The sequence below is a fragment of the Ursus maritimus genome, unplaced genomic scaffold (genome assembly GCF_017311325.1).
Source record: "Ursus maritimus isolate PB19 unplaced genomic scaffold, ASM1731132v1 scaffold_34, whole genome shotgun sequence".
Classification (NCBI taxonomy): domain Eukaryota; kingdom Metazoa; phylum Chordata; class Mammalia; order Carnivora; family Ursidae; genus Ursus; species Ursus maritimus.
This window is the reverse complement of record NW_024426008.1, coordinates 28,519,888-28,588,104: the sequence shown is the minus strand read 5'-3', so window position 1 is coordinate 28,588,104 and position 68,217 is coordinate 28,519,888. Positions and strand designations below refer to the sequence as shown.

The following is a 68,217-nucleotide window of genomic DNA, read 5'->3' as shown; positions in this document are numbered from 1 at the left end:
TTGCTTCTAGACCACTGCGATAAAGCAAATACTGCTTATAAAGCAAGTCAAATGAGCTTTTTCGTTTCCCGGTACACATAAAAGTTATGTTTACAGTGTATGAACCTATGAAGTGTGCAGTAGGTATGTCTAAAGAAACGTTCAAAAAAGAAAAGAAATGATGTTCATACCTTAAATAAAAACACTCTATGGTTGAGGGGGCGCCTGGGTAGCGCAGGCATTAAGCGTCTGCCTTCGGCTCAGGGCGTGATCCCGGCGTTCCGGGATCGAGTCCCACATCAGGCTCCTCCGCTGGGGCCTGCTTCTTCCTCTCCCACTCCTCTGCTGTGTTCCCTCTCTCGCTGGCTGTCTCTCTCTGTCAAATAAATAAAATCTTTTAAAAAAAATAAAAAATAAAAAAAAATAAAAAACAAAAAACACTCCATGGTTGAAAAATGCTAGCCATCATCTGAGCTTTCAGGAGCCACGATCTTTTTGCTGGTGGAGGGTCTTGTCTGATGTTGATCTGCTGACCCGTCGGGGTGCTGGGGCTGAAGGCTGCGTGACTCTGGCCATTTCTGAAAATAAGACAACCCCGAAGATTGCCACATGGATTGACTCTCCCTTTCGTGAACGATTTCTCCGTAGAATGTGATGCTGTTTGGTAGCATTTTACCCACAGTAGACCTTCCTTCAAAACTGGAGTCCATCCTCTAAAACCCATTGTCATTTCAACAGTCTTCACGGCATCGTCACCAGGAGTAGATTCCATCTCAAGAATCCACTTTCTTTGCTCATCTATAAGAAGGAACTCCTCATCTGTTCACGTTTTATCATGAGATTCTAGCAGTTCGGTCCCATCTTCAGGCCACACTTCTAGTTCTCTTACTGTTTCTGCACTGACTTCCATGAGGGCTAGAATCAACTTCTTCTAAATTCCTCTTCATGTTGATAGTTTGACCTCTTCCCATGGAATATTAATAGTATCTAGGATGGTGAATCCCTTCCGGGATGGTTTCGCTTGACTCTGCCCAGATCCATCAGGAATCACTATCTACGGCAGCTGTAGTCTTACTAACGGTATTTCTTAAAGAATGAGATTTGAAAGTCAGAATCACCCCTTGATCCGCGGGCTGCGGGATGGATGTTGTGTTAGCGGCATGAAAGCAACATTCGTCTTGTCCGTCTCCATCAGAACTCTTGGGTGACCAGGTGTCATGTAGCAGGACTATTTTGCAAGGAATCTTTTTTCCTGAGCAGTAAGTCTCAAGAGTGGGCTTAAAATACTCCGTCAACCGTGTTGCAAATAGATGTGCTGTCCGCCAGGCTCTGTTGTTGCATTTAAGGAGCGTAGGCGGGGGAGAGTGAGCATGGTTGCTGAGGGCTTATTTTCAGAGTGGGCAAGAGCGCTGGCTTCCACTTCAAGTCACCAGTGGCATTAGCCTCTCTCGAGAAAGTCACCCTGTCCTTTGAACCTTTGAAGCCAGGCATTGACTTCTTTCTAGCCTGAAAGTCCTAGATGGCATCTTCCAATTGAAGACTGTTTCATCTCTATTGAAAATCTGTTGTTTGGCGCGAGCACCTTCATGAATTCTCCTCGCTAGGTCTTGGGGGTCCCTTGCTACAGCTTCTCCGTCGGCACTCGCTGCTTCACCTTGCACGCGTACGTTTTGGAGACACCTTCCTTCCTTAGCCCCGCCGACTTCTGCCAGCTCTCAACTTCTCTTCTGCAGCTTCCTCGCCCCCTCATCCTGCACAGAACTGAAGAGTCAGGGCCTTGGTCCGGGTGAGGCTTTGGCCGAAGGGAATGTGGCTGGTTTGAGTGTCCATCCAGACCAGACAGACTCTCTCCGTGTCAGCAGGGAGGCTGTTTTACTTTCTCATCATTCGAGTGTTCGCTGGAGTAGCGCTTGCCATGTCCTTCAAGATCGTTTCCTTTGCATTCGTAACTAGGCTAACCGGCACCAGAGGCCGAGCTTTCGGCCTGTCTTGGGTTTCGACAGGTGTTCCTCACGAAGCTTACTCATTTCTAGTTTCCATGGGAAGTGAGAGATGTGTGACTCTTCCTTTCATTGAACACTTAGAGGCCACGGTAGGGTTATCAACTGTGCTAATGTCAACACGGTCGTGTCTCAGGGAATAGGGAGGCCCGAGGAGGAGGAGAGAGATGGGGAAGGGCCCGTCAGTGGAGCAGCCAGAACACACACAACATTGATCAGTTAAGTTCTCTGTCTTATATGGGCACTGCTCGTGGTGCCCCCAAATTACAGTGGTGACGTTGAAGATCACCGATCACAGATCACCATCACAAATATAATAATAACACACAAATCTGGAATATTGTGAGAGTCCCCAAAATGTGACACAGAGACATGACGTGAACACAGACTTGTTCCAGGCAGGATTGCCGTAAACCTTCAGTTTGTAGACAGTGCGGTGTCTGTGGGGTCAGGAAACCAGGAAGGCTTGTATATAGGCAGCGACTTTTTCTTACAGGGTGAAAAAGGCTGCAGACACAGCACCCCTCAGTGGCTGGCGTCAGAACAGTTCCAGGTCAGGGGTCACTTCCACTTGGGGCCAATGTCCTGTCCCCAGGGGCCCCCGTAACTGTCCTGCTCTGTGTGCAAAGCCTGCAGACACCACCCCGTCTAACGGTCAGAGGCCGCCGGGGCTCCTCCACGGCTTCTCCAAAGGCAGCTTTTGGCTGCGGTGACTAAACGGTCAAGTATTTTTAGAGCAATTCTGCTTTTGTTTTGTTTAAGTGAGGAGGTAAACTGAGTGCTCCCCAGTCAGACCCTCGCTGCTCTCGTGCTGGCGCCTGATGCCAGGTGTGGCGTGGAGGGCTATCTGCGTTCACCCGGGTCACCCGGCCGTCCTCAGAGCTGCCTGACCCACGGCGACATTTTAGGCAGCACCCAACATAGGGAACATTTTCTGTCTTTGAACAGAATGCAGTATCGGTTTAAAGGAACCTAGAGAACTTTCTGTAAAAGTGTGTTTTCAGAAAGCAAAATTACACTCCGTGTTCCTTTCTTTTGGGTTTCTTAACCACATTTTTCCTCAGAGAAATTTAGGACAGCTAAGTAGAAATTAAATTTTCCATATATAAACAGACATGGAGACAGCTGGCTCTGAGGCAATCGCTGGAGGGTTGGAATCCCAAATGAGCAATGGAGGAGATGTTATCATTTTATCTTTAAATAGGTCGACTTTTCTCCCAATTGCAAATATAGTAAACGTTCTTTGTAAAAACGTATATGTTACTGAGAGGCATGGAGAGGAAAGTGAAAACCCCGAGAAGCTCAGCACCCAGAGCCGGAAGGTCGGCGGTCCGTGTGCGTGCGGACGGAGCCCCTGCTCCTTTCCGGGTCGTGTCTGGCGGGGGGTGCCCAGGGGCCCCATCCGAAGCCTGTTGGTCCCACCCCACCTCCCGCCTGGCTCGTTTGCTTCCCGTGGCTCTCGCCCGGCTTGTGGAGAAGATGTCAGTGCTGGACACTGTCCCGTCGTGGCCTGACGGGCGCCCCAGCGTCCCACAGCCCTGTGAGCCGTGGAAGGGCTGTGTGCAGGGAGGAGGAGCGGGCAGCCCTGGGGTCCTCACACGCCTCCTTCTTGAGCAGCTGCTCTCAGAGCCTGTGTGGCGGCTGTTCAGCATGGCTGCTGACTGACTGAGGCTCCAGGCGTCTCTGAACCCAGGTGTCCTCGTCAGTAATGGGACTCTCATGGCCAGGGCTCCCACTGGCCTCCAGCCCCTGCGCCCCCCAGCTGCCCTGCACCCCCCCAGCTGCCCTGCGCCCTCCCCCCCCCAGCTGCCCTGCGGCACCTCTACCCACCCCCCCCCCGCCCCCTGTGCCAGTGGCTGGCGGTTCTGGCTACGTTCTCCGTTGGCTCCTACTCCACCTCCTGAGACACAGCTTCCCCTTCCAGAAGCGGGGAAATGGGGTGGCCCTGAGTCTGCTCCTCATTCACTCTGTGTCTATGGGGACGCAAGGGCTGCAAGGCCAGGTCTAGATGACACAGCGAGGGGAGCAGTGGGCGCCGGAGGGCAGGAGTGGCCAGCCTGCGCCCCGAGCTGGGCGCGCACAGTGAGAGAACAGAGCGAGATGGGCAGGGTGTGCTGGGTCTTGTGGGGGAGCTGCGGGTCCTGGGGTCTCGGCCACCCCCACTTTTGGTTATGCTGAGGATTCCAGGAACTGCTGTGTTTCCCTGGGTAGCTCATGGCTTCTCTTAAGAGTCAAAGAACTTCATCAGCCCTTTTTAAAAAATTAAGCTTTTCATTTTGCAGTAAGTAACGGTAGGTTCACATGCAGCTGTGGGGAATACTGCGGAGATCCCGCGTACCCTTGGCCCAGCCTCCCCCACGGTGACATCGCGCACAACTGTAGAGCGCCTGCCACAGCGGAGAGGTCTGCACCGCACGGCCGCCCCAGGACCCCTTCCATGCCCCCAACGCCTGCCAGCCTGTCCCCCAGGAGTAGACTCCTGTCATTTCAAGAATGCTCAGCAACTGGAAATCGGAACTTTTTCAAATTGGCTTTTTCAGTCGGCATTAATCTCAGAAGATTCACCCAGACTGTTGTGTCCGATCCATTCATCTCGAGTGCTGAGCGTGTCCAGGGTGTGGCTGTGCCGCGTTCCATCCTACACCCCTTGGAGGCCAGCCCGATGGCCCACGTGCAGGTCTCTGTGTGAACGCAGGCTGCACTTCTGGGGGACGGTTGCCGGGTCCCCTGCTATGTCCTGGGGTGGTCGAACGTGTCCTAAAAGACCCTGCCCAGCTGTTCCCACAGTGGCTGTCCCATTTGCGTGCCGAGTCTGAGTGGCCCAGGTTCAGCGCATCCTGAACAACACTGGCGGCATCGCCCTTCTTTATGTCCACCGACCGGGCAGGTGTGAGGGGAATCTCCTCACCTTGGGATGAGTTCACATCTGTTGACTGTCCTCTGACGGATCATGCTGTTCGTGTGCAATCTAAAAATTCCACCTGGCCCCAGATCCCAAAAGTTGTTTCCTATTTGTTCTTGAAGTTTCCTAGTTTACATCTTATGTTTAAATCTACGATCCATTTTGAGCTGGTATCCATATCAGGCATGCGGTTCTGGTCGGGCCCCTTGTTTGCCTGTGGATGTCCCATCGCCCCAACGCCATTTGTGGAAAGGCTGTTTTTCCTCCCTTTGCACCTTTGGCAACCACCCCCGTCCTTGGTGGGGCTCCTGCTGGGCCCCCGGTGTGTCCCGTTGATCCTGTGTCTGTCCGCCCAGCACCACCCCGTCCCCTTGGCTATGGTGACAGAGGCATGGTCCCTCCTGGTCACAGCTGCCTAGCTGCCCTGGGGCCTATGCTCTCCATGCAGATTCCAGAAGGAGCCCCTCTGAGATTGACAAAACGCCTTGCTGGGACTTCGACAGAAACTGAATTAAACTCATAGATCATTTGTGAGAGAAATGACATCTTTCTATGTCATGTTGTCAGTCCATGAACATAATATGCCTCCTTTTTTAGACTTTTATTTCTTTCATCAGCATGTTGTAGAAAATTTTCAGCCTGTAAGCTTAGTCAATGTTTTGTTGAATTTACATTTGAGGCGTTTTTAGTATGAATGGCATTGTGTTTCTTAGATTTTGGTGTCTGCCTGTTTAAACATTCAAGAGATTTTTGTGAATTGATCTTGTGTCTGTGACCTGCCAAACTCACTTGTTAGCTCTAGCAGTGCTTTTGCAGATTCTCGGGATTTTCTTTGTAGACAATCACGTCATCTGCAAATATGGACACTTTTATTCCTTCCATTTGCTCTGCGTGTGTTTTCATTCCTCGCCTTGCCTAACCACATGGCTGGAACGTCTGCCAGTCTGACGAGCACGAACAGTGATGTCCTTGCCTGTTCCCATCCTTAAGTGATGTTATGGGATGAATTGTGTCCCCCAAAATTCATATGCTGAAATCCTGAACCTTGGTGCCTCAGAACATGACCTCGTTTTGAGACTGGATCCTTAAAGAGGTTATTAGTTAAAACGAGGTCATAGGTGTGGGCTCTAATCCAGTGTGACCGGTGTCCTTATAAGAAGAGGAGACGAGGACAGACGTGCACAGGGGGACACCCACGTGAGCACACAGGGAGAAGGTGGCCCGGAGGACAGGAGAGCGGCCTCAGGGGAAACCTGTCTGGCCCACTCCCAGATCTCAGACTTCCAGCCTCGAGGACTGGGACAGAATGCACTTCCGCTCTGTTCCTGTGGATTTTTGCTACAGCAGCTGGAGCAAAGTGACCCCCGCCCCCAGAGCACAGAGGTCACGCCGCCCCAGCTTCCCGTGCTAGCTCCGCCCGTTCTGTAAGTTCATGTAGAGCAGCCGCTGGCACCTGGCTTCTTGCGAGATTCCTCCGCGTCGCTGGTATATGGGTAGCTGAGTAGCATTCCGTATTATGAACATGGCTGCACACTTTGCTGATTCACTCTCCAGTTGGAGGACATCTGGCTCATTTCCAGTTTTGAGTTATGATGAATCGGGTTGCCACGGACATGGTGACCAGGTCTTTGTGTGGACAGATGTTTTCTCTTCTCTTGGGGAGACCCCCAGGTGTGGAATTGCTGGGTCGTAGGCAGGTGTATGCTTAACTTCTTGGGAAAATGCCAAGCGGTTTTCCAAAGCAGTTGTACAGTTTTATGCTTCTGTTGGCACTGTGTCACAGACGTCTGCTTGCCGCTCATCCTTGCCCCCACGTGATGGGCGTGGGGGTGTCTCACTGAGGCTGTAGGTTACATTTCCCTCATGCAGGTGCCGTGGAACGCTTCCCTGGGCGCTCACTGTCCATTCAGATAACTTTTTTAAGTCAACTGCCTGGTCTAGTCTATTCCGCAATTTATTTTTATTGGATTATTTGTCTTTTTCTTTATTGATTTGGAGGAACTTTTTATATATTCTGTGCACAAGTCCTTTGTCAGAGAGATGTATCACAAACATCTCCTTCCCGTCCGCGGCTCTCCCTTTCATCTTCTTTGTGGGGCCTCTGGGTGAGCACACGTTTCTCATGCTGATGAAGTCTGGTCTATCCGGTGTCTTTCTGTGGGTTTTATGCCTGAGACATCTGCCTGCCTCGAGGGCGTGGGTGTGCCTCCTATGCGTTTTGGGAAGCTCTACAGTCCTGCTCACAGTTAAGACTGTGCTTCGTTCCAGCTCTGTGTGTGTGTGTGTGTGGTGTGAGTGACGGTTAAGGCTCCCCCGTCCGTGTCGGGTCCACTTGCTACAGCACACTCGCGAGGGGCTTTCCTTTCCCAGCGCCTTTGCCAAAACCCGACCCGCCACATGCATGTGATTGCACATCTGGACTCCCCATTCTGTCTCACTGATGTATCTCTCTATCCCCGTGTGACACCACCTGCCTTGTCCTAGTTTAATGTAATTTTATTACTACAGTAATTATCTTAATAAATTAAATCATTTTACTTATCATAGAAACTCCCTACCCGTGCTAATCTTCTGTTTTCCATTGTCAGACACTCACACCTCCAGTTTTCCCCATTACAAATACAGCTGTCCTGTGGGACGAAGGACGGACACGTGCACGGGCTGCAGCAGGGGCAGGACTGTGAGCTGCTAGTGTCCACTCTGCTTCTGTCCAGGCTCCAAATTGCCTTCCACAAGGTGTGGGGAGAGGGGTGCCCCTCAACCACTGTTGGCTCCTTTTCAGGCCTCCCTTCTTCTCTGGGGTGGCAGTGCTCCCACCCTGTGCTCCTGTGCTCCTCATGCCCCCTGCTGTGCTGGCCCTCCCCCGTGCCCCCTCCGCTCCTCTGTGGAGCACCAGCCTGTGTCTTGACTCTGTGCGACCTTTGGCATGGGGACAAGCCATGAGAAGAAAGTGAAATTTTAAAATTTGTGTTTGTTATCATGGTCCTATAAAAATTACTAAATTGAAAAATAGACGACATGGTAACATGGGTAAAAAAACCCAGAAAGATCCAGGAGAACTCTCCCTCTCACCCTGGCTGCATCCATAAGATAGCCATTTTACAGTTTTTAAATTTTTCAAACTTATGGAAAAGATGCACGAATTCATTTATCAAGAGTCAATAATTTGCCCTGTTTGTGCTTCCCCCACGTTAGAGAGGTAACACGTTTTCCCAGAACCATTTTTAAGAGTTTGCAGAGTTCACAACTAGAACATCGGTGGCTGGGTACCTCATCCCATCTAGTGACCCGCTGTGTCTGCCCGTGAGGTGGTCTCGCCACCCCACCCATCAGGCGGGTGTTTCTCTGCACTGACCAGGCACCACGCGGTGGACCCGCCGGCACCCTCAAGGTGGGCCTTGGTTGTTCCCAGTCTTGCTCCTACCTGCCCTGGCGTAGGAACCGCCTGGCACCTTGCTGCTCTGCACCTGTGCAGGTAGGCCCAGCACCCATCCCTGGAGTGGCGAGTGCTGAGTCAAAGGGCAAATGTCCCCTTCTGCCCCCCCCCATCATGTGGAGGGGTCTTTGCTAACCTGATGGGAAGAGAGGATACTCGGGTGTGGGCTGTAGCTGTCTCATCACGTGTGTGCCTGCCAGTTAGATTTCCTGTTCCGTGAGCTAGCTGTCCCTGAACTTTGCCCCGAGCTATCAGTTTCTGGATCATTCCACAGCCCACTCATCCCTCACCCCTCACCCAGACTCAGTGACGGAGGTGACTCACCCAATGGGGGCCAGCCATCTGAATCTTAAAAACACAAAACCGAGCCATTTAGCAACAAAACCAAGTGTGGGTTGAGTCGAGGCAGCTCCACACATGTAAACATCAGACAGGCTGTTCTGTGTCTGGGGACTGTCGTGACCATCCTCTGTCCCTCGTGCCACCTCAGTGGTCACTGTGGAGCCAGGGAGCTTTTCAGGACGTGAAATGCTGAAAGATTCTGAGAGAAGCAGTGTGGCTCGTGGTCCCACAACAGGACTGCTCCATCCATGGAACATGAAATGTTGAACCTAAAAGCCTTTGATTTTGGAGTAATTCCAGATGTGCAGACAAGTTGTGAAGACAGTACAGAAGGTTCCCCTGCAGCCCTGATGCGGCTTCTCCCGCTGTCAGCGCCTCCATTTGTCCAGAAGTTAGCCTGGCAGAATAACCACAGACTACAGACCGTCAGCACCCAACCCGGGCGCCACGCCATGTTCAGGAAACATTGAATTTTAATGTTGTTTGTGCCCAGAATTCTCTTAAAAGGCAGGAGAGAGAATATGGCTATCTTGATATGTTTTCTTTACAAAAAAATAAACACATTAATTCTCTGTGTGTTTAATGAGGGGCCAGGGCTGGAGGGGTACGTGGCTCCTGTGGTCCAGGGCTGGGTCCTGTGGCCCTGCCTGCTGCCGGGGAGGCTGGGAGCCAGCTCACGTGGTCCCTCCACTCCCCAGGAGAAAGTGGGAGCCATACCACTGTCCCATGGTCTTGCGCTCAAAGAGGCGCCGATGAAACACAGCCGCGAGGGGCCATGCCCTGCTGCTTAATATTCTATACGATGAAAACACTCGTTGTTGCCAAGTGCGTTCCTTGGTGGACGGTGCCACCGCCCAGGCAGAGCTGCCCCCCTCTGGATGCTTTCCAGCCAGGGCTCATCCCGCTCCACTTTTTGTCCATCCCCTTTTGGGTGGTGACAGCTGAGCAGCTGCCCCTCCCAGCCCTGCCTCCGCAGACCGTTTCTGTGCAGGGGGGCTCTGTCCCGATGGGGTCTCACTGCCAGGCTCCTGGCTCAGGGATGTCGGTGGGCAAGGGCCGTGCTGGGGGAAGGTGGCAGGTGCTGCTCTTGGCACCTGGAGGGGCCACCCGCCACAGGCCAGGCCCTCGTTCCTCACAAAAGCTCTGCGCATCCCATACCCTTCCCGTTTTACGGCAGAGGACCGGGGCTCTGAGGGGTCTCAGCCCGAGAGCCGGGGTGTGAGCCCAGGTGCCTCTGAGACTGCGGCCACCGTCCTGTCACCTGCTGGGTGGGGCAGCTCTGAGGCCTCCGCGGCGGCTGGGGGCCGGACGGTCTGCGCTATGCGTGCTCACCTGGGTCTTCGCGTCCCTGGAGGGAGGCACAGCTGTGTCCGTGCAGGGGGCTACCACAGCGACTGGACAGACTTCCTCAAATCCTGGGTTACAAGGACGGCTATCTGGAGGTAAAGTGGGTGGTGTCGCAGCCTGACCAACTCCCCCTCCCGCATTGAGCACGGGAGCGACTTCGCTGCCGCTGTGCGCTCTGGGCATGCGCGAGGCAGGTCCGCCTGCGCTGGAGAAACGACCTCGTTGGCGCCCCTGTGCTGAGTTCCTCACACTGGCGTGTTCCCTGTGTGCGAGGCGCTGCCCCTGGGGGGCTCTGCGGTGACCCCTGCCAGCAACAGGGACACCAAGGCTCAAAGAACGCCCTTTGCTTCTCAAGAAGCATGCAGGGCGGGACGAAGAAGCCACCACGGGCGCGGACGCAGAGCTCACGCTCTCGGCTCCGTAGGACTCCACGTCTTCGTGCGTTTACTTTGCCCTGGGGTCGCGGAGCTGCCCCGTGACAAGGGTGCTCCTCTGAGTGCACGGGCCCCCTCTCAGCTGGGGGACCCCACTGCTCAGGCCTGCTGGAGCCCCTGAGGATCCCAGTGTCGTGTCCCCCCGGTCTGAGCAGACAAGCCCACGGGGCGCGATGGAAGCAGGAAGGCGGTGCCTCCACGCGTCCTCCCGGGGACGGCTCAGGCGCCGTGAGACCACCGCAGGCCGTGGCGCAGAGCCTCACGGGGGCCCCGCCAGCTCTCCAGCCGGCTTGGGCTGTGTTTTCACAGAGGAGGCAGCTGGGGAACCAGAGAACTTGGGCGTGTGACGATGCGGAAATGCGAAGGCACCGTCTTTGGTGACCCGTATTGCAAAACCAGCAGAAGGAAGTTGTGTTTCGCCGCTGCCTGAAGTCCGCCCCGGGCCGAGGCGCGCGCTGCCGTGGCCGGCAGGTGAGTGGTGCTAGCTCTGGGGTCTTCGCCGACCCCCAGGGCCTATGCTGATCCCGCAAGGGGCACTTTTGGGGATGAGGATGTGGAGAACAGGAGCGGCTTGGCGTTGGTGGCTTCAAGGACAGGAGCCCTGTGGTGGTGGGTGAGTGGCTTGTCTGTGCTCCTTTGGCTCCTGGGGTGCCCCCTGGCTTAGTCTGTGATCTCCGTGAAGAGCCAGCGTGTTGTGGGCACAGCCAGCAGTGTGTGTGCCGTCGGCCAGGACAGGACTGGGTGTCGTCCGGGGCACCTCGGATTCTAGCTAAGTAAGATGAACGGAGCCCGGGAGGGGCCGGGGTCTGAGTCTGACCCGGTTCAGGGTGACCCCCACGTGGGTCCAGCCTGTGCACCTGTCACCAAGGCCCTGGGCAATGTGGGTCTTCCTTTACCTGCGCTGAGGAAGGGAGGGTGAGTGGTCCACACAGTCCCTAGAGGGCTAGGCCTTCCCACAAAATGTGTGGCTCTGGAAGGTTCTTCTGCAATCTGATAGTTTAGACACTGATGGGGCTTGGCCATGGTGGTGCTACTGGTGAGGAGGACACACTGGGATGCCCACACCCCCAACTCCGGTGGGGCGGGGACGTCCTGGGTGGCAGCGGGGTGGAGCCAGACCCCGCCGTGTTTGTGCAGAGCAGGGGTGTGTTCAGGGGCACAGCTGTACCCAGAGCACCTGGCTCCTGGGACCCTTGGCGCTTGCAGGCAACTGGCCGAGTACTTGGAGAGGAAACAGGGAGCCCTGGGCCTTGGCCTGCAAGCTGCCCAGCTGGGCCCCACTCAAACCTTCGGAGCCTGACAGTTCGCTGGGGCCGGGTGGGGCCGGGTACGCAGGGAGGAAGTGGTTTGACTCCAGCTGCGTGTTTGCAGGGGGCCAGAGGCCCTGGTTCCGCTCCTTGGGTTTGACGTCTGTCTCCCCACAAAGGCCAGCACCTCCGAAAGTTCCGGGGCTCCCAAAACCGGATAGGACTGTGTGCTCTGACACGCAGAGTCCTGACCCTTGATTGGTCTGTGAAGGCTAGAGTTCAGATGGGGGGCTAACGGAGGCCACGAAGACATGTGAGGCTTTGTTGCCCTGAGCCCCTGGAGAGCCCAGGGATGGGGATGTCCTTGCACTCAGTATAGTGACAGTGGTGCAGCTGCTGGGAGGCTGGGAGGCTGGGAGCACGGCATCCTCACACCCTCCGTACCTGTCTGAGGTGGGCTCTCATGACACCGATGACAGAGGAGGAGAGTGAGGCACCTAGTAAAGCAGGTGAGTGTGGAAGCCAGACTGTAGGACAGATGTGAAACCAGCCCTGAATGGAGCATCACTCACCTGCACGGTGCCCTGGATACCCACAGCTGGGAGACCCATCCTGGCTCCAGCCCCGACACGCTACCTCCTGTCTCCGGGTACATTTCTCCAGAGGGCTGGGCTGATTCCCCTTTGCCCTGCTCCCTCTATCATCTAGGACTCTGTTCCCTCCCCTTGGGATGCTGTTCCGTCTGGGACTTAGTTCCCTCCACCTGGGACATGTTCCCTCTGTCTGGGGTCCCACGTATGATGATGATGATTGGTCACCACGTAGGCATCCAGTGAGGTGGGCGGTGATTGACCGTTCCAATCGGCTCTGGGGGCTCCGATGGGCTCCCATGAAGCCCGTGTGCGCCCAGGACGTGACGCTCTGGCCCCCGCAAGTGTGTGGCTTTCGGAGGGTGATTCTGCCTGTCTCCCTTTCCCACAACAGCCTGGCAGATCACTGTGCAGTCAGATGCGACCTGTCCTCGTGGGGAGGCCTCCCCCGGGGTGGCAGTGAGAGTGATGGAGGCTGTCTGTGAGGAGCTCCCCCCATCCGCAGCGGCATTGACCACTGGGGTGTGCGGGCCAGGCTGCAGGCACACAGGCTGCAGGATCTCCATGCATTTGGAAGCTTTAGGAAAGTTCTTGTTTATTCCTTTCACTACGTCGTCTGGTGAACATCTCAGACATAAGCAAAGTGCAGTTGCGTGGGGAGCCCGCGGCACCGGCGGTCGGCCTAGGACCCCTGCTCCCGTGCACACGGGCGCGACACTAGTTCACCCAGCAGGGCTCCAGAGCTTGGCAGGCGCGCCCAGATGCAGCCTGCTCTGCTGCGCAGCTGGTCACCACGCGGGGACCGGTCTGTGCTCTGCCACAGTGGACACTGATGCAGTGTCCCGGACGACAGCGAAATGAAAACAGAGTAGGAAATACAAACAAAGCACATGAGAATGAGGGTGTTAACAGAAGATAAAACTAGGGAGAAAAAGAGGAACATTAAGTAAACATGTAAGTGAAAAGATTAAGTGGAAGCAGCTCAGGGGATCGGTTTTGCAGCCCACCCGGTCCGTGCGCGTGCATCCTCTGTCCTGTGCACCCGCGTACCGTGCACCTGCGTGCCGTACTGCCCGTGTGTGTGCGTCCTGCGTGCTATGAACCCGCGTATCGTTCATCTGCGTACTGTGCGGTCCCGTGCGTGTGCGGCCTGCATGCCGTGCACCTCTCCCCCCATGCGCGTGCGTCCTGCGTGCCGTGAACCTGTGTGTCGTGCGGCCCCTGTGTGTGTGCGTCCTGCGTGCCATGCGTCCTGCGTGCCGTGTGTCCCGTGCGCCGTGCTGCCCCCGTGTGCGTGCGTCCTGCGTGCCGTGTGTCCCGTGCGCCGTGCGGCGCCCTGCGCCTGAGTCAGCTTTTTCGGCACGGCTCCTTGCGTTGGAGCCAGTGCATTTCCGGCCTTGCTGTCTGGGAACGTCTGTTAAGACGGCATCGGGCACACATCATCAGTACTGTGCCCTGGCGTGCCCTCAGCAAGTCCTGCAGGATGGAGCCTGGGACCTGGGAGCTTTAGAGCGCGTCAGTGGCCAAAGGCCAGCAGCCCGGCCAGCTGTCCCGGCCGTGTACGTCTGCCGCGCTGCCAAACACAGAGGTGTGGCCGATTGGGGTACAGTGCTGTGCGCCGCCTCAGGCTTTGGGAACCTTTGGGGGGCAGTTACGCCTGTTTTACAGAGGAGACAACTGAGGCCCCGCACGTGCAGCTTGTCCCCGGTGGCTCGGCCGGTAAGCGGTAGCAGCCCGTCACCGTGGCGCAAAGCCTCAGGCCGCTGCACGATGTGTGACCACCTCCCCGGATCCACACGGGGGACCCACGACGCCCCGTTCACGCGCTGGGGGCCACATGGAGCGCGGGCCGCAGCCTGTGGCCTTGGGGGGTCTGTCTGCCCCCTCCCTCATCTGTGTGGGGGTCCTCAGTCCCCGATCTGTGTCGCCCCCGCCAGGTCCCTGGAGGGGCAGGGCAGCAGGGCAGGGGGGCCGCGTGTAAGCAGCAGCAGGTCAAGAGGTTTTCCGGCAGCGCTGGCCCTGGGCCAGGCCCTCGCCACAGCCGTGCGTCTCCGGGGGCGCCGCGGGCTTTGCGGGGGTGTGTGGAGGAACCGCCGGGGTCCAGGCCGGCGGTATGTAGTAGGCGCGTTTGAATCACTGTTGTGCTGGTCCTCAGGCACACAACTTCTGACCAGAATTTTTTTTTTTTTTAAGATTTTATTTATTTATTTGACAGAGAGACCGCCAGCGAGAGAGAGAACACAGCAGGGGGAGTGGGAGAGGGAGAAGCAGGCTCCAAGCAGAGCAGGGAGCCGGATGCGGGGCTCCATCCCAGGACCCTGGGATCAAGCCCTGAGCCCAAGGCAGATGCTTAACGACTGAACCACCCAGGTGCCCCTGACGAGAATTTTCTAAAACACATACTTTTTTAAAGCTATCTTTTTGTGGTAAAGGACACTCAACATAAAGTCTGTCGTTCCACCACTTTTAAGTGTACAGTTCAGCAGCGTTAAGTGTGTTGACGTGGTCGTGCAGCCATCCTCCCTGTCCGTCTCCAGAATGTTCCATCCTCACAAACGGAGACCGCGTCCTCATTAAGCTCGACTCCCCCCGCCCCAGCCCCCCGCGCCCACCATCCACTCTGTCTCTGTGATGTGACGACTCCGAGGACCTCCCGCGGTGTTTGTCCTTCTGTGATGGGCACTCGGCATCTGTCCTCGAGGCCCGTCCGTGCTGTGGCAGGTGTCAGGGTGTCCTGCCTCTTGAGAGCTGAGGAATGTTCCATCACCAGTACGCCCGCGTGCTGCGTCTGTGTTCGCCCGCCTCGGCCACTGGGGTTGCCGCCCCGTCCGCTGCTGTGAAGAAAGCTGCTGTGGTCGTGGGAAGGCAGTTCTCTGCTTCCAGTTCTTCTGGGAGGAAAGCATTCTTGAGGACCGGGTGTTGGAATTTGGGATTGAAACCAGAGAAGCATCTCTCAGAAAAGCTGCAGCCCCCCTAGGAGCCCCTGCCAGGCCCATCCAGCTCACAGGCCGCTGCCCACACGGGCATCTCACTGCCACAGTGACAGGGAGCTTTTATTTATTTATTTTATTTATTTATTCCATGACTTCTAAGTTTTCTAAAAAGGATCAATCGCTCAATCAGCTTTTGAAAGCACAGGAAGTTTAAGCGATGGTATGAGCTGATGAGGGCATCCCAGCACGCAGGGAGGGCGCCATGTTGATCCTCCTCCTTTGCTCTGTGCTCAGCTTGCCCTGCAGCCCCCGTCCCCTGGTCCCGCTGACCCCAGCCACATCCCAGAGCACGTGGCAGCCCGTCGTCCATGCCCATCTCCGTATGCTCAGACAGGATGGAGACCCCAGGTTGAAGCCCTCGGGCAAGGGCTGTGCTTCCAGAGCCTGACGCTGGAGCAAAGCAGCTCCGATCATGGTCCTTTCTCGCTGCGGACACAGCCTTGTGGGTTCTGCAGCCTCGTCTCCGGCCTGGATCTGTGTGCAGTGGCACCGCCCTGGGTATTTTTGTGCTTGTTTAGATGACCTGCATGTGAACTACCACCTGAGCTTGGTGGGGCAGAGAGCAACCCCACGGAGCATTGTCATCTTGCACAATCCTGGGGCTTGTGCCGGTCAGGGTGGGACAGTTTCAGAGGCCAACCAGAAGCAGCTGCTGTCAGTAGGGATCAGACAGGGTGCCAGGTGCCAGGCAGCAAGAGACAGGGATGGCGGGGGTTCTAGCAGGGGTTCCCATGTTGCTCCTGAGGAGGGACATCTGGCAGCACGTGGGGCTGGGCAGTGTTCGGCCTTGTGGTCCATCTACAGGACGGTCCCTGCCTGTCTCGGGCAGCCTCCGGACAGTGTGAGGACTCCAGAGCCACTTAAATGGTCCACAGCGCCCTGAGCACTTCATTTCTCCGTCGTTCTCCAGCGCCCGAACCTCCCCCAGGGTCAGTGTTGGGGCTTTGATGCTGGGTGGTGGCAGCCTCGGGTGTCAGGGGCCCTGAGCTCTGGCTGAGTCTTGCCATGGCTGCAGCTCCCCTGCGGTTGGCAGGGGCTAGCCTCACTGAGCTGGAGGACTGAGGGCTTCTAAGGTGAGAGCCAGGACCAGGTCGAGATGGCTGATGACAGCTCCGAGGCTCCCATGTTCACCTCCACTCCCACCCTCGCCCTGGATGTGTCAGAATGAGCCCGGAGTCCAGGGCAGCATGTCTGGTGGGGCCCAGCTCCCAGGGGCTGGTTTTCTCCAGGCCAGCGTGGCCAGGATCGGCCAGCCTTGGCTTCCTTGTCTGAAATAGAACATCACCCACCTTGGTGTCTGAGTGAGCAAGTACACAGAGGTGCTGAGCAAGGCTCCTGGCACGTGGGGGGGTGTGCGTGTTGTGGAGGTGCAGACGTAAGTGTGGGCACGTGTGCATGTGTGTGCTCCCTCCCCAGAGCCCCCTGCTCCCCTGCATGGTGTGGAGCGCAGGTGGGAACTGGGCTGGCCTTCCCTGATGCTGACCTTGACCTTGGAAAGGCAGTGGGGAGACCAGTCCTGAGGTGAACAAGGCTATAGGCTACATCCCACGGCTTCCCGAATCAGACTGGGGGGCGGTAGTCTCTGCTGTTGTACCCCACACTCTGCTCCCTGTGGGACGTCTTTATGTTGAGCTTCGGGCTTTCCCGTGTGCTGCCCTTGGAAGAAGAGGTGGTCATGGCTCACGGGTCTCTAGGGGAAGGGTGCACCCCACTCCTCCGGATGGGAATGACCAGATGGGCACCAGGGCTGCTGGAGCCTCCCCAGGCTGCAGGCCTGCCACCTGTGCTCTGCCTGACCCCTGTCCCTTCTGTAAAAATGGCACTTGGGGGGCACCTGGGTGGCTCAGTTGGTGAAGCGTCTGCCTTTCAGGTCATGATCCCAGGGTCCTGGGATTGAGCCCCACATCGGGCTCCCTGCTCAGTGGGGAGCCTGCTTCTCCCTCTGCCCCTCCCCCTGCTTGTGCGCTCACTCTCTCACACTCTTTCTCTCAAACAAATAAATAAAATCTTTAAAAAAATGGCACTTGGGGAACGTTGACTTGCCAGGTTGGCTCAAGTCAGAGGCATCGCCGTCTGTGAGGTATACGGACACAGTGGACTGTACGCGTCCCCGTGAAACAGTCTCCCCGGTCATGACGGTGGGTCCGTCCATCGTCTCGGACCACAGGTTAGTGTGTGTCTCTGGAACTCGTGTAGACGGAAAGTAGGTGTGTACCTTGTCTTCCGTCCGTCGGCTTGCACTGTGCACAGTTCTCTCTAGAGCCCTCGCTCAGCACTCCGGAGAGGTTTGTGTAGAGCTGGTATCATTTCTTCCTCGGTGTTTGCTAGAATTCACCCCGAAGCCTTGTAAGCCTGGAGTTTTCTGTGTGGAAAAGTGTTTACAGACATTTCTTGTGCTTGGTGTTGGTTGAGATTCTTGGATCTGTGGATTTATAGCTTCCGTTAAATCAGGAAAACTGTGGTCATTACTTCTGCAAACACCTCCTGCCCGCCCCCCTTTTGGGACTCCAGGTACACATGTGTTGTGCTGCGGGCGTTTGCTTGCGTCGCTCTCTCTGTGTGCCTCAGTGTGGAGGGTTTCTGCTGCTGTCTCCCCGGACCCGCTCATCTTCTACGGCGTCTGCAAGTTCCTCTCCCGCAGGCCTTGAGCTCACACTCGGGGGTTTTCACCTCTGGAAGCTGGAGGTGTGCGTCCACGTCTCTGCTGACCGTGTGCACGGCTGCCCCAGCTCGAGCGCTCGTCACTGCTCTCAAGCGCTGGTCGGGGAAGCAGTGACGCGGCCAGTAAACAACAGGTGGGCGTCCTGGGACCGGAGCAGAGCTCCCCGTGGGGCGAATTGCCCCCCGCCGCCGGTGCGGACCAGCATTGGCCAGCCTGTGCCTACACCACTGCTGTTCCCTCCGGCCGTTCCTCCTCAGTCTCAGGGCACCCCCCCCCCCCGTGTGTGCTGACCATCCTTGGGGGTCCTGCAGGCCTCTGCCCCCTGATGGGGCTGTCTTTCCAGTGCTCTGCCCCGTGACCTCCACCTCCTCGGTCTCCTGCACTGTCCTTCAGGCCCATGCCTGGGAAGCGCCGTGACAGAGGCTTGGGTCCACCTGGCCCCCCCCCTCCGTAGGGAGCTCGGTGACAGAGGGCGCACTGTGCCGGTTTCCACCTGTTGGGGGTGCGTGCTTTCGCTCCCTGGTGGAGGGTGACCAGGAGCAGGACACCCTGAGGTGGGGATGCAGAGGCTCCGTCTGGCACCAGACGGCCACACTGGTCACACGGGGGCTGAGCGCGGCCCGCATTCCACCGGCGCGTTTGCAGGGCTGTGTCATGTCTGTGTGCTGGGAACTTGAGTTTATCTCCTGTGCTATGAGAGGAATGCAGTAAAGCATGTATTTTCTGTTTGGAAACCTTCGTATTTCTCCCCATGAAGCTCGTCCAGAACGTGGCAGGGCCAACGGTGCGTGTGCACGCTGCTCTGGCTTTGGTGTCGCTTAGAGAAAGGTCCACCCGGAGCAGTTTGGCCACGTGGGAAGCCAGCAGCGCCGCAGGTGTCGCAGGCAGAGCCGGGGCCTCATGGCTCAGCCGAACCAGCGTGGTGGCCGCACTTCCTACACACACTGCCCAGAAGTCTTCCTGCCTGCAAGGCGCCGGGGGCAGGCTCTGGACACCTTCACGGTTCTGTGTGAGAGTGAGAGGAAGCTCCATCTCTACTGATGGTGCTGCAGCCTAGCTTGCGAGGGAGGAGGGGAGCGTGTGCAGAAGCTGCGGGCCGCTAGGCTGATTGTGGGTGTGAGCCCTGGGTGCCTGTGTTTGCAGGTGTCAGGGGGGTGCTCGGGTGTGGCTGGGAGGTGCCCCCTGGCCCTCTGCACACCGGGTGGGACCCTACTTCCCCAGCATGGGCACCATGGGCGGGGACGGTCAGTTCTGGCCTGGAGTTTCTGGCTGGGCCCTCAGAGCTGCCCCTGTGCTCAGGCAGGAAGCCATGTGCTCCGTCTGCCTGCGGCCTGTGACCTGTCCAGTGCTGCCGGCGCTGGGCGGGGCCACGGAGCTGCCCTTCCACCCTTGGCCTTTGGAGCTGGACTGACACCTGGCCACTGCAGGTGCCGGTGGAGAAGGCAGCTTTCATGCTCCTGGCATGTTGTTTCAGGACCCCCGTTTCAAACCCGTTGGACAGGAAGGAGATTTTCAGCTAACCTCCCAGCCCCACTCACGCTCATAGCCTGAGGCAGCCAACGCAGACCCTGAACACAGCCAGCAGGGAGCCGGGTGCAGAGCCCTCCCTGGAGAACTGGGCGTCAGGTGAGTGGGGTCAAAGGAAGATTCCGGGGAATGTCGATCTCCCCTGGCTGTGTCCCCCCCTCGACCCTCCCACACTGATTCCTCACTCACCTCTCCTCTGTGAGGGCGTCCAGGAGAGATGGGCGGTGAAAGCAGCAAGTGGCTTCAGGGCGCTTTGTGTGTGGGGGTGGAATTTGGAGCAAAGCCTGGCCTCCCTGGCGCAGGGTCTCTGGACGGCGCGGGTCTCAGTGATGCCAAGGGCACCCCGATGACCTGACCCACCGCTCTCACGACAGTTATTTTTGTGCATGTAGTTTAAATGTGTTGTGCGGCAGGTGGGTTCACACTGCGGGATTTCTTCCCTCCTTTTTACCTCCCTCGTTCCTTCCCTGTGTCTGTCTCTTTTCCTTCTTTTTTTTTGTAACATAGAAGAAATTTTTTTTAAAAGATTTTATTTATTTATTCAACAGAGATAGAGGCAGCCAGCGAGAGAGGGAACACAAGCAGGGGGAGTGGGAGAGGAAGAAGCAGGCTCATAGCGGCGGAGCCTGATGTGGGGCTCGATCCCATAACGCCAGGACCACGCCCTGAGCGCCTGGGTGGCACAGCGGTTAAGCGTCTGCCTTCGGCTCAGGGCGTGATCCTGGTGTTCTGGGATCGAGCCCCACATTGGGCTCTTCTGCTGGGAGCCTGCTTCTTCCTCTCCCACTCCCCCTGCTTGTGTTCCCTCTCTCGCTGGCTGTCTCTATCTCTGTCGAATAAATAAATAAAATCTTTAAAAAAAAAATTCATTTTTAAAATAAAATGCTCTCCATTTGTCATTCCCCAAAAGCCTGTCTGGACAGGACCCTGCTGGAGCTGTGTGGGCTGTTCATTCCACACAGGGTCCCCTCCCACCTCCACCCTTCTCTGGGGGGACACGCCTGGGGGCTGCACTCCAGGCCGTGTGCAGGGCCTGGTCAATGCCTGGCTGGCATTGACCCTGCTCATTTCCCCCCACAGGAAGCCCCCCGGCCATCTCCCCACGGAGCTCAGGGAGCTCCACTTTGAGGATGGAGTCAGGAGGGGGACCCTCAACAGCCCAGGCCCCTGTTGCTGCTTTGGGGGAGCCGAACTCTGGGCCTGGCTGCTCCTCCCTGGAACTCCCGAGGGCAGACCCAGGGAAGCTCCAAGCACTGCCACTCGGGCCTAGACCCCACAGCAAGGACCCCGACCCCGGGAGCCCTGGCAGCCCAGCTGCTGCCGGGGACGGCCCCCCAGACACAGGCCCCTCGGGGGAGCTGAATGGTGGCGCTAAGCTTCCTAACCGGGACAGCGGGATCGACAGCCCATCTTGCAGCGTGGCTAGTGAGCAGTTCCCCTGCGAGGAGGGCGGCGAGGCTGGCCAGGGCCCCGCAGTCCCGGGGCTGCACCTGGACCCAGCCCCAGATGGCAAGGCCCTGCAGGAGGTGGCTGATAGCGACGTGGGCGAAGGTAGCGGTGAGGAGCCTGACCCCGAGAACAGCCCCCCAGGGGCCCCTGCGGACCCGGTCAAGGTAGGCCACCCTCGCATCCTGGTATGGCCGGGGCTCTTCTGAGGGGTCGTGAGGTCAGAGAGGCCCAGCGATGGGTCAGCAGGGAGGGCAGGGACCCTGGCATCTAAGGTGACAACCTCACTCCCAAGCCTAGGTTTTGCAAGGGGGCACAGGACCCCACCCCCTGGTGGCCACGCTCTCAGAGTCACTACCACACCCTTCGCCAGGGCTGGCTGCGCACGTTGCAGAGCCCCTGTGTTATGAATGGGGAACCTCAGGGTCACCATGGGGCATGGCGGGGGTGGGAAGGAAGCCTGGGCATGGGAGCCGAGCCCCAAGCAGACGCGCCAAGAAGCAGGTATGCCCGCTGCATGGCGGGCCTGCTGTGAGAGAGCCCGTGTGCGTCTTGTCAGCATCTTGGGCTCTGCACTGGGACGTGTGGGGACGAGGAAGTGAAGCAGAGGGCCCCTGCCTCAGAGATTGCCTATGCACAGGGAGAATGGCGTAAGTGACCGGGTCCTGAGAGCAGCTCAGGAGACACCAGGTCTACTGGCCTGGTGGAGACAGTACTGGCTAACGTGCCCGGTGACAGAAGACGGCCTGGTGGACAAAGGGCAGCCTCATGCTTGCAGTGTGTGAGCCAATCTGGGGGTGCGGGCGGGCGGGAGCCGTGTTTTGACCTGGGTTTTGTTATTGTTCAGGTATGGTAATACCAACAGATCGGGAGACCACAGCCATTGAAAAAATAGTTTGTAACTTAGAGTTCCCAAGAGGGGGGGCACCTGGGGCCACGCGGGAAGGACCAGAGTGGGTCAGGAGGCAGAAGGGGTGGGAACTGTGCTTGAGAGCCTGTCGTGGTTTCCGTGGGAAGGAGCAGGAGAAGCAGGGCGAGCACGTTTAGGATTAGCTGGCTTGAGTGACTTGCGCTGCACAGAGGCTGTCCCAGTGTGAGCTACCCGGGGCCTGAGTGACCAGGGAGGTGCTGGGGTGGCTCTAGGGGGGCTGGTTTACATGAAAAGCACAGCATGTGGGTCAACAAGGACCCAAGATGTGCAGACATCCTACAACATAGAAACTGAGCGACGTGGTTTCTATGGGCCACGCCACACGTGGCTCTCAAGGCGTGCTCCAGGGGGAGCTTAGCTGGCTGCCTGTCTCCCAGGTGGTGGGGGCAAGTGCACACCCCAGGCCTGCTCCCCTCCTGCCCACACAGGCTCTGGGGGAAGGCCCAAGCCTTCATGTCTGTAATACGGAGATGCCGACACTTGTGTGTCTGTCTGCTCCGTCAGGCCCTGGCCCGTCCTCGGGGTGAGGCGTGCACTGGGACCTGGCATCCTGTGCCTCCCGACCCCCACCCAGGTAGCGGGAGGGCTGCTCCTGCGGAAGTCAGCCTTCGTAATGAAGAGGAAGTTCCATGTACTGCTGTTTTTTTCACAGAGGGACAGTGAATCTTGTCAGATGCTCCTTCTGCATCCATTCAGGTCATCACGAGGGCTTCATCATGGGTTGAGCCCCAGAATAAACCTCCCTTGGTCGTGGTGTCCGGTCCTCATCTGCACTGTTGGGTCAGGTTTGCTAGTGTCCTGTTCAGGACTTCTGCATCACAGTGCACCAGGGCCGTGCATCTGCAGTGTCTTGTAAGGTCCCTGCCTGCTGTGGTGTCAGGGAGGCGCTGGGCTCATGGGGATCAGACGTGTTATCTCCTCTTCAATGTTTTGGAAGCATTTGAGAAAGATCGGTATTGAATTTCCAGTGAAGCCATATGGTCCTGGGCTTTTCTTTTTTGGGAAGATTTTTATTGCATATTCAATCCACTTTCTCACTGATGGTTGTTCAGATTTCCTATTTCTTCATGTCTTCAGTCTGGGTATGTTTCTAGGAATTTATCCATTCAATTGGGCTGTCTGGTTTGTTGGAGCGTAATTGTTCACATCAGTCTCTCATGATCCTTTTCATTTCTGTGATGTCAGTTGTAATGTGTCCTCTTTTATTTCTAGTATTATTTGAGTCTTCTCTATTTCTTAATTTAGTTAAGGGTTTGTGAATTTTGTTGATCTTTCCAAAGGACAACTCAGTTTTGTTGATTTTTTCCATTGTTTTTCTAGTCTCTGTTTCATTTATCTCTGTTCTGATCTCTGTTATTTCCTTCCTTCTGACTGGTTGGGGTTTAGTGTGTTCTTTTTCTAATCTCTTGAAGTGTGAAGTTACGTCATCGATTTGAGATCTTTCTTCCTTTTTCACACACACTTTTACGGATACAAATGTCCCTCTGAGCGGCCTTTGCTGCATACCATAAATTTTGGTGTTTGTGTTTTCATTTTCATTTGTTTCAAGCTGTTTTCTAATTTCCTTTGTGACTTTGACGCTTCTTGAAGACCGTGTTGTTTAATTTCTGCTTATCTGTGGGTTTCCCAGTTTTTCTTGTGTTGTTAACTTCTAGTCTCGTTCTATTGTGATTGGAAAAGATACTTTATATGATTTCAATCTTTTTTGGTCTTTTTTAATCTTTTTTTTTTTAAGATTTTATTTATTTGTCAGAGAGAGCGCGTGCATGCGCACAAGTGGGGGAGCTGCAGACAGAGGGAGAGGGAGAAGCAGGCTCCCCACTCAGCAAGGAGCCCGATGTGGGACTCGATCCCAGGACCCTGAGATCACGACTTGAGCTGAAGGCAGACACTTAACCAACTGAGCCACCCAGGCATCCCAGTCTTAAGTTTGTTAATGCTTGTTTTGGGGCCTGATATGTAGACCGTCCTGGAGAATGTTCCATGTGCACTTAAGAAGAACGTGCCTTCTTCCGTTGTTGGGTGGAGGAATCGGTGTCTGTGTGTCTGTTCACACCCTCTGTTTCCTTACTGATATTCTGTCCACGTGTCCTGTCCAATGTTGAAAACGCAGTGCTGAAGTCTCCTACTATTATTGTGTTGCTGTTTCCCCCTTCAATTCTATCAAAGTTTGCTTCATATGTTTAGGCCTTATGAGGTTTGGTGCATAAATATTTGTTTAAATTTTTTAAAGTTTTTTATTAAAGTCCTCTCTACACTCAACATGGGGCTCAAACTCACAACCCCGAGATCAAGAGTCCCACACTCTTCTGACGGAGCCTGCCAGGTGCCCCTGGTGCATAAATATTTTTAATTGTTCTATCTACTTGCAGCGTTGGTCCTTTTATCATCATACGATGTTCATCTTCGTGTCTGGGAACAGTCTCTTCTTTGAAGTCTGTTTTGTCTGGTATCAGAGCACTGGCTCCTGCTCTGTTTTGGTCTCCATTTGCACGGCAGATCTTTCCTAATCTTCCACTTCCAGCCTTTGCGTGTCCTTACATCTAAAGTGAGTGTCTTGTGGACAGAATGTAGTTGGATGCTGTTTTTAAAATCCATTCAGCCAATCCATGTCTTTCAATTAGGGAGTTTAATCCATTTACATTTAAAGTAATTACTGACAGGGAGGGATGGTTGCCATTTTGATAGTTGTTTTTCACATGTCTTGTGGCTTTTTTGTCCCTTTCTTAGAGCCTGACTTATTTTTCATTGAATTTTTGTAGTAGTATGTTTTGATTCCCTTCTCGTTTCCTTTTATGGATATTCTATAGATATTTTCTTTGTGGTTGCCATTGAAATCACATAAAACACCTTAAAGTCAGAGCCTTCTGTTCTAAATCACACCTGCAGAGCGTCAGCTCTCGCGCACGGCTGGCCTCGGTTTCCAGGGCTTTCAAACTCTGGTGCGGGTCCTGGTGGGGCTCCCAGTTGGGCAGACAGAAGCCAGCAGTCCCTTGGGCGGCCCCCAGACAAGCCAGAGCTCTGGATGCATGGCTCACCACCTCATTTCCATCCTGAGTGGGGACCTCCAGCATAGGGACTACATTCCACATGGGCCCCATTATGCTGCCTGGGGAGGGACACAAAAGGGCCGTGCCAGATGCTGCTGGGTTTCCCCATTTGCTGGAATCTCTTCTTGGTTTTACCGTGACGCGGGGGCGGTAGCTTCTCAGCTCTTCTCTGGAGTTCTCACAAAGGGATTCTGGTCCATATGTTGTTGGTGCCATGTCTCTGGGGAAAGGAGGGCCTGTAGCTTTCTAGTCTGCCGTCTTGCTGACAGGCCACAAAATATTTTGATGTGGCTGCTGTAGCTGCTCTGTGGTCAAGGAGGACAGAGTTGTCTCTGGGTTGCAAAAGCTTTTTGGGGGGGTTGGCAGAAGCTGCTGTGCCTTCCCCAGAAACCTCCCTGAAAAGTCCATCTCTGAGAACTGAGGCCCCTGCCCCAGTGCTAGTGGCCTCTTCTGGCCCCCAGGCCCCTTGGTGGCCCCTGGTGTCAGACCCCGCCTCCCCAGGGAGCTGTGGTTCCTCTCTCTGCAGTGCTCTGAGCCCCAGAAGCTACTCCACATCGCTCAGGAGCTCCTGCACACGGAGGAGACCTACGTGCAGCGGTTGCACCTGCTGGACCAGGTAGCCCCCAGGGTGGGGTCCCACCTTTGTGCGCTGCCAGTTTCAGAGGCAAGGTCCCTGTCTCTTAGCACTGGCTAGGCCTTCCAGCTGGAGTATGAGTGCCTTCACACTAAGACTTAGGCCACTGTGAGTCTCCTCCAGCAACTCCTCCTTTTTGCTGTCTGAGCCTGGGGCTCTGGGGTGAAGGTCCTGTCCCGTCACATGAGGGTGGGGGGACGGTTCTTCCTGGCAGTTGCATTATCTGAGCATGTAAATGGCCTCTGGAAATCTTGCTGCGTGAATACACTCTCCCTGTCCCCGTAGCAGCCTGGGGTTTATGAGCACAGGAAGTAAATGTCTGGTGGACACCCAGAGTTCTGCCAGGTACTGCTTCTGTTTGTAGCTCACAGAGCGGAGAAAGGAAATCAGGACCCTCCAGTTCCCGTGAGGGGTGGGCGGAGGCAGGACAGCCTGTCCCCATCAGCAGAGGCCTCAGCCGTAGTCCTTAGCCATGACTGAGCTTGCTTTAAAACCATAGGTCTGAGCCAGTTTGATGAAGCGGAGGTTCATTAAGGAAACAGGAGGCCATGGAGCCCCTCCCTCCCCTCTCCCCCCAGCGAAGGCAGCTGTAGCCGCCCCCTCAGCGCCCATTCTGTGGGCCTGTGCACCCCCAGGTTTTCTGCACCCGGCTGACGGAAGCAGGCATCCCTTCAGAGGTCACCACGGGCATCTTCTCCAACATCTCCTCCATCTATCGCTTCCACGGGCACTTCCTCCTCCCCGAGCTGCAGACCCGGATCACACAGGAGTGGTGAGTGTGGCTCCTGGCTCCCGGCAAGGGGGGTGGACGGGGTCCCCGTGACTCCGTCAGGGCAGCTGTGTGGGATTCTCGCGGCCGGTGGTGTCTCAGTCCGGGATTTGTGTGCCTGAGAGACAGGCAGGCACGTGGGGGCCAGTCTCGCAGGCCCTGGTTCCTTCCTTGCACTGTGTCCCCAAGGCCATCGGATAAAAGTCCAGGGCCTGACTGACCTTCTGTCCACAGTTGTTAAAAATGGGTTTTCTCCGCGAGGCCCAAGAGAGACTCCGTGTGCACAGACTGCCGGGAAGGAACCTGGGAAGAAGGCTCGCCCGCCCACCTTCACAGGCAGCCCGCCTTACGGGGTCGTCTGCTAGATCACGTTCCCGTGATGCCACTGCACATGGCTCTGTGCACACGCTTGCTTGCTTTTTGATGATGTCAAACGGTCACTTCCCCTTAGAGCCATGGTTCAAAGGTCAAAGACCATTGGTATATTTTATGCTTCTTGAAGTTTATTTTCAAATCCCTGTTGGCGCCAATATCAATACTAACCTGCTGCTTTCCTGTGACGTTGCCAGCGTCTGCTTGTCCCGTTGTTGCTGAAGTTGGCTCCTCTAAGGGGTAACATGGGGCCTCAGGGATTCTCTTTGATGAGCAGCCTGTCATTTGAGCAGTCGCAGCACCACTGGCACCCCTGGCCTGACGCAGAGGTCCTGTGTCCGCATGGTTGAAAGGCCCATGCGATCCTCTCGTTTACCTCCGTGTAACACGTGGTTTCCCCCCTTTACGATACAGGGGAGGAAAGTAAGGGTCAGAGAGGGTGACCGGTTTGCCCACCATCACACACTGCTGGAGTTGGGCCGTTGCCCCATGGATTCTGCCCTGGCCCAAGCTGTTTCTCTGATGATCTCTCTTCCCCACAAAGGGACATGAACCCCCGACTCGGGGACATCCTGCAGAAGCTGGCCCCGTTCCTCAAGATGTACGGAGAGTACGTCAAGAACTTTGACCGGGCCGTTGAGCTGGTGAGCACCTGGACCCAGCGCTCGCCAGTGTTCAAAGACATCGTCCAGGGCATCCAGGTAGGGCGGCCAGGCCGGCTGCACGGCACACGCTGGGGTCATGCCTGAGCACGGGAAAATTCACCGGAGCAGTAGCACGTGTCCAGCTCTGCTGAATCATTCCGGGACACAAATCCCTGTCATTTCACGGAGGGGACGTGCCTCTGAGAGGGTGTGTGATCTGTGTCCTCACTGTTGTTGGGTGGACTCTGGATCCCAACGCAACTGCGACTCCTGCCTCCCTCTGAGGCCCGCCCCCCCCCTGCTGGGCAGGCCTCTGGAGACCTGCTCATCCTCCTTCTTTTTTTCTCTCTTCCAGCAAACAGTCCCTTCTCATCTCTTTAGTTTTTTTTTCTTATGAATTTGCTAGCTTTTATACATTAAATACATCTTCTGTGATCTGTCTTATATCTTACAAGTTATTTTCTCCATTGATCTTTTAATTTATAATTTTATTTATGATGTTGTTTGCCAACCAAAATTTTTGGTTTTTTTTTTTAAAGATTTTTATTTATTTATTAGACAACCAGTGAGAGAGGGAACCCAAGCAGGGGGAGTGGGAGAGGAAGAAGCAGGCTCCCAGCGGAGGAGCCTGATGTGGGGCTCGATCCCAGGACTGTGGGATCACGCCCTGAGCCAAAGGCAGACGCTCAATGACTGAGCCACCCAGGTGCCCCAGAATTTTTGGTTTTTAGGTAGCCACATTCACCAGATTTTTTTTTAAAGTGAAGGCTTTTTTTTTTTTTTTCAAGATTTGTTGTCAGAGAGAGAGCACATGCATACACACATGTGCACACATGAGCTGGGAGCGGCAGCAGAAGGAAAAGCACGCTCCTCGCTGAGCAAGGAGCCTGATGTGGGACTCGAAGCCTGGGGCCATGACCTGAGCGAAAGGCGGAGGCTTAACCTACTGGGCCACCCAGGTGTCCCACATTCACCAGTTTTTAAATAATATAATGCATTAAAAGATTTTCGAAGTAATGCTTATGCATTTCCTATCCCGTATCTAGATAACGTTTTCTTCTAACGTTACGGCTTCCTTTGAAAAACTTAGAATTGCTATTCCAGAATAGTTTCCAGATGGATTGTGGTATGAGGTAATAATTCATTTTTCTTTTTGTGAATGGTTAGCCGTTTGTCCCAACATCCTGTGTACCCTGAGCACCATGGTTGAACATCACACGGTCTGTGCACACACACACACACACACACACACACACACACGTGCACACATTCCTCTGTAGCTTTCTACATTTTCCCCAGATCCTGCGGCCATCGGGTCACCCATGATTTCCTAGTATGGAGTCCTAAATGCCCCCACGTCCCTCAGCACCCCATCCCTGCCCAGAGAGGACAGTTCCGATCCCAAGTCCTTCCTCCCCCCAGCACCCTCACCCCTGGTCTGGGCCGCCCTGGCTGTGCTCACGGATCACCCCTCCAGCCTCCCAGACTGTGCCTGTGGCCGACCCACAGCCCTGGGTGACCAGAAGGAACTGGGAGCTCGCACTGCCTGCATCTGCAGGGTCTGGCAGCACCACTGGCCCGGACGCCGGGAGGCTGGAGGTGTAGGCAGTGCAGGTGTGGGGGTTGTGCGCTCCTGCTAGGGCACGAGGTGCTCTGTGGTTTTCTCTCCCAGGAAGCATGTGCTCCCCACGGTGTACCCCCCGTGGTCTTAGGAAGTTTCTCACAGGGAGATACTTTGGAATTTCGTGAACTTCTGGTTCCTGGTCACCCCTGATAACTCTCCCCTTCGTGATAGCTGCACACTGGCCCTTCTCTGGCCCTGTTGTATCGAGGGCTCTTGGAGCTCTTTCGAGCTGGAAGTTGTTCTGTGGTGGGCCCTGAGTGGTGCGGGTGGCAGGCGAGGAGAAGCAGGGGGACAGCGTACCCCCCCACCAGCAGGTGCAGGGGGAAGGCAGGAGGGTCTCAACCAAGGAACACGTGCCAGGGCATCTGCAGGAAGAGGAGGCAGGCAGCTAGGGCAGGGGCCCCAGTGGGACAGCACGGAGGTGGCGCAGTAGCCGCCAAAGGGTGGGGAACCCGTGAGCAGTGCTGGGGAGGGTGGGACACAAGTCCTGAGCCTCCACCCCTGCGCTCAGGGTCACACTTATATCAGAGCACCCAGCCACAGTCAGAGCAGCTTCTAGGCAGGGCCGCAGGTCCCCCTGTGTGGGGAGCTCCTGATGTCCAGGGAGGGAAGAGGCCCAGCCTCCAGCACCCGAGCAAGTGAGAGAGTGCGTGAACGTGGGGGGGGGATTACCCATGAGGGAAGGGGACAGTCATCGTGCAAGGACTGGTTTTCTCCCGTGAGGACACGTATAGAAACCAGTGCGGGGGTCTGGGTCCTTGCTCCATTGTTCAGTCTGTCCAAGCCTTGCTTTACCCTGCTGTAATGTGGTCTGCAGTCAGCAGGGTGCCGGCGCCATGGAGGCCAGAAACGGGGTGGCGGGGGGGGGCATCCACACCTGTGTCTGCAGGTGCCCCATGCTGCCTGTCTCCCCCACAGAAGCAGGAGGTGTGCGGGAACCTGACGCTGCAGCACCACATGCTGGAGCCCGTGCAGAGGGTCCCGCGCTATGAGCTGCTGCTCAAGGACTATCTGAAGAGGCTTCCAGGAGACGCCCCCGACCGGAAGGATGCGGAAAGTGAGCCCAGCAGCCACCAGGGCACAGGGCTCCTGGGCAGTGGGAGCTGGGGCCCCTGATAGAAACCCACAGAAAGAGAGGAGAGATAAGAGGCAGGGACAGGGACAGAACGCAGCAGATCGCCAGGTGTCGCGAAGCACATCTCGGGAAGTAATTGCGAGGGGAAAACCGCCCCACCCCCACTTCCGTGTTAGGGGTGGGCCCTGGTTCTGGGGAGGGGGCTGCTAGATGCTGGCAGAGCTCAGGCCCCAAGAAAGGCCTTGTGGGCCTGGGGAGGGGGACAGCATGGGGAGTAGGGTGCCAGCCCCAGCAGACCCCCTTACCAAATGGAGTCTGCAAGGCCCCACCCCTGCCGGGGCCAGACCTCCTGAGCAGCCCCGGACACCCACAGGGAAGGGTGGGAGCAGGGCGGCCCCCGTGAGGCCAGCAGGCACCCCACAGCCTGACTCGCCTCTTCATCCTGCAGGGTCCTTGGAACTCATCTCCACTGCTGCCAACCACTCCAATGCTGCCATTCGGAAAATGGTGAGCGTGGGGCTCCTGGACGATGCCCGAGGGCCGCACAGCAGGCACACTGCCCGTGGACAGGGTCTCCGTCATGAGGTAGACAGGCCTGCCCGTTACTAGCTCTGTGGCTCCGTCTCAGCCAGCTCCGGCGGCTGTACCAGAATCCCGCAGACGGCTCATGCCACAGCACATCTCGCAGCTAGGTGCCCGCAGCTTCCGTTTCTGGCTTGCGGGCTGCAGCCTCCTCGTGTGTCTGCACGCGGCAGGCAGAGCATGCTCTCTGGTGTCCCGTCAGGGCTGCAACCCTGTCGTGGGGCCCCCACCCCCAAGGTCACCACCTCATCTAAACTTCACCTTCCGAGGGCCCCACCTCCAGACACAGCTCAGAGGTGGAGGAGATGGCATCCCCCTGCTGATGTAACACCTCCCAAGTCTGGGGTCTGTGGATTGGGGAGCTCTCCTGGAGGTCACGCCCTGTGGTGACCCAGTGGCCCTGTCCCTTGTGTGGCCTGCACAGTGCCTCGGCAGAATTTCGAAGTTCTCGCCCAGAATTACAGATCAGGGCTGTTCACAGGAGAATCCAAACTCCTGGCTTTACTGGGAAACCCGGTAAGCTCCACCCCACAGCCTGTGCTCTCATTCGTTCTCTAGGTCACTACAGTCCCCACCCAGTCCTGGTGTCTCCCAGTCCTGAGACCTGTTTATTTTCTTTTTTTTTTTTTAAAGATTTTATTTATTTATTCGACAGAGATAGAGACAGCCAGCGAGAGAGGGAACACAAGCAGGGGGAGTGGGAGAGGAAGAAGCAGGCTCATAGCGGAGGAGCCTGATGTGGGGCTCAAACCCGCAACGCTGGGATCACGCCCTGAGCCGAAGGCAGACGCTTAACCGCTGTGCCACCCAGGCGCCCCTGAGACCTGTTTATTTTCAAATGGGCACTGTTTTTTGAGAGGAAAAAAAAAAAGTGAAATATTTGTTTGACCCCATGTCTCTCCATCGTGAGAAACGAAAGGCAACAGCTTGCTTCAGCACAGCCATTGCTGCGTGCGGTCCAGTCCCATGTCCTCCTTAGCTGCCTGTCCCCAGGTTTGCTCTGGGGCCCCTGGGACAGACCAGCCTGACATCAGGCCCACGGTGGGGTATCCACTGCAACCCAAAGAGGTCACAGTTCGCTCTGAGTCCTTTCCGTCGAATTTCCCTTTCCACCTCCCCACGACTAAATCTGATGGAGGCGAAAGAACTGCTTCTCGGACTCTCTGGTCACGAGCTCACATGGAGCCAGCTTGTGGATGTTTGGGGAAGCCTTTGTGGGTTCCCATCTCTGAGGGGTGTGGACGAGGCCTGAGGCTTCCCCCCAGGGTGGACTCCTTCCCCACCTGTAGCACACCTGTAGCGTTTCTCTCTCCTGGTCTGGTGAGGCCTCTGCCCACCAGGTGTGATGGGTGGGGGGCTCTGGCGTGGGGTCTGGGTCTGACCCCAGGACATGGCCTTAGGGAATGATCAGTGTGTGCTCATGGGAGCCCCTGCACACTCCCACCGGTCCCCACCCCCGTCAGCCTGGACCACTGCCCAGACTTCTCCGAGCCTTCCCAACTGCAGTCTGCCCAGTTTCTGATCCATACTTCTCCAGCTCAGAGCTTTCTATGGGCACCTGTTTGTCGCTCTCTATTCTGAATCCTCTGACCTGTTACTGCCTCCAGGATGCGCACCAGCTGTCCTACATGTACACCCGGTCCCCCAGTACACGGCGGGTGCATGCCCCCCAGTTCAGGCTAGGTGCACACCTGGCCCCCCAGGACACACAAGGCCCTTCGGCCCTGCCCTGCCTGCTTCTGCTCACTCTCCATGCTCACTCCCCTTTCACCCCCACACGCACGTCTGGACCAGAGACCAGAAGGGCTAGCCAAACCAGCCTGCTTCCAGGCTATGTAGGCTGAGATTGGCCAGGTGTGAGGGAAGCAGCTGCTGTGGCATGGCCGGTCCAGGGTCTGTGTCCCTGAGATGATGTGACTGCAGGCCCAGCTCTGCCTTTGGCAGCATTCGTTCCTTGGGTCCCAGCTGCAGCCCCGTGTGCTGGCAGCGACCGGTCAGGGCCCATGGCCTCTGGGCTCAGAGCTGGGTCCACAGGCTACCACCCCTTTCCTATCACACCCAGGGGCCTTGGTTGGCCACTGACCACCCAGTCGGTCTTGAGGCCAGAGGGAGAGGACCTGCAGACTTGCAGAGGTCTGGTCATGAGGGCGCTGGGCCGCATGGTCTGAGTGTGGAACAGGAAACCAGGCAAGCTCACCACAGGCAGGGATGATGGTCCAGGGCGAGAGCCCCAGCACCTGAAATACCTCCTCTGACCATAAGAAGGGCCGTCCTGGTTCTCTAGCAGAAACACCTCCAGCAGCTCACTGGACTTGTCCATGCCTCAGTTTCCTGGTCAGTAAATTGGGAATAAAACGGCCCCTACCTCCCGAGTCGGTGCTGGAATTAAACGAGCTGATGCCCACGTTGTGTGTGGGCACAGCCTGGCCCGCAGCAGTGGTGGTAGCCGTTCTCTGCGGGCGAACCTGGGTCCATGCTTCAGTGCCCAGCCTGAGCGTCACCCCGCGTTTTCCCGCCCATCCCACTGTCAGCAGGCCGTGAGCTCGTCCTGGTTCCGATTCCGGGCCACGCTTGCAGGCGGGGGCTCCCCTCACCCCCGGTCCCCACCTCGGCCGCCGCGGGCCTGAGCCCTGTGTCTCTCATAGGAGAAAATGCACAAGCTCCTGGAGGTGTACGAGCGACTGGGCGGGGAGGAGGACATCGTCAACCCCGCCAACGAGCTGATCAAGGAGGGCCCCATCCAGAAGCTGTCGGCCAAGAACGGCACTGCGCAGGACCGCCACCTCTTCCTGGTCAGGCCCCGCCCCAGGGCCCCTCCCCTCGCTGCCAGAGCCCCGCCCCGGCCCTGCTCGCCACGCCCCCACCGCAGAGCTCCGCCCTACCCTGCCTGCCACGCCCTTCACCAGAGCCACGCCCCGGCCCTCGCCCCATTCCTTCACCACGGAGCCACGCCCAGGCTTGCCAGCCACACCCCTTCATCATGCAGCACGCCCTGCCCAGCCCTGCCCCAGAGCCACGCCTGGCCTCCTCTCTGTGGGGCGTCCTTTGCGGGGGTGCCAGGCACCCCTCACCCTGCACTTGTCCCGATTGCAGTTCAATAGCATGATCCTTTACTGTGTGCCCAAACTGCGGCTCATGGGCCAGAAGTTCAGTGTCCGGGAGAAGATGGACATTTCGGGCCTCCAGGTGGGTGAGCCCTTCCCTCTCACATGCTCCCCTGGCAGGGCACGCGACAGGGTGGGGACGCTGAGCTCTGGCTGCTGGAGGGTCACCCCTGTGCCCTTGGTCTGCCACCCACTTTTCGATCTTTGGCTCTGTGACCCACCTGTGGCCCGAGCATTTCTGAGGGCCACTCGGCCTGGCATTGTGCGTGGTTGAGCAGGACCCCGTCCCTCTACTTGGCCTCCGTGCCCGGGCGCTTCTGCCCTGTGCCTGCAGGACGAAGGACAGCACCAGAGTCCGGGCCAGCCTCTTTCCCTGTGAGGTTGGTGCTCAGAGCCCTATTTACAGACCCGAAAGCGAAGCTTGGGGTGAAAGTGGACAGGGGGCCCTCCCTGCCTCATCCCTGGTCCCCTGGTCGCTGCTCTCTCCTCTCCTGAGCTGTCTTGGGGTCCAGATGAGGTTCTGCAGGCCCAGGGTCCGGACGACGTGTTGTCCTTGCCGTCCCTTGTCTCCTGAGCCTCTCCCTGTCTCCAGCACAGGGGCCACAGGAGCTGCAATCTGCCCCCTGTCCTGTGGGAGGGCTTTCACTTAACCACCACTCCACAAGTACTAAGTCAAGTACTTAAACTGTTTTAAAATGTGAAGGTTTGCCTTAGTGATACAAGAAAAATTACTTCTTACTTCGAAATTCCTTGAGCCTCAGCTTAACAAACAGCATTACAAGTAAAAGCTACGGAAGAAAACGTTTTTTCTCGTTGTTAGAAGAAATCATTCTCGTGGGTGTTTTTATGTAAGAAATCGGTGGTGGATGGGTAACTAGACGTGTCAACACAGACGCTCTCGACTTTGGGGCATTTGGGAAATTCCTGCTATGAGGCCCGATCCCAGATTCTGGGTGGGCCCACATCTCCCTATGGCCCGGCTGTGGTGCTGACAGTGGGGGGCCTGAGGGCCACATCCAGCCAAGTGTCTTGGGGTGGGGTGTCAGGGATGAGGGGTGGCTGGTGGATCAGAGACCCCTGCAGAGTGGTACAGAGCCTCGTGGCCCTTTTAAGACTCCCGTTTCCCTCTCAGAGGCCTTCAGGTGCCGCCACGGTGGCAGAGCTTCCCCTACTCTGGGGCTGGTGGCCGACTTGCCAGGACGTCCTGAACGTGGGAGGGTTTGGCCGGCACCGTTCCAAGCGCAGGGGATGAGAGGTCCTAGCCCTCCTTCATGGACCAGCCTCCCCGGTGTCCCGCCCTTTGGGTCACCTGTGCCCCCTCCTCAAGGAAGACCGTGTCTGAGAGCACGAGGCTGCCGCTCAGGGCCCGCTAAGCGCCCGGTTGTTTGTTTTGTTCTTGGCCCCTGTGCGTCTAGGTGCAGGATATCATCAAGCCAAACGCAGCACACACGTTCATCATAATGGGAAGGAAACGGTCCCTGGAGCTGCAGACTCGGTACGATGGCTGTCCCAGCATCTGCTGCGACCTGACGTTTTAGCTGAGGCTTCCTTTTCTAAACAGGATAACCTCATGGTGTGCTGTTTTTGGTTCATTTTACTCATTATTTGTATTTTAAAACAGAACAGTTCTAAAGGGAAGTTGATGAAAATTGAGCCTCTGCCTTCCTCTTCCCCCGACCAGCAGACATTCTTACCCACCTCTGAGGTGTCCTTCCCGAACTTCTGCGTACACAAACATGTCCCGAGTTTTAGAATTACACACAGCTGTTTACCATATAGTCCATTCTTTTTCTTGCTTTTTTCACTTAATTTGCTAGAAATCATCCCATATCTGAGCCCCGTTTCCGGAAGCAGCGTAATTCTCCATCACAATCACCGACCAGGCACCCAGGCTCCTTCCGGGTTGCTGTGGCAAAAGGTGCTGCAAGCAGCGTCCTTACCCGCATTTTGTGCGTATTCGTCCTTCCGTCTGCCGGGATGTTTCCTGAAGTAGAACCGTCGGTCAAAGGGTAGCACATCTGCTCTAGGTTTTAGGGGCCATTGTCACCCCACCCCCCCGCGATTGGTGCCAGGCTTGTGCTCTCACTGGGGGAGTGTGTGGGAGAGCCTCTCATTTCCACCAGCAATGTGAGATCTTTGTAATGACTTGTTGTGGTCCAGGGCGGTGAGGTGTTGATTTGCATCCACCGCAGAGGGGTCTGCAGACCACCCCTGACCACACCTGACTATACATGACCCTGTCTAGCCACATCTGACCACCTGACCACACCTGGACACACACCTGCCCAGTGTACCAGCGCACTCAAGGATGGTCTTCCAGGCCTTGAGCTGCCCTTGGAGGCTGTGAGCAGCTCAGGCATGTGCCCCAGGACTGAGAGGAGCCTGGGGGTTAATGAAGTGTTTAAGATCGGGTTAATAAGATACCGTGTTTGTTATTATAGGACGGAAGAGGAGAAAAAAGAATGGATTCAGGTGAGGCTCCTAGAATTGTAAAGTATTCAGATGACCAAATTCCTGTGCAGTGTGGACATTTCATGCTGGAGCAAGGGATGGAGCGGCCCTGTGACTCTCCAGGCATTGCTCACCCGTCTGTCTGTCTGGAAGTGATGAAGTACCCTCACTAAGTACCTTCAGACGCCACCAGCCTTTTAATCCGTTCAGTTGTTTCGCACCGCAGTAAATAAGCCAACGCCAAGGGCTGGAGCCGGGCAAGCAGGGAGGGCCCTCACCCCGGGGGTGGATCTGTGCTGTCTGGGGGGCCCAAGGGGACCATCACCCTCTCCCCACTGCCAGCCAGCAGGAGCGGCGGGTTCCATGGGACGAGCAGTTGGACTTAGAGAGTGGGGCCTATGCTTCCAGAAGCAGCCAGGCAGGGACATGGTCAGTGTCCTGGGGCAGCCAGAGCAGACTTGGGACCAGCTACAGGGGACAGAGACCATAGCCTGCGAGGGGAAAGGTCAGAGCAGAGGCTGAGGCAAGGAGCCTGACACAGCGCTAACTGGGAAGGCCCCGTGACTTCCTGAATTCATAGAATAGAAACCTGGGCAACGAGAGAAAAAGGAAATTCAAACAGACATGAGGGGCACATGCCAATGCAGGAAACGGAGCCGTGTCCAAAAATCCACGTAGTGTGTCCGGGAAGCATCCACGGCAGCCTGGAACACTGGCATTGCACCCAGCCGCATGTGGGTTGGGCCTGGACCTGTGTCCGGTCGGTTGGGGACATTTGGGAACCCAGATGGGGACAGAGTTGCACAATCCCTACCTTCCAGGACGAGCTTGCTGAGGGCCCTTGTTCTCTGTGGTTTTTGTCTCAGGTCATCGAGGCCACCATCGAGAGGCACAAGCAGAACAGCCAGACCTTCAAGGCTTTCAGTGGTTCCTTTGGTCACGAGGAGGACCCCTCCCTCGCTCCAGATTCCCCTGTGAGCACCAGCACCCTAGGGGCGAGGGAGAGACCTGGAGGGGATATGCTCCAGCTCCCTTGTGGAAGGGCTGGCATCTCAGAGGGAAGCTGGTCCCTGCACTCTCCCTGTGTCAAGGACCAGGAGCTGGGAGGTGGGCAGAGCTCACTGCCTGTCCTTTGCTGAGCACCAACATGGGGGGCCAAGCCTCACAAGGTGAAGGCAGGAGGAATGGACCTGCATGAAGCTGCTTGTAAGGTGGGGCTGTGATCTTATCAGCAGGGGCAGCTCACTTGTCCCCATACAGAGCCACCCCGGGGGCCAAGGGGAGCCAGGAGGCAGGTCCCTGCCCAGGGCCGGGGAGTGGGGAGTCAGCTGCAGCTGCCCATTGGGGGGCCCCCGGGCTGCAGTCCTCTCCTGTGGGTACAACCGCTCATGCCTCCAGAGTAAGGGTTCCTCACTCCCACCTCCCACCAGAGGCACTCTTAAAACCAGGTATGCCCAGCCTAGCCCGGCCCAGAGCCTCATGGCCCCAGCGCCAGGCCTGGCTGGCCCTCCCCACGGCCTTATCGACCCCTTAATGTTTGCATCAGATCTACTCTATTTTTTTGCTTTCTGAACATCTCTTAGAAGAGAACTTTGCATCCCTCCCAGGCTGCTTTGAACAGAGGCGTCGTGGACTCAGAACCATTTCTGTGGTCAAAGTGGTGCCCGAGGAGCAGGCTTCCCCCTCCCTAAAAGGCCTGAGGATGGAGCTAGAACCCAGGACCGCTTCCTGAGGCTGGCACGATGTCGCTGGGGGCGGGGGGGCTGCAGGCCTCCGGGGGTGTCCCACACTGTGCCAGGGAGGAGCACGTCCCCAGACTTCTAGCAAACACAGGCCCCGATGGCCTTTCTCTTGACTCTGCGGTCAGACGGAGGGCTGGAGGTGCTGTCGGCGGTCAGTGCTGCACTGGATGCCCATGTGTGGCCCGGGACGCCCCCTCATGCTGGCTGTTTCTGTTCCCTCCAGGTGGTGAGCGCCAGCTCCGAGGAGCCTGCGGTGGCAGCCGGTGGAGGAGGGGGTACTGCAGGGGTGAGTGATCCCCCAGCTTCAGCAGGGGCAGGCGGCAGAGGGTGAGGTCAGACCAGGGAGCCCTCCGGGGTGAGGTCTGGGGTGAGCCACCCCCATGTACCCTGAGTGCCCACAGTGATAGGCTCCGGCCCGGTTGGGAGGGGGCTGGGGGCATCTGCTGGGACCCACGCATCTGTTAGGTCAGTTGGGTGGACGTCACACAGCTGTGTTCTTTACCTCGTGTGGAAAGTACATGGTTAAAATGACTCAAGGTGGTACCTGATCCTTAGGCAGCTCAGCCATCTGGAGAGGAAAGGTCATCCCCCTGGTCCTGGGGGTCGGGAGGACAGGCAGGGGCACTCTCAGGGAAGGCTTCTCAGAGGCGGTGTCTGACCCATCTCTTGGGCCCATGAGGATGGAGGGAGGTCCTTCCTACAGGCCCAGGAAGGCAGTGGTGCCCCAGACCCCCCATCCACGCCTGCTCACCTTCTCTCCACCTGGGCCAGTGCAGGTGGGGGGGGGGGTGAGCAGCCTGTGTCCTGTCCCCCCCACCAGGGGCAGGCCGTGGATGTGCTGGAGCCCCTCCTCTTTGTCAGTTGTGTGGGGGATTCGTTAGGAGGGTGAGTGTGTGTGCCTGGCCCATCATGAGCGTCCAGTACAGGGGAGCTTGGTTACTGACCCCTGGCCCACTGGTCGTGAGGCCTGCTGACAGTTGTGCCCCGAGACACCAGGGGAGTGTGGCTCCTGCAAGCTGCCAGGTGACGCTCCTGGACAAGTTGGTGGGGAAGGGCTGGAGGCCCACACTGGGGCTGTCTGCCCGAGCCCCAGCCTGAGCCCTAGACAGGGGTTTGCTCCTGAGTCCCCCATTCACTCCAACCTGCCAGCCTCTCCCTTCCTCTCCCACACTCTCACCTCCCAGGCCCCATCCCCTGGCTGGTGCTGCCCCTCGGACAGCCTAGAACTGCTAATGAGTCTCCTGAATTCCATACTGAGGCCCAGAGCTCCCCCGGTGAGGTGGTGCAGGCCTTGTGGGTTGGTCGTTGTGCTGGGCGGCCCCACTTTAGAGAGAGGCTTGATGGACAGGCCTGGTCTCTGCTCCAAACCCTGCGTTGGGGAGGGGGCACCAGAAGTGGTTTTCCAGGGGCGGCCATCATCTCCTTTGCCACAGGGAGCAGGGTTTGGCATGAGCTGAATTTTTAGTAAGCATACGTTCGTCTCCCACCTTGGCCCATGCTGGGAGGCCCGGGACAGGAGCACCCAGATGCTGCAGTGCCCCACTCCTTACAAGAGCAGAACCTGGGCCCCCAACCCGTGTCCTTGGGCTACCGGCTGTTGGGAATACCTTGAGAAGCTTTGGGCCCCAGGGAAGGATGGAGCATTTGGGGGACATGATGGGTGTAGGGGCCAAAGGACAGGAGGAACCCCCTTTTTCAGGCAGTGAAGCTCCCTCTTGGCGCTGGCTACAGAATGTGGTCCCCAGTAGTGTCATTGAGGCAAGCAGCATGGAAGCGGCATGGGCAGTGGGGGAGGGATGGTCTTGTTACAGCCCATGAACCCCCTGAGGTGCTTCCTCACCCTCCTGGCCCGCCCTTCTCTCTCTCCACCCTGCCCCAGGGCCTTTGCACCTGCCCAGAACCCACAACACACAAACACAGTAACAGACAGTGGCCCGGTGCTTTTCTCCCCTTGTGTGCTATGAGCGGAGATGTTGGTAGACCTGAGGCAGCTCACTGTGGGCGAAGGTCTGGCCATAAGGGCTTGACCGTGACCTGCTCGGTGTGCATTTGTGGAAGGTGCTCCAAAATGAGTTTTCATTCTGACCCCAAAAGAGTGATTCTTGCTGGCTGCAGATTTAAGCTTTTTGTTAGCACACTTAGAGAGGAAGGTAGCCTCCCACGTGTCTGCTGGTGTCGTTCCCTGAGCCCTGGTGTCCTCAGACACACGGTTCCGCAAGCACCCCTTTCCTAAGAGGAGCTCGGCCCAGGCCAGGAAGTTTTGCAAGGTGGCTGAAGCCTTCTGTGCTCTGCAGAACTCGTGTAGCTCTCATGGATTGCTTCCCAGGGCTCAGACCTGTGGGGGGACACGTGCACCCCTCCAAGGTGCCGAGCCAGGCCCTGCCCCCACCACCTGGCCACCACCTGAGGGGGCACAAAGGTAGCGCTGCCCTTCCACCGTGAGCCCACCCTCTGGGGCTCCAGACAGAGCTGCCCAGAAGGAGCAGAGGGGCTGGGCAGGGCTTGTGTCCACAGCCTGCAGGACCTAGGGGCAACTGGGAGGTGCCGTCAGAGCCTGGTTTCAAGCCACCTTTGGGGCATGATTCTTACCTGAATGTTCTTCCTACGTCTGTGCTGTGGAACCGAAATCACCCGAGTGAATCAGAGCCCCCCGCCCTGGGCAGAGGCCTCTCCTGCGCCCGTGTTGGCTGGGTGCTTTGGGTGTAGACCCGCAGATGCCACGGTTCTACCTGCCTGAGGACGCGGCCCAGGCTGTCGATGTTCCAACACCCAGACAGAGCACCCCTGAGCACCCCTCTCCTGTGTACGTCTGATGACCCATCCAGAAAGGGAGTGTGAGGAGCCAGGAAGACCGGGCCCACGCTGTGCAGGTGGGCTCCTGACCTGTGTGTTGGGAGCTTGCACGGCCCGGGCTGGAGCAGCATCCCAAGTGGGCACGCTGGGCTATGGTCCACAGCACCGGGGGAGCTGGTGCGGGGCTGTCCCTCAGCCCACACCCCGAGCCGCCCTGCACAGCAGAAGCTGCAGAAGCTGCCCTCTGTCCCGCTGGCCTGTGCGATGCTGATCTTGGCCTCATACCCCAGCCCCACCGCAGCCGCCGCCTCCAACCCTCATGGGCCAGCCCTCTCCTCCGGCCCTTGTCCTGCCTCTGTTCCCCCAGGATGCCCCCATGGCCTCCTGGCATCAGTGATTCGTGGCTCTGCCCTTGGGCCCAGCCACCCTGCTGTCGACCACTCCCACCTCCGGGCCCTTGGCGTCCTCACCCGGAAGACAGGGACTGTGGGGCCACCCTGAGGGGTGGTGGAGGGTAGGGTGGGGGGCTGCTGGGCCATGGCAGACCTCGGGGATGGCCATGTTCCCCTCGTCTCTCCTTCCCTGCGCCCAGGCCCCAGGTGGCTCCCTCCCCTGTGTCTGGCCCTGAGCAGTGCTGAGACGGTCTCCAGGAGAGGAGTGCCGAGTGGGGTGGAGAGAAGTGGGAACATAAGGCAAAATTGGCTAAGTCAGCCAGGATCCACGTGCTATGATGGGCTTCAGGAGCCGTTGCTAACCCCACTGTACAGATGGGGATGCTGAGGCTCAGAGAGGAGACCATCCGTGGTCTCATGGCTGATGAGGGGCAGGGCAGGGCCTGGGGGCTGTCCCCCTCCTTGTACGACTCCTCCCCTGATGGGGAAACGGAGGCTCGGCTGGCGACCCCGCTGAGCCCCCGCCGAAGCCTCGTGCTGTACCTGCTCCCGCCTGCCCCCTGCTCATGTGAAAGCCCTCACCTCCGTGGTGCTGGGGTCCTGGACACAAGTGGTGTCACGGGCAGGGGGCTGGGAGCAGGGCACGCAGGCCCCCCACCTAGCTCCCGTACTGCTGTCCTTGGTGCGGCTGGGTGCAGCTAGTGGGCAGGGGTCAGGTCTGCTTTCTACTTGTTTACCGTGTTTCTTCCTCTTTGACAAGACATTCTTGGTGACCAACCCGCTAGAAAGTTACCCTGGCTGCAAAAGGCCAGTAGGAGCCTCTGGGCCTGCTTCCCCCCAGTCTCGTCTCTCCACTCATTGATCCCCTTTGTGGCAGAAATTCGGCCCTCTGCCGTGGGCCGCTCTGCAGTTGGGTCCTTCTCCCTCAGCGGCGCCAGGGGCAGCTTCAAACCTCGTCCCTCCTTGTGGCCTCGACTCCTCCTGGCATGCAGGGGGCTGCTCCCTTCGTCTGGGACCTCATCAGAGTTTTGTTTGACAAAGAGGGAAACAAGTGCTTGTTTGTAAAGATTAAGGAGGAAAGTGGAGCCCTGCCCTCGCCCTCCCAGCCCACCCCTCTCTCTGCAGGGGTCTGAGGTTCCCGCAGATCTGGCCCCGCTCCCTGAAACGCATTGATGGTGTTGTCGTGACTTGTCCTAAAGCTTGTTGAAGCTCTGTGAACACAAACCACATTGTGTTTCCTGACTTCCTGTTGTTCCCCTTGTCAACTCCTGGGTGGGAGGACCAGACAGCCTGGCGGAGGTGGAGGGGAGCATAGCCCCAACCCACCCCTCCAGTGCTCACGGGGGCCCAGGGCAGCCCCTGAGCCTCAGGGCCACGGAGCGGGCCACACCGGGCATGGACGCCCCCGCCCCGCCCGGGCCGCTGGGGCAGACCGTTTGCCCAGCGTGGGCTTTGGTCACTGTCTCTGCAGACCCACCAGGTTGTCACTGGCCTCCATGTCAGCCGGGTCGGTCCAGGCAGAGTTCCAGACCCACTTAGACCCTCCACATGCGTGATGGTGACCGCAGGGCAGCCTGGGGAGCAGGGCTGGGCCAGGGCTGAGGCGACGACGCCCCAGCTTCATTCCCTTCTGCGTGTTGCTCTGTGCAAGCCCTGCCCGCGTGCTCACTGAGCTGCCCCTGCACACTTGCCTCCCGTAGCTCGAGCCCAGGAGAGGGTCCGCTAAGACCAGGCGCGACAAGGAGAAGCAGGGCTGCACAAGCTGTGGTGAGACCTTCAACTCCATCACCAAGAGGAAGCACCGGTGCAAGCTGTGTGGGGCGGTGAGTGTGCGCGGGCACAGCTCCGCACGGCGTCCCCTCTAGCACGAGCTAGGGCTGGCGCCCCGGAGCAGACAGGCGACATCCCGTCGGACGTCAACGCTAATCTCCTTTCTCTGGTCAGCTCCGGTGTCTGACCAACACTGTTGTGGGTGAGAAAGTGCCAGGTTTGGAAGCACAGAGCTCAGCGCTGGGTGCCTGGGAGGAAGGGGGTGAGAGTGACCTCCTGCCCTGTGAGCAGGCGGTGGGGACGGGGAGGTGCGGGTGCAGTCGTGGGGGGGCTCCCTCCTGCCGCTTGGATCCAGGTGCTCCAAGGGTGCTGAAGGTTGGGTGGGCCTGTGAGATGTGGGGCCACCTGCAGGAGGCACACCAAGTGGCCACCATCTCCATTTCTCCTCACAGGGCCCCCAAAACCCTTTCTCTTGAGGATGGGCTTCTGAAGTTGATAGTATTGAAAGGGAAGGTTATTCCTGGTAAAACGACTGTTGTTGATTCAAGTATCTCGGTTAAGTTATTAAAATGAAATGTATGTTAGCAGGTGGGTCTTAGCACAGAGCTCCTTAGAACTGGTGTTCCAGGGGCCCCAGCGAGTGTGCTGGGCGTGGTGTGCATTGTCACGCCCTTGCATGAAACCTTGGACCACTGGGGGAAGGAGGGGTAGATGGATGAGTCCTCAAATGAATGGACAGGTGGGTGATGGATGGGTGTGTGAGTAGTGGATGGATGGATGGACGGACGGACGGACGGACGGGTGGATGGATGGACGGACAGACGGACGGGTGGATGGATGGACATACAGACAGAGGGTGGATAGGTAAGTGGATAGATGAATGGATGGGTGGATGCATGGTGAGTGGCTGGATGCGATGATGGATGGATGGTGGTGAATAGACGATGGACAGATGGTGGATGGATGGGTGGGTCATCATCCATCCACCCACTCACTAATCCAACCATCCATAGAAATAGAAATCCAGTAGAAGTCATGGAAATTGCTAAATCGTAGGGTAACTCTATTTTCAGGGTTTTTGGGAATGGATACCTGTTTTCCACAGCAGCTCTCCCATCTTGCATTCACAGAAACAACGCACAAGGGGTCGGTTCCTCCACGTCCCGCCGACATCCTCACCAGTGCTCGTTGTCTGTGTTTTGGGTACTAGCCATGCTGACAGGTGTGAGGCGATATCTGATACCTCTTTGTGGCTTCGGTTCGCATTTCCCTGATGATTAGTGATGTTGAGCATCTTCCCATGTGCTTGCTGCCTCCTCCCAGTCTTCCTTCCATGCACACAGGCTCCAGGACCCTCCAGGGGAGGAGGCAAGTCCCGGATGGCCAGCGGGGCCAGCGTTGGGGTCCCTGCCCTCTGACCAGGCTCCTGAGGAGAAGCCCTTCCCCTCCACATGCTGTGTCCCTCCTGGCCCTGCGGCCCCTCCAGCCCCTTCCCGGGCAGTCTTCTGTCCCTGGGAGGCAGGGTCACTGGTGCCGTCTGCCTTGCAGGTCATCTGTGGGAAGTGCTCCGAGTTCAAGGCTGAGAATGGCAGGCAGAGCCGCGTCTGCCGAGAGTGTTTCTTGACGCAGCAGGCGGTGCCCGAGAGCCCCAGCTCCGAGGCGGCCCCCGAGGAGCCCAAGCACAGCACCGAGGTAGGCAGGCCGGACGCTGGGAACCTCCCGACGGGAGCCGGTGTCCCTGGCAGCCTCTGCAGCCCGTGCTCAGAGCTGTAGGCGTCCCTCGTGCGAGGACAGGTGTGTGTGTGTGTGTGTGTGTGTGTGTGTGCACGTGGTACACGTGTTCGTGGTGCAGGCTTGTGTTCAACGGAGATACACACACTCCTTCCCTGTGAGCCACACCCTGGTTCCGGCTCTTCCATTTTTCCCTGTTTTTTCTTTATTTCTAGCCTGGCGCCACTCATAGTCTCAGTCCCCTAGAGGAGTCCAGCCCGATACCCCCGGCCCTTGTGGTGACCCTGGGGTGGGTCAGGTTGGCCCAAGCCCTTATCCAGCATGTTCCCAGGAGGCAAGGCCTGCCCTCCCCCCCGAGATGAGGGTGACACGTGCAGCGAGGCTGCCCCTGACCCACCCTTTGTGTCTCCAGAAGCCGGCGGCTGTGGACCCCCAGCCCAGCCTGGTCTGCAGCTACCTGCAGGTGTCGGACAGCGGTGCGGCCTGGAGCGAGGTGTGGGCCGCCATCCCGGCATCAGACCCCCTGGAGCTGGTGCTGCACCGGCAGGGAGAAAGCCAGGTGCGTACCCCACCTGCCCCCCCCCAGTTGTGCTAGGGGTGTGCTCTGATTCTCACAGCCCAGAGTCCGAGGCCCACAGTGCCCAGAGGGGCCTGGGCCACACTGCCTGGTGGGCCACACTGCCTGGGACGAACCCTGCTCTGGTTCCTATGATCCCGGGCCTCGGTTTCCCTGGCTGCTCAGAGTCACCCCTCTGCTGCCTTCCCATGGGAAAGACTGTTCCGTGGTGCCAGGACTGCAGAGGCCGGGGTGCTGACCCAGCTCTCGTTTGCTGCAGGACGGCTGGCCGCCACGCACCATCCCCCTCTCTGGTTGCACGGTGAGCGTGTTGGACCCCACGGAGAGGCCAGACACCAGGCACGTGTGGCGGCTACAGCAGGCCCAGCAGTCCTTGTACCTGAGTACCCCGTCAGCGGACCTGCGGCAGCAGTGGCTGGAGGCCCTGAGCATGGCTGCCTGTGGGGACTCAGGCCTGGCAGCCCCATGAGCTAAGCCTCAGCCAGGTGTCCTGGCCCTGCAGCCACCCCAGCAGGGCCTGTGCCCACCTGGGAGGTGGTGTCAGAGGCTGTTACTGGCTTGCAGGGCTCCCAGACTGCTGGGGACGGACAAGCCACGGGGCACTTCACCCTGGAGGGACCTTCCTGAGGTGGAGGAAACAGGCCCACACACCCAGCATGTGTCCATGAAGAGGCCCGGCAGCGTGGCCTGGAGCGGGGGTGCAGGTGGACTGTCTGTTGCAGGACACTCAGCTCCGGAAGGCAGAAGGAGCTCCTGGGGTTGCCCGGGGACCCCCGATGGAGGTCTGCAGGCATGCTTTCCCTTCCCGTCGCCCCGCCCCACACCGTCTGTACCGCGTGAGCTGAACTGTGACTGGCCCCGGACTCCACCTCCCTTTACCGGTTCCTGACCCCGCAGCCCGCCTCCCCGTTTGGTGGGGCCAGTGGTCGCCGGGGGTATCCCCGTGGGACCTCCCTGAGAAACTCCACAGAGGCTAACAGAAGCCTGCCTCTGCATCACGTGGGGACCGAGATTTGTGCCTGTCTCCCCTGGCCAGCAGCAGGCAGTGCTGGTCTGTGAAAATAAATGCTGGCAGCCAGCAATTGGGCACAGCCTCAGGGCAGGGCCTCCAAAGTGGGCCGGCCCCTGGTCAGGCGGTGGAGAGGGTGAGGGCACAGCTAGGCCTATGCGGAACAGGTCCTACCCCTACAGGTGGGGGAGGCAGTGATGTGCCCAGGCCCAGCCGGCTCCTCTCCCTGGTGCGGTCCCTTCTCCGATCTCTGCTCTCTGCGTTCACTGAGGCCTACTACATCTTCAAGTCTAGTGGGTTCTTCTCAGGGGCACCCTGTCTGGGACGTTCCCACTTGACAGTTGAGGAAACTGAGTCACAGGAGGTCACGCAGGTCCCAGAATTCCAGACCAAGGGGGCAGCTGGGACTGACCCACTGGGTATGCTGGCGCTCCGCTGGGGTCAGGGGTGAAACTAGGCCCCCCACAGCAGGTGCCCACCTGGGGTCTTCCCGGCCAGCCCCCCAGTGAGTTCTCTGGGCTCTGTCCTGCCCAGCAGCCAGGGGTTCCCCCACACAGGTTTCCATGGTGACCTCAGGCAGGGCCCTGCCCTCACGGGGCAGCCCTGAGGTGGGCGTACTGCCCCTGCCTCCGCCCCCCAGAGTCCTCTGCAGTCCACGGGAGAGCCCCGGGGCCAGCTGTGGGCCCCACAGGCTGTGGCTGTAGCAGGACTGGGAGGCATGCCTCCACTGCCGGTTTTGGACTGGGCCTTGAGGCTGTGCGGGAAGGAATCACCTCTGTGTGGAGCCACGTTTCCTGCAGTGTGGGGAGTGGTGCCTGGGTATGGAGGAGCGGTCAGAGGAGGGGAGGTCCCTGGGAGACCACCCTCCTGGGCAGGTGCTGCAGGAAGAGCGCCCAGGCCTAGGGCAGGGCCACGAGGGGCCCGCAGAGTGGGCTGGGGGCCACAGGGCCTGGCCCCGGGTTTCCCCAGTGTCTCCTTTGGGGTTGCTCTGAGAGGTGGGGGCTGCGGGGTGGTCTTGGGAGTGTGAACGGGCCTGGCTGACTGCCATGGGGTTGGTCTGGGTGCAGATGGAGACAGGACCGTGGGTCCCCAGCAGGTCTCCAGGAAGAGCCCTGTGATGGGCAAGTCAGAGGCTGCAGTTTTGAACTGTTCAAGACATGACTCCCACAGAGTGTGAGGCCCCAGTGGGCACGTCTGTCCCCAGGGCCTGGGCTCCTTCCCAGCCCGACGTTCTGCCCTGGAGCCCAGGGCTGGGGCTCACTCTCCTGCCCACCCACACAGGGCAGAGGCTCTGAGCCTCTCCACCTGCTTCCTCATCCCGCTGCTGCTGCTTCTCCTCCTCCTCCCCTCCCGGCAGCCCCCACCCTGCGGGCACGAGGGGCCATTCCCTGTAGGCGGGGACGGGGGCCGGTCCTGAAGCTTGCCGGATGGGAGGATGGGATGCGGTCTGCGATGTCCAGTCTGCGCAGCCTGATGCCAGGCTCAGGGACCGTGGTGGGAGCAAGGGGTCTGCCTGAGCGGGTTTCCACGGAAGGAAGAGTAGAGGACAAAGGGACGGGAATGGGGGAGGTGAGTGCACAGGGGCCCCTCCACAGAGGTCCTGCATGGTGCTCATCGCCCAGGCTACCGTCAGGGGTTCCGAGGGCTGCGGACCACCCCTCCGTCAGAATGCGTGACTTCGCTAGGCCCAGAGGAGGCGCTGGCGGCATCCCCTGCAGTCCTGGAAAGCGGAAGGAGCCAGCCACTTACTGAGAAGAATTACCGCTCAGAGGTGTTTTAGCCATGAGGAAACAGGCCCAGAGAGGGAAATACATTCGCCCCACGTCACACAGTGAGTGAGGGGCTCGGCCGGCCATCATTCCTTCACTCTTCATGACCTGTTTGTGCGGCGGGCACAGTGCACATGCCTCTTGTGGATTTCTTGCACTAGGGGGTCAGACAGCGCCCTGCCCACATCCAGCCTCATTTTGCCCCCACGCCCCACACCCAGGCCCCCCGGGCCCAGCACTGGACCCACCCCCTTCCCACTTCCCGTGGGTCTTTTTGAGACCCTGCTGGACGCACCTGTGCGTCAGCCTCTCTACTGTGTGTGTGGATATGTGCCCTGTTGTCGAACCTCTGTCCCCCCATCTAGCACAGAGGCTCCCAGGGCAGGACGCGGCACCCACAATGGGGCCTGGCTCATAGCGGGTGCTTGGTATCTGCCAACAGCTGTGGCGAAGGCCTGGGGATGCTGTTCTTTGCCTGCGGCCCCTGAGCACTTGGGGTCCAGAATCTTCATTTTACAGATGGGGAAACCGAGGCTCAGAGAGCAGCAGTGGCTGCCCGAGGTTGTGAGGGCCCAGCACTCTCCGGGTCTCAGGGACAGAGCCGTGTCCTCCTGGGACGTCTGGTCTTATTGCAGAGACCCAGAGGGGCCCCCATGCCCCAGAGCCCTGGCAGAGGGGCATTTGGGTCCCACTTGCAGCTGTGCCTGTCCTCCACTCCCCTGCCCAGGGGACGGCAGCGTGCACACAGGCATGGCAGGGTCAGGCGCCAGAGCCCAGGCCGTGGGGAGCTCCAGCCTTGGCCCCCACAGCTTCTCGAGGGGCCTGCCCACCTCCTGGGGTCTGACGGTCCTGGCACTGGGCGTCCAGGGAGGAAGGTGGGCTTGTCTTCCCCAGAGCTGCGTGCAGCGTGTCTGCAGATGAGCTGCCTCTGATGGATCCTTCCTGGAGACCCAGCTGGCAACTGAGGGTGGCGGTGTCACGGACCCCCAAGGTCCGTCCCTTTCAGACACCCCCCCCCCAGGGCTTCCAGTGGGCAGAGTCGGATGGGGGTCACCTTGGATGTCTGACACGGGGAGAAAAGTGTCACGGAAGCCTCCCAGAACAGCACCTGAGACCCTCACGCCCTCCCCCAGCGGGACCCTACCCCTCCGCACCCAGGCTCCCAGCCAGCCTCCTGGTGCAGAAACGGAGTCTGTATGCACCAGGGACAGGTGCGTGTGGGCAGCGCCTGGCACTCCAGAGGCATTCAGTCCAGGCCTGCCCACCTGTCACCTCAGCATCTCCATCTTCCCCCAGATGATGCAGCCATGATCCCTAAGTGCTCCCTGTGGTCCTGAGGGGTTCCGGGTGGTCCCTGGGAGAGTCTGAGGCGTCCCAGGGCCTCCAGGTGTTCCGGAAGCAGCCACCTGTGATGAGGGGCCAGGCTGCTCCCTGGTCAAACAGCCGCACACCCACTGCTGTTCCCAATTTATGAGGGGGAAGCTGAGGGCCCAAGGAGGTGGGCAGGGCCGGGACACATTGTGGGGCGTAGCCAGGTGCCCACCCCACATTCTGCACATTCCATCCTGGAAAACCAGCCCCCTCCGCCCTGCTGACCAAGGCCTGCCTGGCCCGGCCCCGCTGGCTGGCTGGCCTTCTGGGGTTGGTGCCTGCCTGCGGGCACGGAACACGGACGGAGACCCCGGCCCACGGCACCGCTGCAGCCTGCAGGATCCCCTCCCTCCGGCTCCATGTGCTCAGGCCTTCCGAGCCGTGCTGGCACCACTGGTAGGAGCATCGCAGACCAGCTCCCTCCTCCCTGGTTAGGGTGGGTCCCGATGGCCCCCAACCTTGGGTGGTGTGGGGGCCAGAGGGCCCAAACCAGGACTGGGGAACAGACCCTTCTCTGACTTCCCCTGAAGCAGCTGTGAGAATAAAGCTTGTGGAGTAGGGTTTCCTGCTCACCGCTGCCCGTCCCACCCCGCAGCCACCGTCTGTAGGGACCCGCCTGCGGCCTCCACAATGCCCTGCCCTGGCGCTCTCTCCCCGCCCGAATGCGGTGGCAGTATCCCTGAGAGGGACGACACTGTCCCCTCTCCTGCCAAGGCCGGCTGTGCCTGCTGTGCTGCGAGTTTCCAGCCCTGACGGGCTCCGCCTCCCTGTGCCTTGTCAAAATCCGGAGAAGCAAACGACACCCTAAAACACAACGTCTGCCCCCAAAGGGGCACCAGGAAACTGCTGCGTCCCGCAGCCCATTCACTTCAAGAAAGCAGCCCATTCACTTCAAAAAAAATGCTGGGGTTACTCCCAAGGACCCCCAATCCCCAGAGCAGGAAGTGCATGTGGTCCTCAGCCCAGAGCCCACAACATTCTCTCCTATGTCCTCCCAAAACCTTGCAGGAAGGGGCCATCATCCTCACCCACCCATAGCGGGTCCACGACAGCTCAGCATGGGAGGGCTTGCCTCCGGTGGGTTCCCGGGAGCTCGGAGCGGGGGGCCATGTCAAGTAAGGTTCTCTCAGTAGCAGATCTTGCTACACTGGTTGAATGCAAGGAATTTATTTGGGAGGCCACCTAGGAAAACTAGTGGGTGGAGAATAAGATGGAGAAGGGAAATAAGCCAACACAGGTGTCTTAGGTTGGATGATCCCCCCCCCCCCGAGATCCATGTCCACCTGAAACCACAAAATGTGACGTTACTGCAATAAGGTCTTTGCAGATGTAGCTAGTTAAAATAAGGATGGAGCGGACCTTAACCCCATAACTGGGTCCATATCAGAAGAGGAGAGGACATTTGGGGACGGCCACGTGACAGCCCGGCAGCAGCAGGACGCAGCTGGACGTGGTGGAGATCTGGAGATGGCAGAGCGAGCAGGGGCGGAAGGCGCCCTCCCCCGTGCCTGCAGAGGGAGTGTGGCCCTGCCCACACCTTGACCCCAGGGTCCCGGCCTCGAGAACTGAGAGATGATACATTTCTACTGTTTTAAGTGTTGTTGGCAACTTCGTGGCGGTCTGTACAACAGGTCCAGCAAACCAGCGATTACTTTGTGCCAGGAAAGGCTTGACAGCAGGACCGGCTGTGGAGTCGGGAACTGGACAAGTGTGGGGCGCGTGACGGAAGGTGCCTCGACGTCCCCCAAGAGCTTCTCGGTAGAAATAGGGACGACGAAGGCTCCTCCGTGAACAGCGCAGGGGAAGTGAAGGTGGCAGAGACCTGCTGAACCGCGCTCCCAGGTGGAGCGCAAAGGAGACATGGTAAGGGACGAACTTGGATGTTTAGCTGAGGACATTTCCAAGCGAAGCTGCTTGTGGTGAAACCTGGGGTGCGGGGGACAAGTAGGGCAGGGGCTGTTGGGCAAAAGGGAAACTGCCCAGATTGTTAAATTAGGAAATACATCCCAGAGTTGCGGTCTGAAGAGACCCGGAAGGTGCTGTGGGAACACCGGTTGCTGGAGAGATTGGGGGTGCCACCCTCTCAGCCCAGCGTGGGGACAGAAGTGGGGCCCCCAGGCGAGGCTCTCGTCTGGTGGCGTGAACCCCAGCAGGGTGCCCAGGGCCCCAGAGAGCAGGGCCGTGGCCACGTGCCCAGAGGACGGAGCATCGGGCCACGAAGGACTCTTCTCAGGCCCTGAGGTCTCTGCTGCCTGCTCCACGGGCCTCAGACTTGCTCCCCAGCAACTCCCTCCGCGCATTTTCCCTCTCCCTTTAGGAGTGGCTTAGGACTGATGGGGAGGATCGATTCTGAACACAAGGCCAAAGTGACTGGTGGGTTGAATAGCGTCCCCCCAGAGGCCATGTCCACCTGAAACGTCAGACTGTGACATAGCTTGGAAATAAGATCTTTGTGGCTGTAGCTACGAGGAGGTCCCTGCAGGAAGAGGGAGAGGGTGCACAGAGCTGAAAGGCAGAGGCAGACATGGCAGCAGCGCAGGCCTCGGACGGGGAACAGCGAGCGCGCTCCTGCATCCTAAGCCCCCTGGTCTGTGCACTTAGCTGCGGTGGCCTCAGGACATGGACGCAGGGCGTGTGTGGAGCCACTCTGGTCTGGAGGTAACTGGAGCGTGGCCTCTGCGTCCCTCCTGGCCGAGCCCCAGGGACACAGCGGGGCTGACGGCCGCCGTGGTCAGGAGCAGCCTGTGCCACGGGGAGTGCCGGTGTCTCATGCAGGGGCGCCAAGGGGCGGGACCGGGCTGGCACCAGGCGACTGTGGAGGGGCGAGTGAGGCAGGACGGCTTCAATAGCACGGGGCCCGTTGGTGCTTGAGTATCGGTTACTTTTCCCAGAAAGTGGGAGAGGGAGGGGGGAGCCCTGCTGGGCGAGGAGAACGCCTGCTGTTCTGACCTTTGCCCAGGGACCTCGCGTAGACACGGTTGGGGAGCGTCGTGTCCTTGTCTCAGAGTGACCCTGTGTGATGCTGGTAGTGCGTGGCTGTTCCTGTGGCACTGGAGAGCCCCCGTGGCACAGCTCCCTCGCGGCAGGGGGACCGTCACCTCAGGGCCATCCTGCCCCAGGGGCCAGCAAGCCAGGGCACACCGCACCAGGGGGGCCACCAGGAGGGGTCGGGCAGGGGGCAGAGGGAGAGGGGAGCATGGCAAGAGCTGTTCCTGTGGTTTCCGTGGGAAGTAGCCGGCAACCATGGTGAGTAGGCCGAGGGCTGGCGGTTTGAGTAATTCGGTGGGCCCTGGGGCTTGCGGCTAGTCGTCCGGTGCCCAGCCTGGGGTGGTGAGGGCAGGTGGATGCCACCCCCGCCCCTAGTGCGAGGACATGGGTGTGGTTCTGCACGGGCTGGTGTGCAGGGGACCAGCCCCAGGGCGTCCTTCACCATCTCCAGGCAGTGGTGAGACCTGGGGGGTGGAGGGGGTCCCTCCAAGTTCACTGTCACAGCTTCAGAGCACAGAAAATGAAAGACCATCATCAGGAGGGGCCTCAGGGGAAGCCTCGGGCGTTGCGGGGCTTGGCTGAGGAGGCAGGTGGGCCCGGGTGGCATCTGCCCAAAGCACCCCAGCAGCACCAGGGTCTGAGCTCAAGGTTGCCGATGCCAGATGCCAGGGTTGTTGATGATCTGGGCCAGAGCTCTGGTTCAGGGCCACAGAGATGAACCAGTGTGGTCCCTGTACTCCAGGTAGAATCTGCTTGTGGTCTCCCCAGCCCAGGTCAGTAGGGAGGCCTTCCTGGAGGTGGTGGCACCCGTGCTGAGTAAGAAAGCACCAGCAGAGCCACAGTGCTGGGTAGGATGGGAGGAAAGTCAATTTTACGGAGGGCTGTGGACCCGGGAGATCACAGAGCCTGGCAGTAAGAGCAGCCCCAGGTGGCACTCCACGATAGGACGGGAAGACAGGGGAGACAGGGAGGGCTGAGCAGGGGCTGGTCAGCCTCATCATCCCTTTGAGTCTGGCTTGCAGAGGTGGTGGCTGCCCTCTGGAGGACCTGGAAGCGTCCAGCCCTCTGAAGTCTGCAGCAGCGTGCGCCCCACGAAGGAGCACCGTGCTCAGTTGAGCAGGTTGTCCACTGTACAGGGGCCCCAGTGAGCATGTAGCTACACTGAGATCCAGCCCGTGCTCACCATCAGGGCCTGGCCCTGCCTGAGCCTCACAGAGGAGCCGGGAACAAGGTGGTCTCCAGGGGTCTCGGGAGCGTGGGGGTGCAGGGGACGAGGGAGAAAAGAGTGCAGCAAACCCGGGATGGCCACGCGAGCTTGGACCCACCCAGGCTGAGAAGGAAAGTCCATGTGCCGCATCGGCAGGGCTGCGGGCGTGCCCCCAGTGGCCTGGTCAAGCAGAGACCCGGTCTCTGCTCTCGGGCTTTACACACACGCACCTAGACGGCGTCACGACAGCCTGTGGCTAGACTGACAGAGTGCACATTCCCGTGAATAGTCTAGAAGTATGGGGAAGCTCCCGGGACACGACGTGACCTGCGTCCCCTCCAGCACTGACCCCATGCTCGGTGCCCCTGGGTCTCCTGTGTGTGCACCTGCTTGTGCATGTGGGTTCCAGCAGACCTCCGCGGGCTCACACCCACCTGTGGGTTCTGAATCTGATACTACTGGCTGCTTTGGGGCAGGCTGCTGGCGTGCAGGTGCCTGGCAGATACACAAGGAGAGTTTGGGACAAGCTGGCCCAGTGCCCAGGCCCCCACGTGGCTCTCAAATTTGCTGAGGGTCGTAGCACTGAAAGGTGAGGTCTGTCTCCGCTCCTTGAACCCGAGCTCCACAGCTGCTTGATGAACAGAGTAAAACAGAGGTGAGCTTCCACGCCCAGGTTCGGAGAAAGGGGCAACGTGCACTTCTGTCTTCTGGGACAGGCGCTCCTGGAAGCCAGCTCAGGCTGCCGTGCGCAGAGGCGTGGGAGCCCGGGGGCGAGCCCTCTGCAGATGGGTCTGGACAGCAGCCTCGGGAGCAGAAATGACTGTGGCTGTTGTAAGCTGTATCCACTGTGCCTCAGGGTCCAGCAGCCCCGGTGCACGTGCGCCCAGGCTTGGCTGCAGCGACTGGCCCAGGGACAAATGAGCACATGGCCCAGTGCGTCTCTGGGTGGCGGCAGCGGGATGCTGGCAGGGCAGGACCCTGACCTGGGACCTGGAACCACAAGGGCATTTCTTAGAAGTCCTCACCATCGCCCCTGGGCTGACGCTGGATTTCTGTCTCTTGTAGCCGACTAGGGCAGCCCCTTAGCAAACTGTAAGGCTCACAGGCCTGAGCCTCAGTCTCCCACCCATAAAATGAAGACAGCCACGTGCTCGAGATGGTCACCGGAAAGCATGGCTGTGGGCACAGGGAGTAAGGGGGTGAGAGCAGGTGCACAGCCCCTTCCACCCTGCTGTCCAGCAGACCTTCTCTGGCGATGACACGGAGCCCCTCCTGCCAGCCCTGACTGTGGGCCTCGCTGGACATGCTCAGAGGCACCGCACAGCTTGTCTGCTCTTCAGCCCAGGTAGGAGGACTGCTAGCACACCCATTATGTAGGTGGGCAAACAGAGGCACAGAGAGCCGGAGAGTCGGTCCCTGGCCACTGGGCCTTTCACGAAGGTCTGGGATGAGCTGTGCCGCTAGGGGCAGACCCTTCCCTCCAGGCTCCAGTGTCCCCATCTGTGAAACAGCCCTCCCAGCATCTGCTCAGGACCAGGGCTCTCTGGCCTGTCCATTTGCATGGCCTTGGCCAGACTCTCAGGTCTCATGAGAGGCTGCTCTATAGGGGGCCCCAGAAATGCCTCCCCGGGCCTGGGCCTCTGACGCGCCTGCAGGAGAGCTCCGAGCGTTGGCAGGCTTGGTTTGGGGGAGGTGGGGACCAGACTGGAGGCCAGAGAGGGCGGGGCTCACCCAAGGCCACCCACCTGGCGACAAGGGGGCCCAGTGGGGGTCGCTGGGCACTGGGCCTGTGCTGGGAGGCCAGCTGGGAGCATGGGCGGCAGGCTCTCACTTCTCTGGTGACTGGGGACTCACTGGGCAGGTGCAGGCCTCAAAGAAGCTTAGCCGGCTCATGAGCGCTAAGCCTCTGGATTGTCCTTGACCCTCCTGTGCACCCGCTACAGCCCGGCTTGCCTGGGAGCGCTGGGGGCTGGGAAGACAAGCCTCGCCCCCCGGCAGGGCCGGAACCCTCTCATCGTGGTGTGTGGCCCTGGACAGGACAGTCCCCTTCTGCCTCAGGTTCCCTTCCTGCAAACAAGGGTTCTCCCGCATCTTTTCACGGTGGAATCCAGACTGTCCTGTCATTTATAGGTGCCTTACCTTAAACGTTTTACTGGTTTCCTCTTTTCTAATTAGAGAATGGATTCACGCTAATTGCAGGGACTTCACACGGCGCAAAGAAGAGTCAAGAGGCAGGAAACAGTGACCTGCGGCCCAGAGATGGGGACGGAGGAGCTGTGGGGGGCAGCCTGTCAGGCCGTGTCCCTCCCGTGCCCACTGTGTCCCGGCTCCTGGGCAGGCCTGGCGTGCAGGAGGGGCTGGCGGGACCTAGTCCGTGAATCCACCTGCTTTCGTCCCCGTCACTGTGAACCTGTGGGTGGCAGCTCAACATCACCTGGGGGGACCCACCCCTCCCCCTCCTGAGAGCCCAGGCTAGCTGGCGTGTGCATGCCGCCGGCCAGGGAGGACAGCTAGGCACTCAGAGCCGGGCCTTGGCAGGCAGCGGGCTCCAGGCAGGGGCTCACCTGCAGAAGGGGACCAGGCTGCCGCCTTCCCGTGGGGCAGCTGGAGAACCAGTGTGCACGGAGGGCACCATTGTGGGGAAAGTTCTCCCCACACATTCACCTCATTGGAGCTACAAGCTCAGGCTACTTTATTGAAAATTGCTTTTAATTAAAAAAAACAAAAAAAAACCCACGAGGCCATATTGCTTCCCGAACTCCCGCCATCTTGCGATGGAACTTTCTCGACTTGGGCCATTGTGAAAGGTTTTTAGGATGGAAATCTCATGCTTCTATTGAGTAGAAGCAAAAAAAAATCAGGAGTATTTAAAGAAAAACAGAAAAGCATTTAGCCTTTCTACAGTTATTATGCGATTTGAGGGAAACACACCAATAACCACCCCTGCCCCCCACCAGGCTTATGCACAGTCCCCCGTGCCCCAGGCCACCAGGGCCCATGGACACATCAGTCAACCCGGGGCAGCCCTTCGGGTCCCCCAGGGTAGACCCTCACCATCCCTTTGGCATTTTTGGCAGCATGCGTGTTGGCCCATTTTACAGAGCAGGACACTGAGACCCAGAACCTCTCCCCTCCCCGGTTCCTTTCCACAAGGTCATTCATTCAACAAATGTTCTAGCATACTGTCTGCTCCCAGCTGTAAACTGAGACGGGGAGCAGGTAGTAGGGTGGGGCCAGACCCCCAACCGCAGAGAGGCCAAGGCTTCAATCAGATCTTCAGGCGCCTGTGCTGGGCTCTTCTTTCCTCTTCAACAGCTGCCCACAAGTTCCTTCCCAGTCTCGTCCACTGGCACAGGGGGAGGCCTTGTCCTCTCTATTTTAGACACAGTACAGGCTTTGAGGTCACACACACACACAGAGAACAGCTTTGTAGGGGCAGGTAAACAGGGAGGGCTTCCTGGAGGAGGAGGCCACCCGAGGGCAAAGAGACACAAGCCAGGCATAGTCCAGGCCCTGCTCCCAGTCCGGGCCGGGACATGGAGAGGCTGGGGCCCTGGGCAGCTGGGAGAGTCAGGGGCAGGTGGGGAGGGGAGTAAGTGCGAGCACTTGTGGGGCCTGTGTGGCCTCCTCTGTGGCACACCTCCATCATTGGTCGTGTCACAGCCTCCGTGGCCTCAGGAGGGTGGCACAACCTTCTCTGTCCCTCAGATGAGAACATTAAGGCCCACAGCATGGGGGGAGACCGTCAGAGCCACGGTCCCTGCCCCAGATGGGGGGATGAGGTGTCAGGGCAGGGGGGTGGCCCAGGCAGTCGGTCATCTGAGGTGGGCCAAGTGCCTTCCCTCCCGGGCCTCAGTTTCCCTTCGTGCACACAGTTGTGGGCTCTCCAAGAGGCCCCAGAAACAGTGGACGTGGCAGCTCAGTTCATTCTTCATATCAGCTATGGACCCACCCCGAAAACCAACCCCAGTGTCTCCTGCTGCTTCTGGAGATGGCTTTGGTGGCAAGTGGGTGTTCTGAGCCGTGACGAGGGACATGGCTTCCCCCAGGATGTGGCAGACGTCCTCGGCCACCCCTAGCTGTCTAACGGTACAGAAGGAGGCCAGGACCATGTGCTTGAACACCCAGAACACGCAACCAAGCCACACACCAAGAAAAATGTCTGTCCCCGACCTTGATACCATCTGTTACAGGCTGAACTGCACCCACCCCACCTCCAAAATTCAAGTGCTGAAGTCCTAACCCCCAGCACCCCAGAACATGCTGTGTTTGGAGACAGCATCTTTCTCCAGGTAACCAAGTTACAGTGAGGTCAAAAAAGCTGACACTAATCTGGTAAGACTAGTGTCCCTATAAAAGAGGGTAAAGTTGGGCACAGAGACAGAAACATACAAAGGGAGAGCCAGCCGCGTGAAGTCTGGAACGGTGCTGCCACAAGCCAAGGAACTGTGGGAAGCGGAGAGAGGCCTGCAACAGATCCTTCCTAGCGCCCGTGGGGGCGTGGGTCTGCTGACACCTAATCTTAGACTTCGGGCCCCCAGAACCCCAAAAGCACATTGCTGTTGTCCTAAGGCACTCAGCCTGTGGCCCCTTGTTACAGCAGCCCCAGAAAACATACACACTCTAAGTGGCCAGGCCCCATTCAGCATTTTGGGCTCCTGGAGGCCATCCCGCCTCCCCTCCCAGCCCTGTGTACAAACCCTGGAGATGGGCTGGGGGGCATTTGGAAGGGAATTCCGGGGCTCCAGTCCCCTAGCATGGTCTGTGGACTCACCTGGCTTCCTGATGTGGCAAATGGAAAACACCTGCTTGGTCAAGGGAATCGAAGAAACTCATCATGTGTGGTGCACAGGTCAGAAGGGGGGACTAGAGATGGGGCAAAAGCAACTCCCACCCAGCAGAGGGGCAGGCCCCTCACATATTCTACTGGACTAGGACAGCAGAGGTGGGGAGGGGCTGCTCTGCTGGAAGGCTACTCTGTGGTCCCAGAAGAACACTCACCTCTTTGCTGCGACCTGCCAGGCCCTCCAGAGCCAGTGCTGTCCACCTGGGCCACCTTCCCAGACTTTCTGAGCCGGCCACCGGACTTTTGGCTGTTCCTCAAGCTTCCAAAACCTCAGGACCTTTGCATCTGCTGTTCTTTCTGCTAAGGAAGCCTCCCCTTGCTCTGCAGGGCTACAGCTCCGGTGTCAATGGTAGGAGAGCCCCCTGGGCCGTTGCCAGGGCTGGGGGCTCTGCCTGGGCTGGGCGAGGTCAGAGGGAGAGGAAGGGGCGGGCCGCAGTTCCAGCTCCGAACCCAGCAGGTACCATGAACCAAGGAGTTGAGCCGGAGGGAGCGAGCCAGGAGAGGGCAGTACCCCTGGGGTGTGTAGGTGCGGGCACAGCAGAGCCCAGGGGTCTGAATCTGCCCCTGGCACCTGGGGTTCCTCAGCGCAGACCTGCAACATCGACCCCTAGCTCAAGGGCCTGGCCCACGGTGACCCAGGCGGGGTCACCATGTGCCGCTCACGGAGGACACCTGGCCTGGGGGACCGGGGTGTTCGCAGGGGCGGGAGCCGAGGGCAAAGCCCGTGCAAGGCGGTGGAGCGAGACTTCCTGCACTGCCAGCTTGGCCCCTTGGGGGTTGGGGCTCCCGCGGGACCGGCCCCGCCCCCAGACCCACGGGGCGGGGCCCCTGGAGGGCGTGTCCAGGGCTGCCCCGCCCTTCGTGCTCGGGCCCCGCAGTCCCCGCAGAGCGCCGCGGAGCGCAGGGATGCCCCGGGCGGCCGCGACCCCTCGCCGCAGGGCGAAGCCCGGGCAGCGCGCGGGGGACGCGGAGCCCTCCCCGGGAAACCGCACAGGTGAGCGCCGGGGCTGCGGGCCACGAGCGGGGCTCTGCACCCATTTCACGGACAGGGAAGCCGAGAGGCGGGCGGCACGGAGGAGGCGGGGAGACGGTGCGCACAGCTGGGAGAAGGGGCGCACAGCCGGTTCCGGGACGGCCCCCAGCCGGACACCCGCCCTAGAACTAGCCTCCCCGACCCTCTCCGCCGTCTCAGCCGGCGCCCCAGCAGAGCCGAAGCCCGGCTGCAGGCGGTTCGAAACCAGGCGGCGGCGCCCAGCCGCCCACCCGCCCAGGTGCGCGCCCTCTCCCCGTGCGGCGCCGGCTCGGTGCAGGGGAAGTCGGTGCGGCGGACGTGGGGAAGGGGCCTCGCTTTGCGGAGAGGTGCTCCTGGCTGGCCCCCCACCCCCACTTCACAAGTGGGGAAACAGCCTGGAGGGGGAACGCCTGCCCGCGGTCCCGGGGCTGCCGGGCCGGGATGAGCTCCGGGGTCCGGGGCGAGGGAGGGCTGGCAGTTAGTTTACTTGGTGATTGATTTCGAGAGTGTTTTGATGAGGGCTTACCGTCGTGCTTCGGCTGGGCTGTAGGAAACTCCTCCGGAGCCCCCGGTTGGAAAGCCGGCTTTGCTGCGTGAACGCGTCTAAAGCCTAACCCTTGTAGAGGCAGAACCACGTGCCCCAGAGCCTCACTTTGGTGGCCGCTGCCCCTCCGCCTTGAGCCGGCGGGTCTCTGCACACCTGTGCCCCAGGCCAGGTGCAGGATAGGACCTGGAGGAGCAGGCCGGCCCGGTCACACCCCTTGGGTGCAGCCGTTCAGCCTTCAGCAATGACACCTGCCACGCTGGGGGGCACTGGCGGGCAGTTCTTTCTCACTTGGGGAAACTGAGGCCCAAGGGGGTACGTTGCCAGCAGAGCGGACGTGCTCAGCTTTGGGAAGCAGGAGCTGAGACCTGCCCCTGGCTGGGTGAGGTGGGTTTGTTTTCTTTGACTCCCTCCCACCCCACCCCTCCCGAGTTTGGTGCTTTGCTGCTTTTCCTGAGGACCCTGTGGCTTTGTTGCAGCACTGCCTGGGGAGGTGGGTGTTGACCAAGAGCTGAAGGACTTGCACAAGCTGAGCCTAGGATGGGGACTGGGAGGTCCTGATGTGTTAGCAGACAAAAGACTGCTGAGAACTCAGCGTGGGGAGGGTTCTCAGGGGCCAGTCCCTGCCCTCTGGCCAGCCCTGATGGGCCCCACCCCTGCTTCTGGTCCACTACCGCTCAACCTCCCACACGGAGCCCTTTCCCAGCATGTGGGCTTGGACGCCCCATCTGACCCGGGGTGTGTCTCTCTGCCTCTGGCCTCAGTTTCCCCATGTGCTACGTGGTGGGCACTGTATACCTGCCCCCAGGCTTGTGGGCTGGCCAGGCGGAGTCGGGGCGCCTGTGCACCCACCCTGGCCATGGTGGCTCTGCTCCTGGGTAACAAGTTCATCCAGACTCCACCACTCCCCTGCCCCGTGGCCCTGGTCTTTTGAGCTGTGAAATGGGGGCCCTCTTGTCCCTGTGGGGTTGTGAAGGGATGCGTGTGTGGGTCTTTGGGAGACACTTCGGCAGTCCCTAAAGCAGAGCATGGAGGGTGTTTTCCCTGGAGTCATAGAACGGACGCGTTACTCTGCTCTCCTGAGAGTGGGTGTTGAAGTCCAGCTGCGTCCTGGGGTCCACGTTCTTCCCCCATCGCCCATGTGTGGCTGGTGAAGAGCAGGGGCTTAAATGTTTGTTGAGTGGCTGACTGGGTGCCCAGCCCACCCCAGAGGCCACCCTTCCACTGCCCACAGGCCCCCGCCGGCTCTGGCCCTCGTCCCAGGGCAGCTCTAGCAACTCCCTGACGGGGGAGATTGTGCACGCACGCAGCCCTGCAGGAGGGACACAGGGTGCCGGCAGCTGGAGGTGACCCCCATGCCAACCTTCTGGAAGTCCTTGAGGGAGGCGCCTGGGAAGAGGGCAGCAGGAGGACCCAGGATGGCGAGGGCGTGCCCTGGGCGTCACTCCTACAGCCCTGCAGCACAGCGGACCTGCGCTTGCTCCTTCACAGAGGAGAAACTGAGGCCCGGGGGAGCCGTGGGAATCCAGATTGGCCTGTGTTCCCCCGAGGCCAGCTTGGCCTCCTGCCAGGTGCGGGCAGAGCCTCGATGTTCTCCCCTGAGACGTTTGGGCGGCACACTCCTCCTGGGTCAGAATCAGCCTGGTTCTGTTCTGGAACACACTGTTTATTCCACTGGTGTGAGCTGACCTGCCAGCCTCCAGGGGAGTGCCTGGGTGACCCGGTCTCCACGGTGGCCATGGTCCACCCTCCATGGGGAAAGGAGCTGTGCTCCGAGAGCGAGTGTCTTGCCCGAGGACACACAGCCAGGGCTGTAGGCCTCCCACATGAGGCTGTTCCTCCTGCTGGGGTCCTGGAGTCCCACCCTCCACAGAACACCTGTATGCGCGCAGGTCACCCTTTTAAACTCTCCTCCTCGGGTTTCCCTTTCCATTTGGGGGAAACAGACTCAGAGCAAGAAGCAACCCCCCAGTGGCGCAAAGACCCAGGCCCAGGGTGGGCTGTCCCTGTGGCCTGCCTCCCCCATCTCCAGTGTTCCTCTGGCAGAAGTGGGAGAGGTAACTTATTTACCTGGGCCCCCGTGGGTGAGGTCAGGGTTTGAGGGCAGCGTGGTCTCCAGGAAGGAGGAGGGGAGGGGCGGGCCTGTGGTCCAAGGTTCCAGATAAAAGATTAACAAGCGAGGCTTGCTCCTTACCCTGCTGGCCACACGGGCTGGGCTGGGGAAGCGCCTGAGTCAGGCTCTGCTCCCCTCAGTGTGAGAGGAGAGAGGAGATGTGGGCCTTGGAGAGCGGGTCTGCCCCTCACTGACCCGGGAGCCCACAGGGTTTAGTTGGGTTTGTGTCTTCTTTGCATCAAACCCATTCACTGTGTTTTTTCTCTTTTAGGGTGTATTTGGGCATAACAAAAAAGAGACAGAGGTGTTATAAAGGACCTGAGAAAAATGCAGCAAAGGCTGAGGGGTTTGCTGGGGTGCAGCGTCCAGTGTCTGGGTGGGTCACAGGTGGGAGGGCCGTCCAGGGGCCCCTGGGTGTGTGTGAGGGTTTTCAGCAGGGACGGGAGAAGATGGGATTTGCCTCTTAGACATCAAGGGTGGGGCTGTTGGAAGGCCAGTGACGGGGGTCTGGGGGTCTCCAGGCTGGGGAGGGGTCAGTGAGGGGTGTGAGCAGAGGCTGAGTTTGCAGTGTGTAGGGGCACGGCCGCTGCAGCCAGCTGGCCCAGCCGCCGAGCCTTGGTGACTCCTGAGGACAGCTCTGGGAGGGCGTCTTGGGCAGGTGTGTCCGAACCCCCAGTAGTGCTTTGGCACCGTCGCACCTCCCTGCCCTGTCCTGGCTGTGTGTCACCAGTCCTGCGAAAGGCTTGTGGGGACCCTGCCAGTGGACAGCTGGGGCCTTGGGTGGACACTGTGGACCTCAGCTTCCTCATCTGGAAAATGGGCTCATCCTGGGGAAGGGATGCAGGAGACCCCGTAGGAGCCTGGGTGGGGGAGGGTGGCAGACAGAGGTGTCTGGGGTACCACGGACCGGAGGGTCAGAATGAGGCGTGAAGCCCCCTCCCAGGGGAGAGTGTTTCTGAGCTCTGGGCACGGCTCTAAGGTTTCCATGGGTTGGTCCTCCTGTTCTCATGACCCTGGGGCGCCATCGCCCCGTTTTGCAGAGGGGCCATGGAGTCTGCGCGAGGACCTGAGTCTGGGAGGTGGTGGAGCAGAGTCTGAGCCAGGGGAGAGGGCCCGAGGTTTGGGGGCTGGGGGACACCTCCCGCTCGTGTGCCTCCTGTCCAGGCTCTGGCATTTCGGGGGCCTGAGCTCCCAGCCTGGCCTCCTCTGCAGGGGGGCTGTGGGCAGGGCTGCTCGCCCTCCCCTCACACACCAGGATTATTTCCTCAGGCCTGTGTTTTCAAGTGTTCAAGCTGCACGCTTGTGCTGGCGGTGCGGCTCCCTGCCTCTGATGGGAATGAGCCCCCCTCCACCTCTGCCGGGACTTGCAGAGTCTGAGCCCACGGGCTGGGAGGGGCCAGGACTGCATTGCAGCCCCCACCCTGAGTCTCTCAGAGCCTTGCTGCGTGCTCACTGGGTGAGCCCCACATCCTTCTTCCTGTCTTGCGTTGGGGGTTCTCCGCGGAGGGTCTGCAGGTCAGCACCGCCCCTCCCCCGCCTCGGATGCCGCCTCACTGTCCCACCTGCATGGCTCTGAGCACTTGGGGAGGACCACTGCCGGCCGGTGAAACCGAGGCTGGGCACCGGAACTGGCGGCAGCCCAGGATGTGACTGTTGACCGTGGGCCCTCCCCCCACCCCACGCACACGCCAGGGCGCGCTGTGTCCAAGATGGCAGTGATGGTTTCCCTGCTGGGGCTGCGCCCCCCGCCCGGCCCCCTGCTGCACCCACAGGTGGGTCACAGGCCCAGAGCGGCAGAGTGGGAGGAGTGTGGGGGGGGGGGGGGGGGGGGGGGAGCTGCAGAGCTGGCTTGCTGCCAGCTTCCTGGGCTGGTGGTGTAGGCAGGCCATGCCCAAGGGGTAGGGGTCTGGGCTGGGCTCTGGGGGGGCAGACTGTGCCACCCGGTTACGGGCAGCAGTGACGCTTGCTGGGGACTCTCCCTGGGTCTCAGTGTCTGGCACACACCCGCAGAGTTGAAGGGATTTGTTACCACGCCTTCCAGCTTGACCCTCCCCGTGGACCTCTCACCAGTGGCTCCGTCCTGGCTCCCGCCACTTGTGTCCAACCCGGGGGCACCTGGCCTTCTTGAGAAAGTTCAAGCTGTACAGACCTTGCTCCGGGGCTGGCGCTGGTGCTGGTGCGAGAGCAGGTGTGGGGGCTGGGCAGACCGCTGTGAGCACCCCCAGGGCTCAGCCCCCTCCCCTCCCCCTGGGCCCTGCTGGGCAGTGCAGAAGGAAGCCGCTCAGCCCCAAAGAATGCAGAAGTGATAGCTCTAAATCGGGGACTGGGAAGTGCTGGCTGCCTGGTGAGCCTGCGGAGGGGCCACGTGGCCGGCCTGTGGCTGCCCTGCACTATCTACCCGGTTCCAAAGCGCCCTGCCCGGAAGGACGGCATGAGCCCCGGTCCACGGATCCTGGGGGGGGGGGGCGGCTGATGTGGGGCATCCTTCCACTCATGCGTGAATGTGTGGCCGAGCTTGGTCACTTCCGGGCTGACTCTGGAGTCAGACTGTGTGTCACACGGGTACCCCCAGGCCAGCGAGCGGAAGCGGGACGCGTCCAGGTCAGGGCACAGGGCGGGCGCTGTGCCCATGCCCTTCCACCCCCCGCCCACCCTGATGGGCTCGTCTTTTTAATGTTGACCGGGCTAACAGGCCAAAAACGACCTCACATTTTAAGTTTGCATTTCTTTGATTGACAGAAGTATTTCCCTGAAACCATTTGGAGCTTTACTGAGATATAACTCATATGCCATATGATTCACTCATTTGAAGTTACATTTAACGCGTGCAGCTTGGTGGCGCGTGGTGCATTACGGATCTGTGCAGCCGTCGCCGCGGTCCGCGGTGGAACATTTTCATCACCCCAAAAGGGAGCCGTGCGCGTAGCGGTCTCTTCCCGCCCCTGGCTAGTCCACTTTCCGTCGAGGATTGGCCTCTTCCCGGCGGTTCCTAGAAATGCAGTCAGACCACGTGAGGTTCCGTGGCCGGCTCGGCCCCACGGTGGGTCTGCGCCTCTCTCCTCTGATACTCCGTGTGTGGCTTGTACCTCATGCCATTCTCCGTTCATCAGTTGGCAGACATGAGGACGCTCTGGGAACGTGTGTGTACAAGTGCGTGCATGTGTTTCCATCTCGGTTCTGGAGCTGGCGGGGCGTTGCTGCCTCACGCGCTGACTCTCCCCGCCAGGGCCGCGCGCGAGCCTCCGGGTTCTCCGGCTCCCGGGTCCACAGGTCCCCCTCTGTCTCACGTACAGGCGCTTGTGGATGTGAAGCCATAGCCCTGATCTGATTAGCGCTTTCCTCAAGGCCAACGATGCTGACCGTCTTTTTGTGGCCCCTCGGTAAACCTTTAGAGAAATGTCCATCCAGATCTTTGCCCATTTTGGTTCCCTTTAAGCATCTGCCTTCAGCTCAGGGCCGGGTCCTGGGATCCAGTCCCGCATCGGGCTCCCTGCTGTGCGGGGAGTCGGCTTCTCATTCCCACTGCTGCTCCCCCTGCTTGTGCGCTCTGTCTTGCTCACTCTCTCTCTCTGACAAATAAATAAAATATTTAAAAATAATAATTTGTTTTCATTCTTAATACAAGTCCCTTAGCAGAGGTGTGATTGGCAAATGTTCTCTCCTGCTCTGTGGCTTGTCTTTTTACTTTCTCGGGCGTGTCCTTTGAAGCACAAACATTTTTAATTTCGATCAAGTCCCATGTATCTATTTTTTGCTTTTGTTGTTTGTCTTTTGGTGTCATATCTGAGAAATCGTTGCCTGATCCAAGGTCAGGAAGATGTATCCCTCTGCTTTCTTCTAAGAGTTAGCTCTTATATTTAGGTCTGTGATTCGCGTCACGTTAGTTTTCATGGACGGTGTGAGCAGAGGGCCAGCTCGACTTAGCACATGGGTGTTGTCGTCCCCACACCGTTGCTGGAGCACTGTTCTCGTCCCCACCGAATCGTCCCGGCACGCTTGTCGAAACTCACTTCACTGTAAATATGGGTTTATTTCTGGACTCTCCGTTCTGCTCCATTGGCCTCAACGTCTGTCCCTTTGTCACCGTAGTTTTGTGGCAAGTTTTGAAATAGGAAAGTCTGAGTCCTCCAACTTTGTTCTTTTTCAAGATAGTTTTTGTGTGGGCTCCTAGGTCTTCTGCAAGTCCTTATGAATTTTGGGACCAGCCTGTCAGTTTCTGGAAGGACAGCAGCTGGGACTCCGGGAGAGGCCATGTTGCGCGTGCAGATGAGTGGAGGCAAGCTTCCGTCCCCACGGGGCCCGTCCCCCGGTCCGCAGGCGCGGGCGGCTGTCCCTTCATTCAGGAACTTCATTTCTGCCAGCAATGTCTTAGAGTTTTCATGGTTTAGGTTTTGCCGTTCTTTCGTTCAGTTTATCCTACGTAAGTACACGGGATTGCTGTCCTCGTGTCGCTTCTAGGCTGTTCACGGCTGCTGTGCTGAATAGGACGGATTTCCGCGTGTCGGTCTTGTCTCCTGCGGCCCAGTGGGACCTGCTTATTAGTTTCTGTAGGTTTTTACTAGATTCCTGGGGATTCTTCTAGACCCAGGATCATGTCATTGGATGGAGAAGTTTTGCTTCTTCCTTTCTGATGTGAATGCCTTTTATTTCATTGTTTTAACTGATTGCCCTGCCCCTGGTTTTGAGACATTTTGTTTTTCTTTTCTGATTGACCCTTGCTTTTCTGTTGTAACTTTGGACACTGTTGTTGGTAGGTAAGTATGGTCTCTGAGGGACAGACACCCCCTGCTCTGCTGCTGCGTTACTTCCGGGCCCTCCCCGCAGCCAGATCGGTGTCCTTGCGGGAAAGTGGGGATGAGGACTCCTCGCCACTGTCCTCTGGGATGCTTACGAGTGCTGCACCAGGCCAGGGGGGAGGGCCCTTCTCGACCGGAACATTCTATCGGAGCCGCATTGCTGGTGGTGGTAGTGATGTTGGTGATGGACACCCGCACGCGGGGAGGCCCAGCCCTGTCCAGCCTTGCAGTGCCTCAGTTTCCACATCTGTGAGGGAGTGATGGACTGCCCTGCTCACGGGAGTGAGGCACCCATTAGGTGCCCAGCACATCCAAGCTGATCCGGGAGTCAGCCCCCCACCAAGTGCACAAAGCATAAGGCCCCCGGCTCACATTCTCCCCCACATTGCAGCCTGTGGGCTCCCCCCCGCCCAGGTTCTCGGTGGGGCCGAGCACTTGCAGCCTGGCAGAGCCCAGCCGGACGCCATCCCTCACGGTCACTGCACACAGCCAGTGCTCGGGCAGCCACGGCTCCTGCTGTTTTCCTGGCAGGGGGCGGCCTGGCTCTGCCCCACACGGGCCGATGCTCAGGGCATGGCCTCCTTCGCAGCCTCGCACTCACAGCGTGGCAAGGGGTGGCCTGACCTCCCCCTGCACGGGGCTGGTTGTGCACAGACGTGTGATGCACCATCCGGGGCGTGCTCTGCCCCCACAGCCTGTGTGAAGAAGGGCTCCGTGGGGGGCGCTCCAGCTCCCTGCAGATGTCCTGCGTATAGATTTTAAAAGCAGGGCCCACTGGGTTTGCTGGTGAATCGGCCGTGGATTGAGAGAAGGAGTCGGGGAGGGCTCCAAGTTTTGGGGCTGGAGCGAGTGAAGGAAGGAGGCCTGGTGCTAACGTCAGTGTGAACACGGGGAAGGCCACGTGAGAGCAGGCTGGGGAGTGCGGGAGCTTGGTGGGTCATCATGTCTCGCGCCCCCCCCCCGGGCATTGTCCTGAACAGAGAAGCTGAACACAAGGGGCACGTGGCTGGGGGCGTGTGTGTGTGCGCACTGTCTGTGTCTGCACACGTGTGTGTGGAGAAGCTGGCCTGGAGCCACCTTGCCTGGTTCCGAATCCCTGCTCTGTGACCTTGGGAAGTGACTTAGCCCCTGTGCCTCAGTTTGCTGACCTGTCAGGTGGGGAGAATGGCGGCTCCCCAGGAAGGTGCTGTGCGGATCGATGCGTTAATGCGGGTAAGGTGTGGGTCCAGCGTCCGGCACGCAGTAAGCTCCGGGAAGCGCCCGCCGTGGTCATTGTGGTTATTTGTACAAGTGCTGTGATTGCTGCTGCATTCAGACGGTCTCTGCACCCTCATGCAGGACAGCGTGGTGGCGTTTGTCGTCGGGACGTGCCTGGATTCCCTGCCCTGGTCCCACAGCAGGGAGCATGGGTGGTTT

General features: G+C 58.9%; 2 protein-coding genes and 1 long non-coding RNA gene across 5 annotated transcripts in view; 2 read left to right on the top strand and 1 right to left on the bottom strand.

The window, feature by feature from the left end:
- The first annotated feature begins 10,760 nt into the window (after positions 1-10,760).
- Positions 10,761-46,224, top strand: FGD3 (FYVE, RhoGEF and PH domain containing 3). Of its 2 annotated transcripts, none has more exons than XM_040620372.1 (18): positions 10,761-10,911; positions 19,407-19,558; positions 20,540-21,072; positions 25,413-25,502; positions 26,156-26,292; positions 27,206-27,362; positions 29,848-29,986; positions 30,453-30,511; positions 33,232-33,378; positions 33,680-33,772; positions 35,106-35,185; positions 36,132-36,162; positions 37,008-37,115; positions 38,107-38,169; positions 42,769-42,891; positions 44,387-44,530; positions 44,982-45,128; positions 45,406-46,224. In XM_040620372.1, the coding sequence occupies exons 3-18, from the start codon at positions 20,590-20,592 to the stop codon at positions 45,613-45,615; spliced, it is 2,211 nt and encodes a 736-aa protein (XP_040476306.1). In that variant the 5' UTR covers positions 10,761-10,911; positions 19,407-19,558; positions 20,540-20,589; the 3' UTR covers positions 45,616-46,224. The 2 variants fall into 2 exon arrangements, with proteins under 2 accessions (XP_040476306.1, XP_040476307.1); XM_040620373.1 differs by lacking the exon at positions 10,761-10,911 and adding an exon at positions 11,032-11,053.
- Positions 46,225-56,185: 9,961 nt separating this feature from the next.
- Positions 56,186-59,102, bottom strand: LOC103663168. Its single transcript, XR_568677.2, has 2 exons — positions 58,492-59,102; positions 56,186-56,863 (listed from the first exon to the last, which is right to left on the bottom strand). It is a non-coding gene; the product is annotated as an uncharacterized LOC103663168 (long non-coding RNA).
- A 77-nt stretch (positions 59,103-59,179) lies between these two features.
- SUSD3 (sushi domain containing 3) overlaps positions 59,180-68,217 on the top strand; it is a 16,657-nt gene continuing 7,619 nt past the window's right edge. Inside the window, exon 1 of one of the 2 annotated variants that reach the window (XM_040620370.1) lies at positions 59,180-59,330. In XM_040620370.1, the coding sequence (XP_040476304.1) occupies positions 59,243-59,330 (88 nt within the window). In that variant the 5' untranslated portion in view covers positions 59,180-59,242. The remainder of the gene's footprint in view (positions 59,331-68,217) is intronic. The other variant, XM_040620371.1, reaches the window with a different exon arrangement.

Coding starts and splice junctions, on each gene's coding strand:
- FGD3 (XM_040620372.1), top strand. CDS start 20,590: ATGGAGTCAGGAGGGGGACCCTCAACAGCCCAGGCCCCTGTTGCTGCT. Junction 26,293..27,205: donor ACCCGGATCACACAGGAGTG/GTGAGTGTGGCT, acceptor TTCCCCACAAAG/GGACATGAACCCCCGACTCG. Junction 42,892..44,386: donor GGTGCAAGCTGTGTGGGGCG/GTGAGTGTGCGC, acceptor TCTGCCTTGCAG/GTCATCTGTGGGAAGTGCTC.